Source organism: Mercenaria mercenaria, chromosome 9, assembly GCF_021730395.1.
Source record: "Mercenaria mercenaria strain notata chromosome 9, MADL_Memer_1, whole genome shotgun sequence".
NCBI lineage: Eukaryota > Metazoa > Mollusca > Bivalvia > Venerida > Veneridae > Mercenaria > Mercenaria mercenaria.
The window spans coordinates 75,827,080-75,899,168 of NC_069369.1; the positions used below are offsets into that span (position 1 = coordinate 75,827,080).

At 35.5% G+C, this 72,089-nt stretch overlaps 1 protein-coding gene across 5 annotated transcripts; it reads left to right on the forward strand.

The window, feature by feature from the left end:
• Positions 1–10,674: 10,674 nt before the first annotated feature.
• On the forward strand, positions 10,675–53,107 carry LOC123547499 (deleted in malignant brain tumors 1 protein-like). Of its 5 annotated transcripts, none has more exons than XR_006685662.2 (15): positions 10,675–11,626; positions 12,055–12,228; positions 13,182–13,323; positions 17,579–17,757; positions 22,212–22,353; positions 26,826–27,004; positions 27,767–27,908; positions 36,841–37,019; positions 37,384–37,525; positions 39,762–39,937; positions 40,608–40,749; positions 47,148–47,326; positions 47,699–47,840; positions 52,559–52,629; positions 53,009–53,107. XR_006685662.2 is itself a non-coding variant. In XM_045334652.2 (15 exons), exons 1-15 carry the CDS (start codon positions 10,765–10,767, stop codon positions 53,101–53,103), a joined length of 3,066 nt encoding a protein of 1,021 aa, XP_045190587.2. In that variant the 5' UTR covers positions 10,675–10,764; the 3' UTR covers positions 53,104–53,107. The 5 variants fall into 5 exon arrangements, 4 of the variants coding, with proteins under 4 accessions (XP_045190587.2, XP_053407717.1, XP_045190589.2 ...); XM_045334652.2 differs by lacking the exon at positions 52,559–52,629 and adding an exon at positions 52,666–52,856; XM_053551742.1 differs by lacking the exons at positions 52,559–52,629; positions 53,009–53,107 and adding an exon at positions 52,383–52,537.
• Positions 53,108–72,089: the final 18,982 nt, after the last annotated feature.

Consider the following 72,089-nt stretch of genomic DNA (forward strand, 5'->3'; position numbering starts at 1 on the left):
AAAGCAGGCACCATATGTAAGGGGTGATTATACAATACCCATGGCTATGAAACCTGGAGTATTGGAACCACCCAGGCCGAAACGGTCATGCTGAGAAACTAAGTAGTACCAATAACACGACATAAAAGTCATGCTGAACGATCTGAGAAGGTTAATAACCTATAAATATTGACGTTTTAGTTTTATTTCGGGTGCGTATCGTCAATTGTGGCGTCAGTTGAATGGATGTCATAATGTTTTTAAGTTCTTTAACTAGGACATTTTCAGTTCCACTTGGGTTAAAGAATAATAATATCTGTCATGTGTTTGCAAATCGGATAGAAATATCCGTCCCGATGGCACCTGTGCATTGGGCGGTAATGAGGCTTGCCGAATTACCGTCCATGCGCAGGTGGCCGAGGGACAGATATTTACATCCGATTCGTAAACACATGACTGATATTTTCCTTGCATATCGTATAACTGTTAGCATTTTATTCTGGCAGACGTTTTTTCTTGCATACCGTATTTTACAAAAGGTAGAAATTTCTTTTTAGCATTCTTTCTTATAGTGGAGAATGAACACAAAGCACGCGAAATTAACGTCCGTAAGCAGAAGTGACGACATGATGTTTTGCGTTACGCACAATAACAAAGTTCCACTTTAGTTTGTCGTTTGTAGCGTAACGTTATGTTTTTATGGTAAACTAACGTATTTTGAATCGAGAAATATACTATAAGGAACGGAGAGAAACTATGAAGGTACCTGCTTTTTTCGTATTTTACATAAACAATATATTATTAGTGTATGAACCAGTAATTGTCATTAACAGCACGAGAGTCATCTGGCATGGGGGTGCCAGATAGGTTTTGCCGGCAAGGGTAAAATAACCGGAAACGCCAGTCCGATATGCAAGAACAACTTTTTTATCATTGATATAAGGCATAATACACACGTAGTAATTATAAAAAGATTTTTAGATTTGCATGGATAAATAAGCATTCATTCTTCATAAAGTCGCGCAATATGTTTCTATTTCCGCTGCAGAACGCGTGCATAGACCTAGATACAAATCTAATAACCTACGATTACATGCTTACTTCAGGTTTCTTAGTTGCGTCCTGTGCTTCAAAAGAATCTTTTACAGGCTTAATAATAATTAAGGAGTGCGCATGCAATAGTATAAGTCAACTCCGCGCTACCCCGTACATATTGCTAGTAAGATATCTTGGGGAAACCGTCAAATGATAATAAAAGAAACGGATAAAAAATACTAGTACATATGTACATACTTTGGACAAAATCTGATTTTCAGTCACAGACTTGCTGGTACATTTCACTCGAATATAAGTAATGTTTAGCCGCAAGACTTCGATGAGTATCAGTAACGCTTACCTATGTCGCGTTTAGAGTTAGTAACATCATCGGTTAGAGTGAGGAACATGATACTAAATAAATATTGCCTGTTTATGATAAAGCAGTTGCAGTAATATATTTCTAAGATTATAACTGGCATTGCCTTTAATCGATCATTGACTGTCAGTAAGTATTGCTGTTGAAAAATGTAGTATATTTGTTTTATTCTGGAAAATAGCAAAATGCTTCTATTTTCTAAATAACAGAAAACTGTTTTTAAAATTTAAATGTTTTGATAAATTTATGCGATTACTTTTAGAATCTGAATACATGTTCAAGTCAAGACATAAGTAAATATCATAAAAGTAATTGCTATATATGAAAATAATATATGCCGTGTCATATTGAGCGATACGGTAACCAGAAGTCGTTGAGATATGTCACATGATATCGTTGAGACATGACTTACGTTGGAACGTAGTTCTCCCGGAGTGATTACGGCCTCATTGCATATCATGTTTCATGTGAACCAACTATTTTTTTAAGTTATGACGAAGTTTGCGGTCTAGAATTATAATATTTTTATTTTTTCTAGTTTTAGGTCATGACACTATCAGTCATCTTTTTAGATTGCTTTCGATTATTTTGCATCCCCGAACGTAGCTTTTAGGCTGGCGAACTCGTTCATTGACTATTGTTACCATAAAAAGAAGGTCGCAAAGATCAGCTAACTGATTAGACTGCCAACAAAAAATCATTTCATGCGCAGTTCAAATAGTTCCGTCAGGTATATCAGTTTTACCATGGATTTGTTTAAAGACTGTTAACTTAACTGTTTAAATAAATCAGATTTTTAAGCTATTTATAACCATTTTTCCTTTTAAAAGAAAAAAAATGAAAGTAAAAACATGTTTATAAAGGCGTTGCTAATTACATTTTCAAACTAGTGTTAATTCATTAGGCTGGCGTGACGTCTTTCTGCTTTTTCGTTCACTTAGAATTAGCATTTGTTTTGCGCAAATTCGAGTAGAACGAATGCTTTAATCACACGTATTCACTGCTAGAATATAGTCTGAGTGAAGTGAGATGATTTTCATGTTTATACACCCGTATGTCAAGTTTTGCAAATCAAAACCGAAAGTAAGTATCTATTGTGCGGACAAGAGCAAGAATGTGCCATTTAGGGTTGCAGACCACAACTTGCATTTCACTACTTTCTTTTATTTATATTTTCATTAATTCATGATAGAATATTTACGAAACATATATGTAGGAAAAGGTGATACGTAAATACAAATTGAAGTTATCGTGTGTAAAATGGAACAAAGAAGGATTTGTGTTCGGCTGTAAATGTTTGGAATAATTTTATGATATTCTTTATTAATTTTTATTTTAATTACTATAAGCAAGTCGATATGTCCAGACACACGACATTTTAATGTTGATTTAAACAAATGAAAATAGATCTATAATTGAATAACGATATTTGCATATTGGAAATCTCTTGCCTGAAGATGTCTAGCGCTATATCACTTTAATGATACATTACCTGTTGTTATGCATAAGGACCTTTAAACAGAAATATCTTACAGAGACTTCAATAGCATACTATTTATATGACTTTAATCAATCAATATGGATGAGATTGTGGCATTAAAGATTTAGTTAGACACCATTCTTCTGTATAACTGGCTAATTTGCTTACTTACCAAAGCGTACTTTCATTTAGAACTTATCGTTTAATTTGTGACTCACAGTCCATTTGAATAATATTCTAGGCCTTGAGCACTCTTCTTAAGAAAACAAATTTGGATGTATATTGAAAAAAAAAAACAACAACAACAACTGAAACTAACTGAAAATATAACTTTTTAGGTATTTCAAAGCATATATAGAAAAAGCTAGAATAGACAATATGTTGCATGAATGTTGATTGAATGAAATAAACCAGAGTGGAAGAATATAATGTTCTAGTTCATTAAAGAGTCAGTCTCTAGGTTTTGGTGTATTATCTGTCATTTCCTAAATTTTATTGATCGTTTAATGTTTGATGTTATGTATGTGATTTATATGAATGTTTATGAAAAACTCTGGCTTTGTACTTAAATAAATATTATTGGGAGATGACAAGATTTTAGCCTTTTTATAGATCCTTTGCATTCAGAGGTAGAAGGTCCCCACAGCCTAAGCCGCGAGGCGGAGGAAAAGAAAGAAACTGTTGTAGGCAAGGAACAGGTATCAAACCCCCATAATCGCTTTACCGCCTAGGCCGAATGAAGATAAACCATCCTTATCATAGACAAACCCAACTTTACAATGCATAACGCATGCGCAATCAGCATCTTTGATTGCAGAACATTTAAATTTCTGACCTTCAACCTTTTGTTTAGACTGTTACATTACGGCATGCAAACAGATTTAGACCGCTGAATAGTCTTATTTAAGTGGAAATAGTGAGTTAATTCTTAAACAAACTAACGCACTTAAAATCTTGCAATTAGAGTTTTGAGAACAACTTAATGTCTATTTACGGATCATCCGGTAAAATGTATTACATTTTTACATCGAAATAAATAGAGGTTGCATTAATACACTAATGGACATTAAAGCGATGTCATTTTATACACCTGCAATATAGAATGGACGTTGAGTCATTTATAAACGGTCACGTAAAGGTAAACACATGATGAGTACGAGCATCAACACGGGGGTGGGGAGGTGGAGAGTGTCCAACATATGTATTACCAAATGGGCACCGCTTAAAATAATATGTTGTGCTTCCGGTAGTACATATATGTGGTTAACATTTTCACAGAAAAACAGGTAAGACTTTTATTTGTGATTGAATTTTGTGTGAAAATGACATATTGTTTTGCCAAAATATCGTGATGTAGTGCAACCGGGTATACATTACTAAGCATGTAAGTGCATTTATCTTACCTGTATTTGTAGAAATGACGGAGAAAAACGCATCCTCCGTGAAGCGGAATGACTTTACCAAGAGATGGAAATATGTTGTAATAGCCCTGTGCCTACTTAAATTTTAGCCTTCCGTATGCTAAACCCCACCCAGAAGAAAATTTATATGGCGATCACATTGCTAGAAAAATATTTTTGGGCGAAACACCGAATGGGCTACATATGTTGTGCATTTATTTTTTTAAAACTCCGTAGATCTTGAGCTTAAATGGTACCTGGAGAAAGAAACGAACTGGAAATACGTGCCAAGTATATGCCACATCATTCCAAATATTATATACATGCGTTAACCTGTGCCCTAGGGACAATTAGAAACGAACATATCTTTAAGCTCATGTGTCGACCTGTGAATGTCTGAAATATACATGAATAGTTTGGTGTATTGTAAACTAATTGCCGATACGGTGTGTGTAATTATATGTTACTGAAAAAAGTGTTCTTTTCATGTTTGTTTTACCCGTTCATGTGCGCCTCTATATATATCTTCGGCGGTATTTTGCATCATTACCTGTTGAAATTGTTTGTCCATGAATCATGTACGTGAACAGAGTTATAGAGCCAAATATCTGTGTCTCGGGCAACGGTCTCAAAAATAAAATGTAATAAATACTTTAGGACCAGGGTGTCTCAGGAGATAATTTTGGTTTGTCCGATACAGAATTACTGGCCCGGCCTCTCCACTACATATAATATTGTGGACCTGGCACTAACTTATGTTAAAGTACATGCATGCCTTGGTTACATGTATACCGCAACTCGACATTCTAGGCCTATATACTTAAAATTTTCAATGATAGAAAAACATTAAATAAAGTCTATAAATTGATTTCTAAGTCCTTGATATAACCAAAAATGATTTCACAAATGTGAAATTTATTAATTTTAGTAAAATTAATATAGTGATCCGCAAAAAATAAAGAATGACAACTCTTAGTACTAGTAAGCAGATAGATCTATCAGTTAACTTCCCTTGCAATTACACAATTGAATGGAAAAGACACAATATCATACATTTTTGCACAACAGAAACATTTAGGATTTATTCATATGTGTTTGATTTACCCCTCAAAACCTGCTTCCTATGATTTTGTCAACTTACTTATGGTAAAAACTTTTAACAAGCCGATTTAACAAGAGCTGTCACAGGAGACAGCGCGCTCGACTATTTCGATGCTGGATAGTGAAACTGGGCACATCTGAGGAAACTAGAGCTGTCACTGGACTGTTTAATGACTCCAATTGTGGATGAAGATATTGCACAATAGCCAGAGTCTATGTCAAAAATATCAATTTAAAGTAATAAGAGAGGTAAAGATAAAATGTATCAAAACACTATATAAGTATATCCTAAGCAAAAAGGGGCATAATTCATTAAATATTGGTGCCAGAGTTATGCACCTTGTGTCATATGGTGTTGGTGATGATGTTGAACAACTATTTTAAGTTTGAATCAAATCCATTCAGTAATAACAGAGACAGAGTGAAAGTGCATCAAAACTTTAACCTAAAATTCTTAGTAAAAAGGGGGAATAATTCATGAAATATTGGTGCCAGAGTTATGACCCTTATGTCAGATGATGTGGATGATGATGAGGAATAAGTATTTAAGTTTGAATCAAATCCATCAAGTAATTACAGAGATAAGTTGAAAAAAGAGAAAGTGTAAAAAAATTTTAACCAAGGTGGGGACGCGGAAAGACGCCGACGCCGACGCCGGGTCGAGTAGGATAGCTCTCCTTATACTTCGTATAGTCGAGCTAAAAATGAAATACTAGTAAGTATTTTATAGTACAGACAATACAGTGTTGCTTATATCAAAATGTCACAATAGAAGTACTTATGTAATACAAAACACCTGATAGGATAAATACAGTTGCAAATATATTGATCTCTATTTCTTATGCCTACAAGGTATTCGGTCATATAATCAGAAAATAGCTGCACCTGGGAGGTGACTTAATCACACAAAGATGGAAAATTAAGATCCCCATGATTTAACTGTCAACAGATTGCGTTTTCCGTTGGATCGTCATGTAACTTGGTCCGAATATTTGTCTAGATAAAATCCAGGAGGTGATCCGGTGTCAAAAACAAGGCCACTAGGTTAAATCATCGAAAAACATTGTGCAAGCCATATAGATTGCAATATTTACAAGATCTTCATGAAAGTTGGTTGTTTTTATAGTGTCTAAGTCGGGTTTGAATATATAAAAAATAATGCACCACATATGTAGCCCACTCAACATATGTGTCCCATTCGGTGTTTCGCCCATAAATATTTCTCTAGTAAATTGATCGCCATATATTTTTCCTTCTGGGTGGGGTTTAGCATACGGAAGGTTTCAAGGGCAAAATTTAAGCAGGCGCAGGGTAATTACAACATATTTTCATCTGTTGATAAAAATATTGCTATACTCAGTCATTCCGCTTCGCGGAGGATACGTTTTTCTCCGTCATTGCTACAAATAAGGGTAAGGTAAATGCACTTACGTTTTGCCCTTGAAACCTTCCGTACTCGGTTGCACAGCATCGCGATATTTTGGCAAAACAATGTCATTTTCACACAAATTTCAATCACAAATAAAAGTCTCATCTGTTTTTCTGGGAAATGTTTATCACATATGTACTACCGGAAGCGCAACATATGATTTTAAGCGGTGCCCATTTGGGAATACATATGTTGGACCACCCCCTCCCCTCGGTGTTAGATTTTCTCCTGTTAAATATCAATCTTTGTTGTTTTTTTTCAGTTGTGCAAGTGAGAAATACGTGCTATTTGTTTCACTAATTGTGTTTTCTCCAATGAAGCAAACATTGTTTTTCACAATCTATAGTCTGTGATATCCTTACACTACCTTTCGCAAGTTAATTAAGATGATTCCTCTCAGCAGTAGACTATGTTCACCTTAGTTTGATACGGAAAACCCATAATATATCAGATTTTGCAAACATCTTTCCCGCACAGTTTTCATTCAGTGTTTTGTGATAGCCATTCGGTAAAAAAAGAGGTCGAGAAACAAAATGCAAACAAGTAGGGAAATATTTAGTCTGTTCCGCTGATCTGTCTAGCAATACAGTTAATATGTAGTATGTAATACAAGTAGAAACATTTCCTGCGGCCAGAAGCTATATAGACCAGAAATTGTTATGGATGTATGTGTGACCACTCAGCATAAAAAGTAACTTATGGGTGAATAGCGTGCTTGTTTTTTTTTTATCATACTGTTACGCTTTAAATGTAGGATATATTACTCCATTCTACATGTTTTTCAAGTAGATCTATGAAATATGTATTTCTAAATTCTGAAAGTGATTGTTTTGAGCAAGATGAGCTCCTTACAGTCATTATGAAACAATTAACTATTTACAACATGTCAAACGTTGTCCTTAAGACTTTCTTTCCTTTTCTAAAGTAGTACTTGAAATATATAATAAAAACAATACCAAGAACAATAAGATTTCAAAGAATAAGCAACAAGTAAGAGTCAGCTGATATACATTTTTATACCACTTCAAAATGTCCTTAAACGATTGTGTAGCTCTCCACATTTGCAAATACGATAATTAACCTTTACCCTGCTAAATTTCTAAAATGGACTGGTCCATCTTTCAATTTGGACAGTACCACTAACTGTTAAAAGGGGTGTTTACCAAAAATATCCTGACTGAAAAGCGAACAGTGCAGACCATGATCAGACTGCACGGATGTGCAGCTAATCTTGGTCTGCACTGGTCGCAAAGGCAGAATCACTTGCCGCCAGCAGGCTAAGGGTTAATAATAAAATCTATTTCACTAATTGTTTAGGTGTTTTTGATATCGAAAGATGAAACCTCTGCGTGTTAATAAGTAACTGCATACATACGCTAAAGAGCAATACAGTAATAAAGCAATGCAATAATAGGGGATGGAGTGTGTAGTTAGGGTCACTCACTTGCCGCTCACCGATGTGGGTTCGAGCCTTAATCAGGGAGTTGAAGTTTTCATGTGAGGAAGTCATCCAGCTAGCTTATGGAAGGTTCGTTGGTTCTACCCATGTTCCCGCCCGCGATGAAATAATGCACGGTCGGGTACTTGAGGTCTTCCTCCACCGTAAATGCTAGAAAGTCGCCATATGACATAAAATTGTGTCGATGCGACGATAAACCCAACAAAAAAAGGATATTCTGTACCGCGTACATTTGAGACCATTGACTAAATTGCAATTATTTAAATAATATCTGTTAGACGCATTTTGTATTTACTCCACATAAACCATACTAAAGGCGTACATGCTTCTTTTCTAAAGTAAGTTTTGCACACTTATGTAAAAGAACATGTACGAAAAAAAGAATGTCTAAGTTGAAAAAAAGATGATACGTTTCATTGTTACAATACATCTACTTAGTGGGGAAAAACAAAGTACTAGAGATCAGGAAGTTGTAGGTTGACATCCTGATTGTTTCGAAGAAAGATCAATTGAAATGAAAATATGTTTCACTTTTTCTTCTTATTAGCTCAACAATAAAAAGAAAACACTTAAAATCGGGAAGAGATCCTGGTCGACTCGACGAGTGCTCTACGTGGTGATTTCTCGTATACTGGAGGCAGTACCATACCACGTTAAGCTTATTTGTCGTCAACCTCTAATTCATGCGGGGAATCTTTCAGTCACTTGCAAAGAATATAATAATTACATGTACAATAGCTGCTATACAATGTCATGTATGTTAATAGTGGTAGGAACAATGATATTCTTCAAATGAGAAAGAACATATTGTCTATATAGGGAGGTATTCGCTCTTCAGAGGTGTCTTTGTCAAAGATTATACTGTAACTTAAATGTTCGTGAGAAATAGCGTTAATCCCCATTACCTGGTTGAAAGTAACTATACTGTTTTGATATATAAATCTCATGATGGCTATGTTTAAGCACTTACACGTTGAGTGCTACATCTATTGTTTTACGTATATATTTTTTCCATATAAAGGCAAAAGAAAAACGAACACATATTATGTTAAAACTTGTATGAGCGATAAAATGTTATATTGTAAAAGCATATGTTTTCGCAAGGTTAAAATTTCGCGAATTTGAAATTTTGAGTATGTTCGCGAGGTTTAATATTCGCGAAATTGTAACAGTGGTATCCTACTTGAATTTGAATTATACTAATGATGAATATTTACGCGAGGGTTAATTTTCGCGAGATGTAGGGTCTCGCGAATATAGCGAAAAGTAAACCTTCGAGAACAGTTCTGTTATTACAGTATTGATGTAGGACGCACATGTAAATAATCTTAATAAATACTTAAGGTGGCATTTAATCAATATGAAAAATTCATAAACATACATTCAAAGGGTTATTATTTTGCTAATAAGATACAGACAGCAGCAGACATATTTTGATATTTTTGTGGGGACGTAGTAGTGCACTTTTGGTAGGACAGTAAAATGTGACAATAAGTCTCTAAATAATTATGCAGGAACAACAGAATTGCTTTTGATTCACACAAATTGGCATTTAACCATTTAACATGTCGAACACAACCGACCTGAGTGTTCACCCTGTTAGCCTGGACGTTATCTTTTAATTTTTATCCCCGAATATAGCAAGCTTGTTTAGCAGCGAAAAAAAATCTTTGATATCGTATAGGCCCTATTGTCTACGAAAGAATTATGCTTTTGATTTCCCAGTAATTTTAAGTGTTTTTTTTTTTTCTTGTTTTAAATTTTAGAGTTTTCACGCGATCTTGAATTGTATCTGGAATATTTTATAACATGAAAATTATAAAAAGTTTTGAATTACCGAAGATACAATCAGAAATACCTACACCATCGCTCCTCCAAATTCGCTTATCGAGCGCTGTATGTGCGAGTGCCACCTGTACTTGGGAGTGCCGGTACCAGTGTGTGATATCTATTTACTTCTAAGCATACATTACCAATGTGATTACGATCAGTTTTACGAAAGTTTCATTTTCAATATAAAGAAGCTTTATTCTATCACATGTAAAATCAACTGAATTGGCGCATCAGTTCACCAGACCGCAATCGATTCTCTAACGGTTTACGACGTCATCGGCGTATCTTTGGCATCTTTTGAATTTTCCGTTGGCAGCGAAAGGGTTTGAATAAAAAAGTGATTGATAAATTGCTTTATCATTTGAGCCAATGCGCATCCTTATGTTTTTTGCAATGACTATGACCGAACAATGGTTAATTTGTAATTTTATACCTTCCTCAATATTGACGTTTAAAATATGGAGTGATATGGATCAGTTTTGATGAAGTTCCTATCATTTCGCAGTTTTAATTATTTGTCTATCTGGCCATCCATACATTTTTGCAGACCACTTGAATGTAACGAGTATAAAGAATACATATCACTCGAGATCAGGACATTATTACAATACGCATTGCACGATCTAGTTAGCGAATACGATATCGTACGGTTTGCAAAGCGGGGAGACTATGGCTAAAATTGGACTTAATTTGTTTTTCATTCTGTCAGTTTCCTGCCTGGCCAGTAAAGCTTTTGGGAAAGCAAGCGCAGAAAGTTTATATGAATCGTTGTCATGGAGGATAGATTACGTGATTCGAGACGTAAACAATCTGAGGTCAGAATTGATGGAAACAAAGTCTGTTGTGAACAGACTAGAAAGTAAGATAGAAAAGATCGAAGAAAACGCAACAGCTACTATCATCGGTACAAATAAAAATGAAGAAAAAATTTCTCAATCCATTATAAATGATAAAATAAAGGCAGTTGAAGAAAGGACTGAATCTTTGATCAAAAATCAAATCAAGAGACAAAAAGTGGCAGTGATGAAAATCCTTTTCGAAAACAAAAAGCTCATGAGAGAAAAAGTACAAAATTTTGAAAGCAAATTTATAATGTTTACATCTGATATTAAATTTCAAATGGAACTAATGAATGCCTCAATGGAAAGCTCTGTGGAAAGCCTAGAACAATCAATGACTGAACACAAGATAGACACTAATTCTTCGCTCATGTTGATGAATGCCTCAATAAAAAACTCTGTGGAAAGCCTAGAACAATCAATGAATGAACACAAGATAGACACTAATTCTTCGCTCATGTTAATGAACGCTGATTCTCATGATAGGTTAAACGAAACGAACCTGAAGCTAGAAGTAATGAGGGTTGAATTCCAAAACATGAAGGATGATTCGGACACTAAAATCGAAATGACAAAGAACGAAATTGAAAATAAAATGAACTCAGTTCTGCAAAATGCGACAAGCGGGATCAACGATCGTTTGAATGATGCAGAGAGTCGAATAAGGTCAATGTCATCAGAAAATCAAGAAGGTATTGTATTTAAACTTACATTAGGTATAGTCTATGATAGTTTTCGTTCCTGTCAATATCAAGTTAAAGGCATCTCAGCAGCATGTTCAGACGTACACAAAAAAAACTCAGTAAGAGCCAATGCTTCAAAATATGGCGGCTTATTGCGGACACTTCATTATGTCTACGGCGGCTTACTTGGGACACTTAATTATGTCGCGTTGAGTCGCACGTGGCCTATTGAGCACACTTCTTTTAGTCATCCTGGCGTGGACCCTCATTCTAAATTTTATTTAGCCAAAATAACAAAATAATATATATGATTTTTAAGTGAAAAAAAAGTTTAGCAAAACGATAATTAGATCTGCATAAAACATATGCACGCATAAAAATTCATTGTTTTATTAATTTCTTAACTTGTGTATACATGATAATTGCAATTCTTGTAGTGGTAAATGGCCGATGGTCGCCCTGGAGTAGTTGGTCATCCTGTTCTGTTACTTGTGGTGTTGGAATGAAGGAAAGAACGAGAAGATGTGATAATCCCGCCCCGTCAAGACTTGGACAAGCATGCATTGGCAGTTCAGAGGATAAAGAAATATGCACCATGAATAAATGCCCATGTATGTTTCAGTTTAGTGATCTTCGTTTTTTTTTCCTTTTAACTTTGAGTTATTGTACAAAAAATTGTGATATGACTTAATTAAATGGTCGATAATTCATCTTAAAATTTCAAAATACAATGTTTTATTTGTTTTTACTGCAAGTACTTACTTAACTTATATAAATTTCTGCTATCTTGGAAGCTTTAGATGTGTCATATGAAAATTTGTTGAGTTAGTTATGTTTCGTTATGGATAGTCATGTCTACTCTTTGTCTTATTGGCTTATTATACTGAAACTATCATTTTGTACATACTTATAAATAGGTTGCAACACCACTAAATAGCTGTTCTTCTTTATTTTATATAAAAATGACATATTTCCAACGGCTGCAACACGCATCATGATCCATATTAAATGTATGTAACATAATAATAATTTCTTGAAGATTTTTGTCTGTGCTGAATAAATATCAATAGAAAAGTAGGGGTTATGTCTGATGCAAGAAAAAATATTTTCAGTCAAACACACAAACTGCAAATTCAGCTAAATCTGAGAGCCCAAATGTATGATCTAAGTTTCCATGACCAATTCAGTCGTGTTATTATTTCATTATGAAAATACCACCTGCCTATCAAGAATAGACCTGTAATGTGATTTCAGCAAAAAATTGCACAGAAGATGAGGAAAATAGCTCTTCAGAGCAAAAACACTTAGGACTATTGGAATCCGCCATTATGCGATTCCATTTTATTGCGCCATTTTCCTATTTAATTCTGTAAACTTTATATCTTGAAGATTTTGTCGGGCTTTTTCGGTGCCGGAAAAGACGGTAGTCGTGACACTTGCAATTACGAACGATGTCTGAAAAGCTTAGTTTATAAACAATGAGTCGCAAAATTTTGAAAAAATAATGCACCAAAGTGAGAACGCCTTGCTGTTCCGTGTTTACAACTTTGATATAATATTTTAGTTTCAGTGCGTCTTGTAAATGGCCCACATGCGTTTGAAGGGAGGTTGGAAGTGTACAATGATGGGCAGTGGGGGACAGTATGCGATGATTTTTTCGACAATGATGCTGCAAAGGTTGTTTGCAGAATGCTTGATTTCCCAGGGTAAGTTTTCTTACATAATGTTTCTGTAACATAAGTGTCTTTATTCTATATCTATTTTATCTATCCAATCGCGAACGCTCATTTGCAACACGTGACCGCACAATATATTACGGTATTTGGACGCACGTGCATACAAAAAATCCTGTATTTTCTGTATTTGGACGCACGTGCGTACAAAAAATCCTGTATTTTCTGTATTTGGACGGTTCAACAGTCCCATGTTAAACTTACTATAAAGCCCGAAATGCTAGAGAATGTTCCGAATGTAAATCGGATGAAGTAGCTATGTACAGAGTTTGATTGTGCGTCTTGAAATCAGGATTTAATTGTCATTTGTGTTTGTTTACAGCACACAAAATCGATTCAAGTGATGGCAATGTTATCTGATTTAGAACAAATTTCAAAAGCAGAAGAACAGGCAATCCCATATAGAAATTATATAGATCTAGATCTATACAGATATAATTGGAAGAAAATCTTATTGATTGGAAAAATCTATTATTTTGTCAAAGGTTGAGAAAATTTTGAATGGCAGAGGCTAGGGGTCTGTTAACCGGACCTCTAGGCAACCCGTACAGAAAAACTGCAAATTTAGCCTTGTCCGCTCTCCTAAATCCAACAGTTTTCATCCGATCTTCACCAAACTTGCTGACAATGTTTGTGGGCATAATATCTCGGCTATTATGTGAACACATGTGGCAGCGGGCGGGCGGTCGGCATCCAAAGCATGTTCGCTCTCTCTCTAATTCATTTTCATCGGATCTTCACCAAACTTGCAATTGCTGACAATGTTCATGGGCATAATATCTCGGCGTATCATGTGAACAACCATGGCAGCGGACGGGCGGTCGGCATCCAAAGCATGTTCGCTCTCTAATTCAATTTTCATCGGATATTCACCAAACTTGCTGACAATGTTTGTGGGCATAATATCTCAGCCAAGTATTATATCCACCCAACTCGCCAAATGGCTGTTGTAGGGAGGTTGCAGCATATAATCTATTTAATACTGATTCGCAGGAAAACAACATTCATTGAATTAGGTAATTTCGTATGAAGTGAAATAAATATAGAATAAAAATGTTATATAGGGCCTAACATTGTTCTGCATAATATAGATCTATATTTACACTCATACCAAGCTGGGAAAATTCAGAAAAGTCAGGAATACAGTATTCAGTGAAACATTTTTAATTTAAACTAAGATAAAAATAGATATAGAATAAAAAGGTTATTTAACATTGTACTGTACAATACGAGATATATTTGGACTCGTACCCAGCTGAGAAAACCATATTGGACTCGCCTAGCGGCTCGTCCAATATGGTTCTCTCAGCTGGGTACGAGTCCAAATATATCTCCGTATTGTACAGAACAATGTTAAATAACCTAATGATATACACTGAACTTTTATAAAAGGGTATTGCTTAACTCCACATATCTCATATTTTAGGCTTAGATTTCTAAGAACGTTGCGTTGTATGAAACTCAAATTTTGCGTAGAAATGGGCTATTTGCATAATTGCATGCTTCATAAGACACACGCTACAAAAATGAAAGTCACAAAGAGACACGAAATACGTTCAAATAAGGAGTATGTCTGATATGCTGATCAAATCAGCAAAACAATTTTAGTGTAGTTCTCATTGCTATTGAAAATAGGGAAAATATTCAAGATCGAAACAGCCTATATTCTCTCTTAAAGAAAGACAATGTTTATTTTCATGTTATATCCACCAATAAATACGTCTATCAATGTCTGGTGTTTACCGACAATGCATCTCTTAATGTCATGTTTTTACCCGGTCATACGTTTATGAATATCTGGGTTTTAACCGGCAATACATCTATCAATGTCTGGTATCTAACAGACAATACATCCGTCACTGTCTGCCTGGGTGTCTGGTACTCACCCGGCAATACGTCTAACAGTGTCTGGTGTGTTTACCCGGCAATATGTCTATCAACGTGTGGTGTTTACCCGACAATACATATATTAATGTCTGGTATTTACCCGGCAATATATCTATCATTGCCTAGAATTTATCCAGCAACACATATATAAATGTCTGGTATTTACCGGACTACACATTTGTCAATGTCTGGTATTTATCCGACAATACATTTATCAATGTCTGGGTTTTACCGGACAATACTATTTATGTCTTATACATGTATCAATGTCTGGTGTTTAGTCGACAATACATCCATCAATGTCTGGTATTTACCCGGCAATACGTTTTCCAGTGTCTGGTATTTATCCGGCATTACATCTATCAATGTCTGGTGTTTACTCGACAAATCATCTATGAATGTATGGTATGTACCCGAAAACATCTATCAATGTTTTTATTTACCCGGCAATACCTCTATCAATGTCTAGAATTTATCCTAGAACACATCTATCAATATCTGGTATTTACCGGACTATACATCTATTAAAGTATGGTATTTACCTGATACAACATCTATCTATGTCTGGTATTTACCGGACAATACATCTATCAATTTCTGGTATTTACCCGACGACACATTTATCAATATCTGGTTTTTACAGGACAATACATCTAAATGTCTGGTATTTACCCGCCAATTCATCTATCAATATCTGGTATTTATCCGACAATATAGTTATGAATATCTGGTATTTAGCCGACAATAAATCTATTAGTGTCTTGTATTTACCCTAGAATACAGTTGTCAGTGTATGGTATTTACCCGCAATACAACTATCAATGTCTGGTGTTTACTCGACAAAACGTGTATCAATGTCTCGTGTTTACGCGGCAATTCATCTATCAATGCCTAATATTAACCCGACAGTAATCTATCAATATCTGGTATTTACCCGACAATAATATATCAATATCTGGTATTTACCGGACAATACATCTATCAATGTGTGGTATTTACCCGACAATACATCTATCAATGTCTGGTGTTTACTCGACAAAACGTGTATCAATGTCTCGTGTTACGCGGCAATTCATCTATCAATGCCTAATATTAACCCGACAGTAATCTATCAATATCTGGTATTTACCCGACAATAAAATATGTTATCTGGTATTTACCGGACAATGCATCTATCAATGTATGGTATTTACCCGGCAATACATCTATCAATGTCAGGTATTTACCCGACAATATATCTGTCAAAGTCTTGTATTTAGTCAACAATACATATATCAGTGTCTGGTATTTACTCGGCTGTACATCTATCAATATCTGATATTTACTGACTATACATTTATCAATGTGTGTTTTTTACACAGCTATACATCTATTAGTGTCTGTTTTTACCCGACAATACATCCACCAATGTCTGGTATTAATCCGGCAATAAGTCTACCAGTGTCTGATAGTTACCCGGCCAAACATCAGTCAATGTCTGGTGTTTACCGACAATACATCTGTCAATGTCTGATATATACCCGGCAATACGTCTACAAGTGTCTGGTATTTTCCTGATAATACATCAATCAATGGCTACTGTTTACCCGTCAATACGTCTTTCAATGTCTGTTTTTTACAAAGCATTACACCTATCAATGGCTGGTATTTACCCGGCAATACATCTATAAATGTCTAGAATTTATCCAGTAAAATACGTCTATCAATGCCTGGTATTGACCGTACAATTTATCAATGCATTGTGTGTACCCGACAATAAATATATCAATGTCTGGTATTATCCGACAATACATTTATCAATTTCTGATATTTACCCGTTAATACAACTATCAATATCTAATATTTACCAAACTATACATCTATTTATGTCTGGTATTTACCCAACAATTCATCTATCAATGTCTAGTATTTACCGGACAGTACATCTATCAGTGTCTGGTTCTCTCCGGCGTTACAGTGTTTGGTATTTACCTGAAAATACAAATGTACATTTATCAATGTTTGGTATTTAACTGACAATACATCTATTAGTGTCTGCTGTTTAGCCGGCAACACAACTTTAAGTGTCTGGTATTTATTGGACAGTATATCTATCAATGTCTGGTGTTTACCCATCAATACATCTATCAATGTCTGGTATTTGTCTGACAATACATCTATTAATGTCTGGTATTTACCCGGTCATACATCCTTCAAAATCTCAGTATCCAGCAGTACACCTAGCCAAACATTTTTTGTATGTACTTGAAAATACACCCGAAAATGTCTATACATAATGATATGTACAAGTAGTATATAGTATACTTGTATTATATTTCGCCAACTTGATAATGCTTTACAGAGACGTGAATCTAGCCGAGAAATATTCAGCAGCACATTACGGCAGAGGATCATTGCCAATCTTACTTGATGATGTTTCTTGCAATGGTTCAGAATTAAGCATAACTGATTGCTCACACAACGCATGGAGTTTACACAACTGTAATCATGGAAAAGATGTTGGTGTAGCATGCCGTTCGCGTAAGTAATTTAAAAAATACATACGCTCCACATAATTATCATACCGGTAAATTGAAAATACTCTCATTACTTTGAAATGTTGGTCATGTTGAGCGCAAATAACCAATCTGCGCTATTTACCAAACGCGCAGCGCATATAACAAATTTTTGTACGTTGGTTATATGCGCAACGATTTACCAATCGTTGCGCGGGATAAATTTAACCTGCGCGATTTACCAAATGCGCAGCGCAAATAACAAATGTAACTTTATATATCAGATATTTGCATTTCGTATTTGATGAATCATGCAGTTGGTCAATTTATTAATAAATATAGATGTCAAATGCTGAATATCATGGTACTTAATTATGTGTCAAAAATTTGTTTCTACATCAGTAAATTCACGGCTGTCGGTCACCAGGTTTCAATACCTCCGATCTTATACAACATGCAATAAAACCCAAACATGCGTGAAGGTGTGATTTCCTCCAGCTTGCACACGTGGTATGTTTTAGGCTATTTTTATAAGTTTCTACTTCACCCGAGCACACACTTAGCAAACTATCGTTTTTATTATATTGAAATATCTTGAAATTTCACAATAAATTCTTTTTACCAACGGGAGCATATCTCTCAACATGTCTAAGATAAAAGATGAAATAAAAAAGTCACAGAATTAAAAGAAAATTCTTACAGATCTTATCTATATTATTATTATTATTATTTTATAGTACAAAATCGATTGAATAAAGAGTAGGCCTAATTTTCATCAAACCGTAAACGAAATTTTATATTTTGTAGCTGCACAAGATATGTGTTCGGTGCCCTGCGCTAAATGAAAATCTCGCAATTACTCTGATAACTTGAATATCTTTTATAAATCATATTTATTTTTACTTTGATTTACGATTACAGACTAAAACTATAGTTTTTTTACAAATCTAAATGGATCTATAATGTTACACCTGTAATTTGCGTGGGAGGTCGGTCCTGCGCTAATAGCAAAGTTTGAAATTAAACTGTATTTCAAATATATTTCATTCATAAAACATACTATTTATGTAACTTTCAAATGAATACTGTAAAAGAATGATGAGAAAAAGAGTGATTTCTGTCATAACGAGAACGAAATATTACATTTTTTATCTGCGCAAGATGTGTGTCTGCGCTAATAATAAATCTGAAATTTCTCTGATAACTTGAATATCTTTTATAAATCATATTAACTTTTACTTTGATTTACGATTACAGACTAAAACTATAGTGTTTTTACAAATCTAAATGGATCTATAATGTTACACCTGTAACTTGCGTGGGAGGTCGGTCCTGCGCTAATAGCAAAGTTTGAAATTACACTGTATTTCAAATATACTTCATTCATAAAACATACTATTTATGTAACTTTCAAATGAATACTGTAAAAAATGATTAGAAAAAGAGTGATTTCTGTCATAATGAGAACGAAATATTACATTTTTTTATCTGCGCAAGATGTGTGTCTGCGCTAATAATAAATCTGGAAATTACTCTGATAACTTGAATATCTTTTATAAATCATATTAACTTTTGTTTTGATTTACGATTACAGACCAAAACTATAGTGTTTTTACAAATCTAAATGGATCTATAATGTTAAATCTGTAACTTGCGTTGGAGTGTTAAAACATGGTTTTGATATAAATTATTTCGATTCCAGTACATTTATACCCTTAATCTAAAACAGTAGATAAACATACAAGCGCTTTTTCTTTGTCGCAACAAAATCTTTGACGTCAACGCACGTTAACGTGACGTCATTCTATCGTGAGAGTGTTTTAACAGAGGCAGGCATATTAGAATGAAACATATAAAGTGACAAAAATTTGCACAAATAACACATCCTGATATAGTACAGTTGATTTCCATGTTTACTTGTTTACTATCACCGCTTGAAAATATTAAACTTAATTACATCAGACTTAAGCATACCAGTATTGCATTTAGAAGCAACTTTCATCTGGATTGTAATGAAATGCATTATTAGTTGTACAGGTTACTGAATAAATTCAACAAAACAGAAATATTTCTTTGCTATCTGGTCATTCTGGACGTACGGGGCTACAATAGGAAAACGTAAAAGTGATCTTTTCTAAACTTTATTCTATTTACTATCTTTCACAACTATCAAATGTATTGCTTAATGCTTTGAAAAGTTAAGGAAATAAACACTATTTTCTAATACTGAACATTCACAGGCAGATAACAAATGTAATATTTCGTTCTCGTTATGACGAAAACCCCTTTTCTTTCTAATTATTTTCTACTCTGAAAACATTTTTTTAAGAAGTTACATAAATAGTATCTTTTAGAATTGAAATATGTTTGAAATAACGACGTCATTTCAGGATTTGCTGTTAGCGCAGGGCCGACCTCCCGCGCAGGATACAAATGTAACAAAATATTCATTTGGCAAAAGCTACAATTTCAGCCTGTAATCACAAAACAATGATAAAGTTAGCATGGTTTATGAAAGATATCCATGTTATCAGGATTATTTCCAGATTTTTTTATTAGCACAGGGCCGACATCCCGCGCAGGATACAGATGTAACAAAATATTCATTTGGCAAAAGCTACAATTTCAGCCTGTAATCACAAAACAATGAAAAGTTAGCATGGTTTATGAAAGATATCTAAGTTATCAGGATTTTTATTAGCGCAGAGCAAACACATCTTGCGCAGATAACAAATGTAGTATTTAGTTCATCACGCTTCTTTCTATTTTTTTTTCTACTCCGAAAACATTTTTTATGAAGTTACATAAATAGTATCTTTTAGAATTGAAATATGTTTGAAATATCGGCGTCAGTTCAGAATTTGCTATTAGCACAGGAACAACATCCCGCGCAGGCTACGGATGAAACATTATATTCAGATTTTCAAAAGCTACATTTTTAGATTGTATTCGAAAAACGAAGTAAAAGTTAAAATGGTTTATAAAAGATATTCAAGTTATTGGAGTAATTTTCAGAGTTCTATTAACGCAGGACACACATCTTGCGCACCTACAAAATGTAAAATTTCGTTCACATTTTGACAAAACTTTTTCAATATGATGGAAAAAAAGCGATATGGTGAATTGTGGTAAGTGTGTGGCAATTCAGTGTTTTATGTAAGTCTCCTTTATGTACTATATCCGGTATAGAATGACTGCGTGTGATCAAATGAAGTAAAAATACTTCAGTTATAAAAAGAATAGAGAGGACGATGTAACTATCCGAAGGAAATCACACCTTCACGCATGTTTGAGTTTTATTGCATATTGTATCATACTGCAGATATTGAAGCCTGATGATCGACTCCCATGAATTTACTGATGTTGAAATAAATTTATGACACATTTTTAAAACCAAGATTTGCAATATCAGTCTTTAATTGTTAAACAATGGAAAAGTCAGCATGGTTTATGGCAGTTATTCAAATTATCAGAGTAATTTCCAGATTTTCTATTAGCGCAGGACACATCTTGCGCAGCAACAAAAATTCGTTCACTGGCGAAAATTACTCTTTTGTACTAGGAAACATAAAAAAAATATCAATACGATCTGTAAGAAATGATCAATATATACTTGAAATATCGGTGTCATTTCAGGATTTGACATTAGCGCTGGATCGACATCCCGCACAGGCTACGGCGTTTAAAAGTTGAAAAAAATAATTGTGTTATTAAATATACTTTGGATATTTTGCATCATTTTAAAGTTTTTTTAACACCTATGACAAATGACTCTTAATACCGTCGTCAACAGAAATTTTTAGTCAATAAAAATTAAACTACCAGGGACGTGAGCATCTCATTGAAATTACCGAATAAATACGCTTATTTACTTTAAAAAAAAATCTTGTTCTTTACAAATTAAGCACAGTCAGTTCACACCTTTACGCGTGCCTGATTACCGTCAGTTTTAAAATTAAACAGTTTTATGTAGGCCTACAAGTCGAACCCTCTAATGATATTCAATTTTATCGGGAGATATCATCCATATGTTAAAAGCGCAGACTCATTTACCAAACGCGCAAGACAGTTACCCTGCGCATATAAGAAATATATAAGGTTGCCCGATTTACAAATCGTTGCGCAGATAACAAATTGGTTATTTGCGCTGCGCGATTTACCAAATGCACAGATTGGCTATATGCGCGTAACAGTCACATGACTCTGCCGCCAACGTTTTTTTTTTAAAATCCCAGATTACAAATCGTTATAAGATATATTGGATTCAAGATAACGAATACAACACACAAGCCATAGCAATTTGAAGTGAATTTATATCTAATTTTGTATTCTTTTTACCGAAGTTTAATATATAAACATAGATAGTCACAGTTAAAGACCTCATTGCCTTGAGCAGCAGATATTATTGGTCAGAAATCTTTTTTGATCAAACATTTTTTTTATCAAACTAAGATTTAGAACGAAAAATACATATTTCAGCTCCTGTACGCCTCGTAGATGGACCACATAGGTACGAAGGTAGACTTGAGATTTATCACAACGGAGAGTGGGGAGTTGTATGTGACGATTCTATCAATGACAAGGCGGCAAGGGTTGTCTGTAGGATGCTTAATTTTCCGGGGTAAATAACCAGTTTGGACCTATCTGCACCGTAATTAGTAGTAGCTGATGTCTGGCATTAACCACATGATAGTATATCCAATAATATCAAATATTTACCCAGTAGCACACCCGAAAATATCTGGCATTTGCCAGGTAATATTACTAATACTATCAATTATTTTGCCAGCAATACACCCGAAAATGCCTGGTATTTACAAGCTTATATTACTAATACTATCAATTATTTTGCCAGCAATACACCCGAAAATGCCTGGTATTTACCAGCTTATATTACTAATAATATCAATTATTTACTCTGCAGTACACCCAAGAATTTCTGGTATTTGTCGAGTAAAATAACCAATTATATGAATAATTTACCCAGAAACACACCCGACAAATGTCTGGTATTTACCAGGCAATATATCCGGCAACGTCAGATATTAATCCTGCATTCTAATTTGCTTGTTTCTGTTAAATCACGCTTACGCTAAAATGACGTCACGTTAACGTGCGATGACGTTAATGTTTTGTTGCGACGAAGAAAGAGCGGTACTATATTTATCTACTGTTTTAGACTAAGGGCGTATTAGAATCGAAATTATAATCGTGTTTTAGCTACTAGGTAAATTAAATTACACTCAAAATCGGTTTTACGTCGCCAGAAAAATTCACTTGGGCTACGCCGTCATTGAAATATTCTGCATACGTATAACCTCTTTCCGTGTAGGGTAAAATGGGGTAACTGGGACAATGGGGAAACTGGGACACTTTACACTTTTCAGTAAATTGGGGTAAATATTGGTTACGTTCCCTAAATAAGATCATATGTTGAAAAAGAACATTCAGTGTTAAAGCCTATTATGACAAAACTTTTCTGCCGATGGATTGGAAAATATTTTAAGAATCGATTTCCTTAGACATATGTTGAGAATATTACTAATTAAATAAAAATAAGAAAACATAAAATTACACGCTGTAAATAATTATGCCTACTTTTTCAGATGGTGCATTAAAATATTCTCGTTATGTTCCTGTCTAGTGAAACGCACAGTGGAAATAGTCGTCTGACTTTCTAGATATACTTGCTTATATGTGGTCGGTATATCAATAAGATCTTAAAGATATTTAATTTCGGTACCGTAACGGCTTGATCATAAATGTGACGTCAATTTTGACGCAAGAAGCTGGTTCTCGTATACATGTAATATCGCATTTAACTTGTTTGAAATATTGAAGCGTATTGTGTATCATTGCAAATCAAGGACATGGCATTATTTTTTTAAAATTCTATAAAAAATGTATAATGATTTTGTTTTATTGACTTTCATTTTGAATAATAAAGTGGCCTGTCATGAACCGTTGCGTTGACGTCAGACAACAACGTTATAAAACAGGTGCTTGTTTGTGAAATATGGCATGTCCAAAATATTTATATTGGTATGTGTTGATACCTTCAGTTATGGGAAGAGTGGCAAAAATGTAGGTATCACATTACTATTTCATACAATGGGATTTGTTTTTGAGAAATTACAACATACTTTATTTTTGAACGTTCCTAATGTATTGGGGCAAGTGGGACACTGTCGTTAAGAACAAAGTTCTCCATGATTTTATTTTTGAACGAACTGGATGCTGGAAGAAAATGGGGATATGCTCCAATGGACAGTACATAAAATGTTGTACATAACTGGACATAACCACTATAAATTGTCAACTTTTAATCTTTTTCCACAAATGAGATGAAAATAGGAAAGAAAGTCTAGTAATGACGAAACTCTGATATTTTGTAAGTATACCACTAGTTCACAGGCGTGGTCATAATATATTAGCTTAACTCTGGTGCAACTGCTGAATTTTCTACCCGATACCAAGTTTACATGATCTAAGTCACAGTTTAGTCACATACGTTTATTTAAAGGGAGATCGTTCCGTGAACCCCTCCCACTCATTCCGCGTAAAATCTGGTGAGTTTAGAATTTTTGATAGTCTAATAGGCTAATACTGATATTTCTTTCATGTTTAAAGGAACTGTCGGCAAATCTTATATTAATAAGTAGTATTTATACTAGGTGAAGCGCAGGAACCAACTGACAGTCAAGCCAACATAGTAGTTCTTTTATTTAATTACTCCTTTAAAAGATGACGTTGTGTCAAATATTTAGGCTAAAGCAAACACCAAATATTGGCCAGACAACACATTTTAGGTACAGTTGCCAATAGTTTCCGAGAGCGTATGCCCATGTGTCCGTCTAGATCTCCATAACCCTGCCTTCATTCCCCTCACATTTCATCCCCTCCTCCCCGAGTCTTCCTGTATGCAAAAAGCTAGTTAATGTCCTTATTTCTTTGTGAAAAAAGACACACATTTTAATTGTCCCGTTAATATGTGATAAAATCTATGTTTTAAGACTGTTTAAAATTTTGATCAGTTTAAAGTGTAAAAGTCACATATATAAGTACATAATGGATTATGTCAAGTTTATGTTTAATTCATACATAGTTATTTACACTTATAACATTTTTCTATTTTAAACGATTTATATAATAAGCATATATTGAAACAAATAATGACATAATTTAGGCAAAACTTGGACATATTGATTTCTTTATGCATCCTTGTTTTACAAAACAGTCATAAATTGTAATTAATACGGAGCTGTATTTTCAGTTTAGAATTCGTTTTTGATCTGTGGACATGAATGGTTTCATTTGTCATAAATGCGACTGTAATATACATAAATTCTAATAAAACTAAAATGCCCCAAGTTACCCCAACTGGGTGGGGTAACTTGGGACACTTTACCAATGTTTAATTAATTTATAGTTAATCACAGGTTATCAGGTATTTGTATAAGTTTATATTCGTCATATATTATATAGGTTGCGCTTACTGAAATATCAATAAATCAAGTATATATTTTGTCTTTCTGAAATATTACTCAACAGTGTTTCTTTAAGTGTCCCAGTTACCCCATTTTACCCTATTAAGAACGTTAAAACACGGGTTTCTATACATTATTTATGTCTCCCCCATAGGTAGTAAAACTTCGCTGCACAAATTGGCCGCAATATCTAAAAATAAAAATATTTTGTCCGGCTTTCAATGTCAAACTGCTGGCCGCATTTCGACGAAACTTCACATGAGTGATCAGTACACCAGTTGTGAATATCGCTGACATGTTTCGCTTTGCTGCACAAAATGGCCATCAGAACTAAAAATAGAAAAATCTTGTCTGGTTTCACAGGTCAAGCTGCTGGACAGATTTCGACGAAACTGCCCTCACCTTCATGTATTAAATCCGTTAAAATCAGCTGCAACTTATGTTTTGACTTTCGCCCTACATACCAACAAATATGTCCCACTTTCATTCTCAGAATACATAGGGGGCTGTTTTTGTGACCAAAAAACCCAACAAAACACCTTCTAGTTCTTAAATATGTCTAACAATGTCTGGGATTTACCCAAGCTACGCCTAACAATGGATTGTATTTTTCTGTGAACACACCCCACAATGTCAGGTGTTTACCTGACAATACACCGAACAATGTCCAGAAATACAGCATACAATGTTTGGTATTTATCCGGCAATACATCCAGTAATGTCTAGTATTTACCCAGCAATACACCTATCAATGTCTGGCATTTTCCTGTTAATATTACCAAAATATCAATTATTTATCCAGTATACACCAAACAAATGTTTGATATTCATTTACACAGCAATACAACCAATAATGTTAAGTATTTACCAAGAAATACATCGATCGACGTCTGGTATTTACACGACATTACAATGTTTTGTATTTACCCGTTAATACACATAACAATGCTTTGTATTTTACCGGCAATACATTTATCAATGTCTGGTATTTAGCAGGCAATGAATCTATCAATGGCTTGTAGTAAGCCGGCAATACGTCTATCAATGTCTGTATTTACTCAATAATACATCTATCAATGTCTGGCATCTATCCAGCAATATGTCTATCAGTGTCTGCTAATTACCCGGCTAAACGTATATCAATGGCTGATATTTAACCGGTTAAACTTCTATCAATGTCTGGCTTAATTCAGCAGTACAACTATCAATGTCTCATATTTACCCGAAGGGTTACCAGACAATATATCTATCAATGACTGGTATTTACCCGGCTATACATCTGGCTAGTATTAAATATCAATGCTTTGTATTTACCGGACAATGATCAATCTATCAATGTCTGGTATTTACCAGACAATATATATTATTCAATGTCTAGTGTATACCCATCAATACATTTATCAATGTATGGTATTTACCCGCTATATATCTATCAATGTTTGGTATTTAGCCGGCAATACATCTATCAATGTCTTATAAGCCATACACCTAACCCAACATTTTTTTTGCATGTACTTTAAAATACATCCGAAAATGTCTATATTTAATGATATGTAGTGTATAAAATTCTTGTATTATACTTCGCCAATTTGATAATGCTTTACAGAGACATGAATCTAGCCCAGAAATATTCAGGAGCTCATTATGGCGAGGGATCATTGCCGATGTTACCGGTTGATGTTTCTTGCAATGGTTCAGAGTTACGCATAACTGATTGCTCACAAAAAGCATCGGTGTCATACAACTGTAGTCACAGAGAATATGTTGGGGTAGCATGTCATCCACGTAAGTGATTAAAATTATATACCATCCACATATCAAACAAGAAAATGGCAAAAAGAATTAATTTAAATACTCTCATTACTTCGAAACGCTGGTCACATGACTTAAATAGGTTACAACACCACTTAATAGCTGTTCTTCTTTATTTTATATAAAAATGACATATTTCCAACGGCTGCAACACACATCATGATATGATCCATATTGAATGTATGTAACATAATTATAATTTCTTGAAGATTTTTGTCTGTGCTGAATAAATATCAATAGAAAAGTAGGGGTCATGTCTGATGCAAGAAAAAATATTTTCAGTCAAACACATAGACTGCAAACTGCAAAAAAAACAACTGCAGTTGTGGTGTATGATCTAAGTTTCCATGACCAATTCAGTCGTGTTATTATTTCATTATCAAAATACCACCTGCATATCAAGAATAGACCTGTAATGTGATTTCAGCAATCAAATTGCAAAGAAGATGAGGAAAATAGCTCTTCAGAGCAAAAACACTGAGGACATTTTGAATCCGCCATTATGCGATTCCATTTTATTGCGCCATTTTCCTATTTAATTCTGTAAACTTTATATCTTGAAGATTTTGTTGGGCTTTTACGGTCCCGGAAAAGACGGTAGTCGTGACACTTGCACTTACGAACGATGTCTGAAAAGCTTAGTTTAAAAACAATGAGTCGCAAAACTTTGAAAAAATTTACCAAAGTGAGAACGCCATGCTGTTCCGTGTTTACAACTTTGATATAATATTTTAGTTTCAGTGCGTCTTGTAAATGGCCCACATGCGTTTGAAGGGAGGTTGGAAGTGTACAATGATGGGCAGTGGGGGACAGTATGCGATGATGGCTTCGACAATGATGCTGCAAAGGTTGTTTGCAGAATGCTTAATTTCTCAGGGTTAGTTTTGTTACATAATGTTTCTGTAACATAAGTGTCTTTATTCTATATCTATTTTATCTATCCAATCGCGAACGCTCATTTGCAACACGTGACTGCACAATATATTACGGTATTTGGACGCACGTGCATACAAAAATCCTGTATTTTCTGTATTTGGACGCACGTGCGTACAAAAGATCCTGTATTTTCTGTATTTGGACGGTTCAACAGTCCCATGTTAAACGTACTATAAAGCCCGAAATGCTAGAGAATGTTCCGAATGTAAATCGGATGAAGTAGGCGCTCTATGTACAGAGTTTGATCGTGCGTCTTGAAATCAGGATTTAATTGTCATTTGTGTTTGTTTACAACACACGAAATCGATTCAAGTGATGGCAATGCTATCTGATTTAGAACAAATTTCAAAAGCAGAAGAACCGGTAATCCCATATAGAAATTATATAGATCTAGATCTATACAGATATAATTGGAAGAAAATCTTATTGATTGAAAAAATTCTATTATTTTGTCAAAGGTTGAGAAAATTTTGAATGGCAGAGGCTAGGGGTCTGTTAACCGGACCTCTAGGCAACCCGTACAGGAAAACTGCAAATTTAGCCTTGTCCGCTCTCTTAAATCCAACAGTTTTCATCCGATCTTCACCAAACTTGCTGACAATGTTTGTGGGCATAATGTCTCGGCATATTATGTGAACACCTGTGGCAGCGGGCGGGCGGTCGGCATCCAAAGCATGTTCGCTAGATCTAATTCATTTTCATTGGATCTTCACCAAACTTGCTGACAATGTTTGTGGGCATAATATCTCGGCGTATTATGTGAACACCCGTGGCAGCGGGCGGGCGGTCGGCATCCAAAGCATGTTCGCTTTCTAATTCAATTTTCATCGGATCTTCACCAAACTTGCTGACAATGTTTGTGGGCATAATATCTCGGCGTATTATGTGAACACCCGTGGCAGCGGGCGGGCGGTCGGCATCCAAAGCATGTTCGCTTTCTAATTCAAACTTGCTGACAATGTTTGTGGACATTATATCTCAGCCAAGTATTATATCCACCCAACTCGCCAAATGGCTGTTGTAGGGAGGTTGCACCATATAATCTATTTAATACTGATTCGCAGAAAAACAACATTCAATGAATTAGGTATATTTCGTATGAAGTGAAACAAATATATAATAAAAAGGTTATTTAGGGCCTAACATTGTTCTGCATAATATATATTTACACTCATACCAAGCTGGGAAAATTCAGAAAAGGCAGGAATACAGTATTCAGTGAAATATTTTTAGTTTAAACTAAGATAAAAATAGTTATTCTATATCTGTTTTATCTATCCAATCGCGAACGTTCATTTGCAACACGTGACCGTACAATATATTACGGTATTTGGATGCACGTGCGTACAAAAATCCTGTATTTTCTGTATTTGGACGCACGCGCGTACAAAAAATCCTGTATTTTCTGTATTTGGACGGTTCAACAGTCCCATGTTAAACATACGATAAAGCCCGGAACGCGTGAAAATGTTCCGAATGTAAATCGGATGAAGTAGGCGCTCTAGGTACAGAGTTTGATTATGCGTCTTGAAATCTGGATTTAATTTGAGTTGTTTGTTTACAACACACATAAACGATTCAAGGGATAACAATGCTATTTGATTTAGATATTAAAACGTTCGTTAATAACCAAAAACTTAAAAATACAGTAAAAAGGATCATCAGATGTTGGAATATTTGAAAAGTCGCTAAAAGAAGCCGTTCCGGACGAAACCTAGAAATTGGTATTAGCCTTGACTGTCTGAATAGCTACCTCAGCAGTTTTTATTTAAAGGTTAAGAAACAAAATGGAGAAGATTATGAATGGCAGCGGACGGGCGGTCAGCATCCAAAACATGTCTGCTCTATCATTCAGTTTTCGTCGGATCTTCACCAAACTTGCTGACAATGTTTGTGGGCATCACATCTTGGCCAGTTTCGATAACAAGACAAATTGTCCCAGACACTCTTTGATTATAGTCCTTGAATTACTCGAAAAACGGGGAATTTAGCCTTGTCCGCTCTTTTAAGTCGAACCGTTTTCATCCGATCTTCACCAAACTTGCTGATAATGTTTGTGGGCATAATATCTCAGCCAAGTATTATTACCACCCAAATCGCCAAATGGCTGTTGTAGGGAGGTTGCACCATATACTTTTTTTAATGATGATACGCAGAAAAAACAACATTCAATGAATTACGTATAATACGTATGAAGTGTAATAAACATAGAATAAAAAGGTTATTTAAGGTCTAACATTGTTCTGTATAATATATATTTGCACTCATACCAAGCTGGGAAAAACTAGAAAAGGCAGGAATACAATATTCAGTGAAACATTTTTCATTTAAACTATTATTATAGTAAGATAAAATAGATATAGAATAAAACGGTTATTTAACATTGTACTGTACAATACGAGATATATTTGGACTCGTACCCAGCTGAGACTCGCCTAGCGGCTCGTCCAATATGGTTTTCTCAGCTGGGTACTCATCCAAATATATCTCCGTATTGTACAGAACAATGTTAAATAACCTAATAATATAGAATAAAAAGGTTATTTAACATTGTACTGTACAATACGAGATATATTTGGACTCGTACCCACCTGAGAAAATCATATTGGACGAGTCGCTAGGCTCGTCCAGTATGGTTTTCTCAGCTGGTACTCGTCCAACTATATCTCCGTATTGTACAGAACAATGTTAAACTAGAAGATGCTTTTGCAAAAAAGCGCATGTCTCCCCCAATGCAAAGTGGTATAGGCAAGAAGTCAATAGGAGTCAGGAGCGAAAGTCAAAGAGACACTGATGGTTGGCTGCAATAGGGATCATCTACTTGGCATGTCCAATCATCCTGCTAAGTTTCAACACTCTTGGCCTAGTGGTTCTCAAGTCACTGTTCAGGCTCCTGTGACCTTGACTTTTGATCAAGTGACTCCAAAATAAATAGGAGTCATCTACTCTACATGTCCAATCATCCTATTAAGTTTCAACATTCTAGGTCAAGTGGTTCTCAAGTTATTTTCCGGAAATGATTTCACATGACCAGGCCCCTGTGACCTTGACCTTTAATAGACTGACCCAAAAATCAATAGGGGTCATCTACTCTGCATGTTCAATTATCCTATGAAGTTTCAACATTCTGGATCAAGAGGTTCTCAAGTTATTGATCGGAAATGGTTATCAATGTTCAGGCCCCAGTGACCTTGACCTTTAACGGAGTGACCCCAAAATCGATAGGGGTCATCTACTCTGCATGAGCAATCACCCTATGAAGTTTCAACATTCTGGGTTGAGTGGTTCTCAAGTTACTGACCGGAAATTGTTTTCCATGTTCAGGCCCCTGTGACCTTGACCTTTAATAGAGTGACCCCAAAATTAATTGGGGTCATTTACTCTGTATGTCCAATTATCCTATAAAGTTTTAACATTCTGGGTCAAGAGGTTCTCAAGTTATTGATCAGAAACGGTTTTCCATGTTCAGGCCCCTGTGACCTTGACCTTTAACAGTGACCCCAAAATCGATAGGGGTCATCTGCTTTGCATGTACAATCATCCTATGAACTTTCAACATTCTGGATCAAGTGGTTCTCTAGTTATTGATCGGAAATGGTTTTCAATGTTCAGGCCCCTGTGACCTTGACCTTTGACGGAGTGACCCCAAAATCAATAGGAGTCATCTACTCTTCATGACCAATCATCCTATTAAGTTTCAACATTCTCGGTCAAGTGGTTCTCTAGTTATTGATCGGAAATGGTTTTCAATGTTCAGGCCCCTGTGACCTTGACCTTTGACGGAGTGACCCCAAAATCAATAGGCACGGGAGGGGATCCAACATATGTATTCCCAAATGGGCACCGCTTAAATTCATATGTTGTGCTTCCGGTAGTACATATGTGGTAAAAGAAATCCAAGAAGAAAAACAGGTGAGGTTTTTATTTGTGATTGAATTTTGTGGAAATGACATTGTTTTGCCAAAAAATCGCGATGCAGTGCAACCGACTATACATTAACTAGCACATAAGTGCATGTACCTTACCTGTATTTGTAGAAATGACAGAGAAAAACATATCCTTCGTGAAGCGGTATGACTGAAAATTAGCAATATTTTTATCAACAGATGGAAATATGTTGTAATTGCCCTGCACTTGCTTAAATTTTGCCCTCGAAACCTTCCGTATGCTAAACCCCATCCAGAAAAAAATATATATGGCGACCACTTTGCTAGAAAAATATTTTTGGGCGAAAAACCGAATGGGCTACATATGTTGTGCATGGGCTACATATGTGGTGCTTTAGAATTTTTAGAACTCCACAGATCTTGAGCTTAAATGGTACCTGGATAAAGAAACGAACTGGAAATACGTGCTAAGTATATGTCACATTATTCCAAAAATTATACCAGTACATGTATATTAAAGGGATAACATATTAGAAACGAGCACAAAGCTTAAAGTGACAGGTCCACAATATCGTATGTAAATGTAGTGGAAAGGCTGGGCCAGTAGTTCTGTATCGGGCAAACCAAAATAACTCCAGAAACACCCTGACCATAAAGTATTTATTACATTCTATTTCTGAGTCCGTTGCCCGAGACACAGATATTTTGCTCTATAACTCAGTTCACGGACAGACAAATTTTTCCACAGTTAACGATGCAAAATACCGCCGAAGATATATATAGAGGTGCACATGAACGGGTAAAGCAAACATGAAAAGAACACTAGATTCAAGAACATATAATTACGCAGACCGTATCAGCAACTAATGTACTATAAACCAAACTATACATGCATATTTCAGACATTCACAGGTCAGCACACATAAGCAACACATAAACGCCTTCGGATTTAGGAGAGATGCGTTGACTCCTAAGTGGAAATGTTCTACCACATCTAATATAAGCTTAAAGGTTTGCTCGTTTCTTATAAGTTATCCCTCGAAGTTCATACACATGTATATAATTTTTGGAATGATGTGACATATACTTGGCACGTATTTCCTGTTCGTTTCTTTATCCAGGTACCATTTAAGCTCAAGATCTGTGGAGTTCTAAAAAATCTAATGCACCACATATGTAGCCCATGCACAACATATGTATCCCATTCAGTTTTTCGCCCAAAATTATTTTTCTAGCAATGTGGTCTCCAAATATTTTTTCTTCTGGATGGGGTTTAGCATACGGAAGGTTGCGAGGGCAAAATTAAGCAGGCGCATGGTAATTAAACAACATATTTCCACCTGTTGATAAAAATGTTGCTTTTTTCAGTCATACCGCTTCACAAAGGATATGTTTTTCTCCGTCATTTCTACACATACAGGTAAGGTAAATGCACTTACATGCTAGGTAATGTATCCTCGGTTGCACTGCATCGCGATTTTTTGGCAAAACAATGTCATTTTCATAATATTCAATCACAAATAAAAATCTCACGTATTTTTCTGTGAAATGTTTTCCACATATGTACTACCGGAAGCACAACATATGAATTTAAGCGGTGCCCATTTGGAAATACATATGTTGGATCCCCTCCCGTGATAGGGGTCATCTACTCTTCATGACCAATCATCCTATTAAGTTTCAACATTCTGGGTCAAGTGGTTCTCTAGTTATTGATCGGAAATGGTTTTCAATGTTCAGGCCCCTGTGACCTTGACCTTTGACGGAGTGACCCTAAAATCAATAGGGGTCATCTACTCTTCATGACCAATCATCCTGTTAAGTTTCAACATTCTGGGTCAAGTGGTTATCTAGTTATTGATCGGAAATGGTTTTCAATGTTCAGGCCCCTGTGACCTTGACCTTTGACGGAGTGACCCAAAATCAATAGGGGTCATCTACTCTTCATGACCAATCATCCTATTAAGTTTCAACATTCTGGATCAAGTGGTTCTCTAGTTATTGATCGGAAATGGTTTTCAATGTTCAGGCCCCTGTGACCTTGACCTTTGACAGAGTGGCCCCAAAAACAATAGGGGTCGTCTACTCCAGCAGCTCTACAATCCTATGAAGTTTGAAGGTTCTAGGTCAAATGGTTCTCCAGTTATTGCTCGGAAATGAAGTGTGACGTACGGACGGACGGACGGACGGACAGGGCAAAAACAATATGTCTCCCCCAGAGGGGGGGGGGGGGGGAGACATAATAACCTAATAATATACACAGAACTTTTATAAAAGGGTATTGCTTAACTCCACATATCTCATATTTTAGGCTTAGATTTCTAAGAACGTTGCGTTGTATGAAACTCAGATTTTGAGTAGAAACGGGCTATTTGCATAATTGCATGCTTTATAAGACACACGCTACAAAAATGAAAGTCACAAGGCGACACGAAATACGTTCAAATAAGGAGTATGGCTGATATGCTGATCAAATCAGCAAAACAATTTTAGTGTATTTCTCATTGCTATTGAAAATATGGAAAATATTCAAGGTCGAAACAGCCTATATTCTCTCTTATTAACATTATTAAAGGGAAAGACAATGTTATTTTCATGTTAAATCCACCAATAATTACGCCTTTCAATGTCTGGTGTTTACGGACAATACATCTCTTAATGTCTCGTGTTTACCCGGCAATACGTTTATGAATATCTGGGTTTTAACTGGCAATACATCTATCAATGTCTAGTATCTAACAGACAATACATCCGTCAATGTCTGGTACTCACCCGGCAATACGGCTAACAGTGTCTGGTGTGTTTATCCGGCAATATGTTTATCAACGTGTGGTGTTTACCCGACAATACATATATTAATGCCTGGTATTTACCCAGCAATATATCTACCATTGCCTAGAATTTATCCAGCAACACATATATAAATGTCTGAAATTTACCGGACTACACATCTGTCAATGTCTGGTATTTACCCGACAATACATTTATCAATGTCTGGGTTTTACCGGACAGTACTACTTATGTCTTATGCGTGTATCAATGTCTGGTGTTTAGTCGACAATACATCCATCAATGTCTGGTATTTACTCGGCAATACGTCTAACAGTGTCTAGTATTTACCTGGCATTACATCTATCAATGTCTGGTGTTTTCTCGACAATACATCTATGAATGAATGGTATGTACCCGAAAAATATATATCAATGTTTTTATTTACCGGGCAATACTTCTATTAATGTCTAGAAGTTATTCTAGAACACATCCATCAAATATCTGGTATTTACCGGACTATACATCAATCAATGTCTTGTATTCCCGAGCAACACATCTATCAATTTCTAATATTTACCGGACAATACATCTATCAAAGTATGGTATTTACCTAATACAACATCTATCTATGTCTGGTATTTACCGGACAATACATCTATCAATGTCTGGTATTTACCCGACAACACATTTATCAATATCTGGTTTTTACAGGACAATACATCTAAATGTCTGGTATTTACCCGCCAATTCATCTATCAATGTCTGGTATTTATCCGACAATATAGTTATGAATATCTGGTATTTAGCCGACAATAAATCTATCAGTGTCTTGTATTTACCCAAGAATACAAAAGCTGTCAGCGTATGGTATTTACCCGCAATACAACTAGCAATGTCTGGTGTTTACTCGACAAAACGTGTATCAAAGTCTCGTATTTACGCGGCAATTCATCTATCAATGCCTAATATTTACCCGACAATAATCTATCAATATCTGGTATTTACCCGACAATAAAATATGTTATCTGGTATTTACCGGACAATGCATCTATCAATGTATGGTATTTACCCGGCAATACATCTATCAATGTCAGGTATTTACCCGACAATATATCTGTCAAAGTCTTGTATTTAGTCAACAATACATATATCAGTGTCTGGTATTTACTCGGCTGTACATCTATCAATATCTGATATTTACTGACTATACATTTATCAATGTGTGTTTTTTACACAGCTATACGTCTATTAGTGTCTGTTTTTACCCGACAATACATCCACCAATGTCTGGTATTAATCCGGCAATAAGTCTACCAGTGTCTGATAGTTACCCGGCCAAACATCAGTCAATGTCTGGTGTTTACCGACAATACATCTGTCAATGTCTGATATATACCCGGCAATACGTCTACAAGTGTCTGGTATTTTCCTGATAATACATCAATCAATGGCTACTGTTTACCCGTCAATACGTCTTTCAATGTCTGTTTTTTACAAAGCATTACACCTATCAATGGCTGGTATTTACCCGGCAATACATCTATAAATGTCTAGAATTTATCCAGTAAAATACATCTATCAATGCCTGGTATTGACCGTACAATTTATCAATGTATTGTGTGTACCCGACAATAAATATATCAATGTCTGGTATTATCCGACAATACATTTATCAATTTCTGATATTTACCCGTTAATACAACTATCAATATCTAATATTTACCAAACTATACATCTATTTATGTCTGGTATTTACCCAACAATTCATCTATCAATGTCTAGTATTTACCGGACAGTACATCTATCAGTGTCTGGTTCTCTCCGGCGTTACAGTGTTTGGTATTTACCTGAAAATACAAATGTACATTTATCAATGTTTGGTATTTAACTGACAATACATCTATTAGTGTCTGCTGTTTAGCCGGCAACACAACTTTAAGTGTCTGGTATTTATTGGACAGTATATCTGTCAATGTCTGGTGTTTACCCATCAATACATCTATCAATGTCTGGTATTTATCTGACAATTCATCTATTAATGTTTAGTATTTACCCGGTCATACATCCTTCAATATCTTCTCAGTATCCAATAGTACACCTAGCCAAACATTTTTTGTATGTACTTTAAAATACACCCGAAAATGTCTATATATAATGATATGTAGTGTATAGTATACTTGTATTATACTTCGCCAATTTGATAATGCTTTACAGAGACGTGAATCTAGCCGAGAAATATTCAGCAGCACATTACGGAAGAGGATCATTGCCAATCTTACTTGATGATGTTTCTTGCAATGGTTCAGAATTAAGCATAACTGAGTGCTCACACAACGCATGGAGTTTACACAACTGTAATCATGGAGAAGATGTTGGTGTAGCATGCCGCTCGCGTAAGTAATTTAAAAAATACATACGCTCCACATAATTATCATACCGGTAAATTGAAAATACTCTCATTACTTTGAAATGTTGGTCACATGACTCTGCTGCCAACGCCTTTTTTCCAGATTCCAGATTACAAATCGTTATAAGATATATTGGATTCAAGATAACGAATACAACACACAAGACAGCAATTTGAAGTGAATTTATATCGAATTTTGTATTCTTTTTACCGAAGTTTAATATAAACATAGATAGTCACAGTTAAAGACCCCATTGCCTTGAGCAGCAGATATTATTGGTCAGAAATCTTTTTTGATCAAACATTTTTTTTATCAAACTAAGATTTAGAACGAAAAATACATATTTCAGCTTCTGTACGCCTCGTAGATGGACCACATAGGCACGAAGGTAGACTTGAGATTTATCACAACGGAGAGTGGGGAGTTGTTTGTAACGATTCTATCAATGACAATGCGGCAAGTGTTGTCTGTAGGATGCTTAATTTTCCGGGGTAAATAACCAGTTTGGACCTATCTGCACCGTGATTAGTAGTAGCTGATGTCTGGAATTAACGACAAAATAGTATAACCATTAATATCAAATATTTACCAGTAGTACTCCCGAAAATATCTGGCATTTGCCAGGTAATACTACCAACAATATCAATAATTTTTGCAAGCAATACACCAGAAAATGCCTTATATTAACCAGCTTATGTTACTTTTAATATCAATTATTTACTCTGCAGTACACCCAAGAATTTCTGGTATTTGTCGAGTAAAATAACCAATTATATGTATGATTTACCCAGAAACACACCCAACAAATGTCTGGTATTTACCAGGCAATATATCCAGCAACGTCAGGTATTAATCCTGCATTCTAATTTGCTTGTTTCTGTTAAGTCACGCTTACGCTAAAATGACGTCGCGTTAACGTGCGATGACGTTAATGTTTGGTTGCGACCAAGAAAGAGCGGTACTATATTTATCTACTGTTTTAGACTAAGGGCATATTAGAATCGAAATTATGTTAAGCAAAATCGTGTTTACCTACTAGTAAATTAAATTACACTCAAAATCGGTTATACGTCACCAGAAAAATTTACATTGGCTACGCCCTCGTTAAGATATTCTGCATATGTATAACCTCTTTCCGTGTATTAAGAACGTTAAAACACGATTTTCTATACAATATTTATGTCTCCCCCATAGGTAGTCAAGCTTCGCTGCACAAATTGGCCGCAATAGCTAAAAATAAAAAAAATATCTTGTCCGGCTTTCATATGTCAAACTGCCGGCCGGATTTCGACGAAGCTTCACACGAGTGATCATTACCAACCCCAGTTGTGAATATCGCTGCACAAAATAGCCACCAGAACTAAAAATAGAAAAATCTTGTCTGGATTTTTCAGGTCAAACTGCTGGACAGATTTCGACGAAATGCCCTCACCTTCATGTATTAAATCCGTTTAAATCAACTGCAACTTATGTTTTTACTTCCGCTCTGCATACCAAAACATACGTCTCACTTTCATTCTCAGAATACATGGGGGGGGGGGGCGGTGATTTTGTGACAAAAAAGCACCTTCTAGTTCTTAGATATGTCTAACAATATCTTGGATTTACCCAAAATACGCCTAACAATGTATTTACTTTGAAAACACCTAAAATGGATTGTATTTTTCCGTTAACACACCCAACAATGTCAGGTGTTTTCCTGACAATACGCCGAACAATGTTCAGAAATACAGCATACAATGTTTGGTATTTATCCGGCAATACATCTAGTAATGTCTAGTATTTACCCAGCTATACACCTATCAGTGTATGGCATTTACCTTTTATTATTACCAAAATATCAATTATTTATCCAATATACACCAAAGAAATGTTTGATATTCATTTACACAGAAATACAACCAATAAGGTTAAGTATTTACCAAGAAATACATCGATCGACGTCTGGTATTTACACGACATTACAATGTTTTGTATTTACCCGTTAATATACATAACGATGCTTTGTATTTTACCGGCAATACATTTATCAATGTCTGGTATTTAGCAGGCAACGAATCTATCAGTGGCTTGTATAAAGCCGGTAATACTTCTATCAATGCCATTTTTTTACCCAGCAATACATCTACCAATGTCTGGTATTTCCCCAATAATACATCTATTATCCAGCAATATGTCTATTAATGTCTGCTAATTACCCGACTAAACGTATATCAAAGACTGATATTTACCCGGTTAAACTTCTACCAATGCCTAGCTTTATCCAGCAGTACAACTATCAATGTCTGATATTTACCCGATAATACATTTCCCAGTGTCTGGTATTTACCAGACAATATATCTATCAATGACTGGTATTTACCCGGCTATACATCTGTCTAGTATTAAATATCAATGCTTTGTATTTACCGGACAATGCATCTGTCAATCTATCAATGTCTGGTATTTGCCAGACAATATCTCAATCAATGTCATCAGTACATTTAGTACCAATAGTATATATTGGTACTAAATCTATAGTATCAATGTATAGTATTTACCCGGCTATACATCTATCAACGTTTGGTATTTAGCCGGCAATACATCTATCAATGTCTTATAAGCCATACACCTAACCCAACATTTTTTGTATGTACTTTAAAATACACCCGAAAATGTCTATATATAATAATAAGTAGTGTATAGTATATTTGTATTATACTTCGCCAATTTGATAATGCTTTACAGAGACATGAATCTAGCCCAGAAATATTCAGCTCATTATGGCGAGGGATCATTGCCGATATTACCGGTTGATGTTTCTTGCAATGGTTCAGAGTTACGCATAACTGATTGCTCACAAAAAGCATTGGGGTCATACAGCTGTAGTCACAGAGAATATGTTGGTGTAGCATGTCATCCACGTAAGTGATTAAAATTATATACCATATCCAGATATCAAACAAGAACAATGGCAAATACAATTAATTTAAACACTCTCATTACTACTTTGAAATGTTGGTCACATGACTGTGCTGTGAACACTTTCTGAAATTCCAGATTACAAATCGTTATCAGATACATTGGATCCGAGATAACAAACACGACTCAGATGTAATAGGAATTTGAAATGAATTTATACAATGTATATTGTTTTACATTCTTTTTACCGAATGTTAAAATAAACCGTGGCCGAATGGTTAAGGCGTCCGCCTCGGGATCGGGAGGTCGAAGGTTCGAGCCCCATGAGGATCGTTCGTCCTGGGGATGTTTGTCATGGGACTCGTTCCGAAATGGCCGGTTCGTGAGCCACGAGCTAGTTAAATGAATGGTTACCGGCTTCTATCTGCCTGGCGCCTGGCATAGTGGTAGGAGTTGGGAGGTAATTGGTACGCACAATAAAGGTGTCTCATAAGCCAAATTGGCTGGCCCTTTCAGTAGGGGTGACACTATAATAAACAAGACCTTTACCTTTACCTTTACCATAAATATTGGGCAGTCACAATTAAAGACCTAATTGGTTTGGGCAGCAGATATATTAAAAACGATATTATTCATCAAACTGAGCTTTAGCACGAAAAATGTAAATTTCAGTTCCAGTGCGACTTGTAAATGGACCACATTGGTACGAAGGCAGACTTGAGATTTATCACAATGGAGAGTGGGGAACTGTATGTGACGATTATTTCAGGGACAGTGCGGCAAGGGTTGTCTGTCGGATGCTTAATTTTCCGGGGTAAATAATCAGTTTGGCCCTATCTGCACCGTGATTAGTAGGAGCTTATGTCTAGTATTTACCAGTTTATATTTCCAATAATACCATGTATTTGCGCAGCAATACATCCGGCAATGTCTGGTATTGCCAGGTAATATTACTTTCCAATAATATCAATTAATCATATCCAGCAATACACACGGCAATGCCAATATCTGATATTTTCCAGGTAATATTACCAATAATGTCAATTATTTATCAAGCAATACACTGGACAATATCTGGTATTTACCAAGTTATATTACTAATAATATCAATTATTTACCCAGCAATACACCAATTAAATGTTTGGTGTTAATTTACATAGCAATACAACCAACAATGTCTGATATATACCAGGAAAGACATTAATCAATGTCTGGTTTTTACCCTAAAAATACATAATAATGTTTTGTATTTACGCTTTAATGCACCTAAAATGTTTTTATTTACCCGGCAATACATCTATCAATGTCTGGAAATTACCCAACAACACATTTATCAATGTCCTGTATTTACCCAGCAATACTTGTATCAAAGTTTGGTATTTACTCGGCAAAACGTTTATCGATGTCTGGTTTTCAACCGGCAATAAAACTATCAATATCTGGTATTTACCCGATTTTAGTTAAGTTGGTCTGCAGTTCGCAGTTCGCAGTTCGCGTTTCGAATTGCGAACTGCAAACTGGTCTGCAGTTCGCAGTTCGCAGTTCGCGATTCGAATTGCGAACTGCAAACTGGTCTGCAGTTCGCGATTCGAATTGCGAACTGTAAACTGGTCTGCACTTTACGATTCAAATGTCAACGTGCAGTCTGATCAACAATGTCCTGCACATTGCAGACAAGAATGTATTTCACAGTTGGTCTGCAGTTCTCGTTTCGAATTGCGAACTGCAAACTGGTCTGCAGTTTGCGATTCGTGTTGCGAACTGCAAATTAGTCTGCAGTTTACGATTCAAATTTCAAAGTGTGCAGTCTGATCAGCACTGCCCGGCAAATTGTAGACAAGAATGCATTTCACATTTGGTCTGAAGTTAGCAGTTCGCGTTTCGAATTGCGAACTGCAAACTGGTCTGCAGTTCGCGATTCGAATTGCAAACTGTAAACTGGTCTGCGCTTTACGATTCAAATGTCAACGTGCAGTCTGATCAACACTGTCCTGCGCATTGCAGACAAGAATGCATTTCACAGTTGGTCTGCAGTTCGCGTTTCGAATTGCGAACTGCAAACTGGTCTGCAGTTCGCGATTCAAATTCGAACTGCAAACTGGTCTGCAGTTCGCGATTCGAATTGCGAACTGTAAACTGGTCTGCGCTTTACGATTCAAATGTCAACGTGCAGTCTGATCAACACTGTCCTGCGCATTGCAGACAAGAATGCATTTCACAGTTGGTCTTCAGTTCGCGTTTCGAACTGCGAACTGCAAACTGGTCTGCAATTCGCGATTCGAATTCGAACTGCAAACTGGTCTGCAGTTTGAGATTCATATTGCGAACTGTAAACTGGGCTGCAGTTTACAATTCAAATTTCAAAGTGCAGTCTGATCAGCACTGCCCAGCGCATTGCGGACAAGAATGCATTTCATAATTAGTCTGCAGTTTGCATTTCGCGTTTCCAACTGCGAACTGCAAACTGGTCCGCAGTTCGCGTTCCGAATTGCAAACTGCAATCTTGTCTGTTGATTACAATAAAAATTTCAAAGTGCAGTCTGATCAGCACTTTCTTGTGCATTGCAGACAAGAATGCATTTCACAGTTGGTCTATAGTTCGCAGGTTGTGTTTCGAATTGCGAACTGCAAACTGGTCTGCAGTTCGCAGTTCGCGTTTCGAATTGCGAACTGCAAACTGGGATTCGTATTGCAAACTGTAAACTGGGCTACAATTTACGATTCAAATTTCAAAGTGCAGTCTGATCAGCACTGTCCAGCGCATTGCGGACAAGAATGCTTTTCATAATAAGTCTGCAGTTCGCGTTTCGCGTTTCCAACTGCGAACTGCAAACTGGTCCGCAGTTCGCTATCCAAATTGCAAACTGCAATCTTGTCTGCTGATTACAATAAAAATTTCAAAGTGCAGTCTGATCAGCACTTTCTTGTGCATTGCAGACAAGAATGCATTTCACAGTTGGTCTATAGTTCGCAGTTTGTGTTTCAAATTGCGAACTGCAAACTGGTCTGCAGTTCGCGTTTCGAATTGCGAACTGCAAACTGGTCTGCGGTTCAAGATTCAAAATAAAAATATATTTGAACGTTACTCTTATACTTTTAAGTAATAGGTCAGTATTTGCTAAATATAAAATTTTGAGCCGTGCCATGAGAAAATCAACATAGTGGGTTTGCGACCAGCATGGATCCAGACCAGCTTGCGCATCCGCTCAGTCTGGTCAGGATCCATGCTGTTCGCTAATGGTTTCTCTAATTGCAGTAGGCTTTAAAAGTGAACAGCATGGATCCTGACCAGACTGCGCGGATGCGCAAGCTGGTCTGGATCCATGCTGGTCGCAAACCCACTATGTTGATTTTCTCATGGCACGGCTCATTAATGTTAATGGTCTGCATTTCCTCCCTCTTCAGTAGAACTGCAAAGTGCCGGCAAGTCTGCGGCTCCTAGTTTTCGATTCGAACTACGAACTGCAAACTGGTCTGCAGTTCTCAGTTCGCAGTTCGCAATTCGTAGTTCATAATTCGAATTGCGAACTGCAAACTGGTCTGCAGTTCGCAGTTCACGATTCGAATTGCGAACTGCAAACTGGTCTGCAGTTCAAGATTCAAAATGAAAATGAATTTGAAGGTTACTCTTATACTTTAAAGTAATAGGCAAGTGTTTGCTAAACATAAATGTGAAAAGTCTGCACTTCCTCCCTCTCCATTAGAACTGCAGACAAGAATGCATTTCACAGTTGGTCTACAGTTCGCAGTTTGCGTTTCGAATTGTGAACTGCAAACTGGTCCGCAGTTCGCAGTTCGCCTTTCGAATTGCGAACTGCAAACTGGCCTGCAGTTCGCAGTTCGCGATTCGAATTGCGAACTGCAAACTGGTCCGCTGTTCGCAGTTCGCCCTTCGAATTGCGAACTGCAAACTGGCCTGCAGTTCGTAGTTCGCAGTTCGCAGTTCGCAATTCGAATTGCGAACTGAAAACTGGTCTGCAGTTCGAGATTCGTACTGAGAACTGAACACTGTGCTGTAGTTTACGATTCAAATTTCAAAGTGCAGTCTGATCAGCACTGTCCAGCAAAATGTAGACAAGAATGCATTTCACAGTTGGTCTGCAGTTTGCAGTTCTCAGTTCACGTTTTCAAATGCGATCTGCAAACTGGAAAAGTAAAGAAGAAATGAAAAATCTTGAAATGGAGCTTCTCTATCTTGCAGGATTTTTTCCAATGAATTTAGTAACATTTTTATGGAGGAGCCGCCCGTATCAATTACCGGTGACGAATATAGATAAGCTTAAATATAAACAATGAAAACATGTAGAAGTTATAGCATGTTTGTCACGGGATGTAACATTTCATGTTCTTTAAACTTAATAGTGACGTGCGCCGCGCATAGCGGGGAACTAATACTTTTCCCTGGCGGTATCGTCTGCTGTTTAATTGAATTGGATATCCTCGGCAATGAACGTGTTATTACGAATATTAACGGAGATGTCCGAGGCACTTCATCCTTGCCCGTACAGTCTTTGTGAATTCTTGTCATGTAGGTTACATTCTACCAATTCAATTCCTTATTTATTTCATATTAATAACAAAACATTCAGACCTCATTTTCAGCACTTTAGAGCATTTCATTGATATGAAACCATATATGTTCATTTAGTATAACATGTCTTCTTATCAAAAGTAGAAAATATTGACATGTTATGTTGTATATAAGAAAAATAATCTGTTCTGAGAAACATCACCTCTAAAAATGCCCCCATGAAAACAGCCGTTTAGCAATTACGCGTAGGTAGACATTTTTCGCAAAGAATAAAACTTATTCCAGGAAATTTACAATGAAAATGGTCTAGATCTATTCTCAATACAATAAGCAATAAACATAAGCCAAAAATTTAACTGTCACCTCCTCATGTCACTCATTATACCAGACTTCATCCATAGCATGGAACTACATTTTGGACTACTTCACATGTAACACTGAGTAGTCACTTCCGGTTTGGTGTAATCCGTCCTGTATGACCAATCTTCTTGGTTTGTTTTATGAGTATAAAGGAGAGCTAGAATGAGAGAAAGAAATTCACTGGTGTTCTCTTAGTACCTTTTACTGCCAAATTCCTTCTACGCTCAGAGTAGTTAATGTACTCTTACGAGCAATACAGTAAAATTCATAGAAAACTAAACTGAATTAAAATCATTTAGAATTCTTATGATTACTTCAATTAATTCACCAGTCGGTGTGGCAAGGAATATTTTGAAATATCTTTAATATTGTAGTTTGTATTTCTTTACAGAGCGCGTGAATTTTTTATTATTTTTTTTTGGTGAAAACATTGTATTATTTTATCTTTATTTTATCAGTTGATATATATTATAACATGTTTCAATGTAAAGACATTTACACCCATTATAAGGATCGTCTACAGCCAAGTATGGCCTAATGTAACTCTTGAATGGCTTAAAGCCCAACCCGTTTACTGTCATAACATTTTTTCTTATGGAATGTTTTTAACTCAAATACATTTCTATTGTATTTAGGACTTATTAAAAGGTCATAAAGCACATGAACTGACATATAAAAAATAAAATAAAAAAATCTTGTGCAGCTTTTGCAGTAGTGCGTTGTTCCTGTAAAATAATTCAGCTTTACATTGTGTGATTTCTATTACAGTACATGTGCCATTGATAAGTAATTTGAATTAAATTGTCCATAACTAATTGGAACGACGACATTTTTGTCGCAGTCGCAATTATGCACTCGGCACTAAGACCTGCATGATTGGTCAACATACCTTAAATGGGCGTAAGAAGAGAGTTGTGTTGTTTGTCTGTGCAAAATGTAACCAATCAAAGTGTTTAAATGATCCAATGGGGCTTTGAAGAGTGCTGACATAATCCCCAAGTCTTGTATAAAAGACATGCCCGCCATTTACAGACGCATTGTGATAGCATTATGAAAAGCATTCTTGTCCGCAATGCGCTGGACAGTGCTGATCAGACTGCACTTTGAAATTTGAATCGTAAATTGTGTCCCAGTTTACAGTTCGAAATACGAATCCCGAACTGCAGACCAGTTTGCAGTTCGTAATTCGAATCGCGAACTGCAGACCAGTTTGCAGTTCGCAATTCGAAACGCGAACTGCGAACTACAGACCAGTTTGCAGTTCACAATTGGAAACACAAACTGTGAACTATCGACCAACTGTGAAATGCATTCTTGTCTGCAATGCGCAAGAAAGTGCTGATCTGACTGCACTTTGAAATTTTTATTGTAATCAGCAGACAAGATTGCAGTCTGCAATTTGGAACGCGAACCGCGGACCAGTTCGCAGTTGGAAACGCGAAATGAGAACTGCAGACTAATTATTAAATACATTCTGGTCCGCAATGCGCTGGACAGTGCTGATCAGACTGCACTTTGAAATTTGAATCGTAAACTGCAGATTAGTTTGCAGTTCGCAACACGAATCGCGAACTGCAGACCAGTTTGCAGTTCGCAATTCGAAACGCGAACTGCAGACCAACTGTGAAATGCATTCTTGTCTGCAATGCGCAGGACAGTGTTGATCAGACTGCACGTTGAAATTTGAATCGTAAACTGCAGACTAGTTTGCAGTTTGCAACACGAATCGCGAACTGCAGACCAGTTTGCAGTTCGCAATTCGAAACGCGAACTGCAGACCAACCGTGAAATACATTCTTGTCTGCAATGCGCAGGACAGTGTAGATCAGACTGCACGTTGACATTTGAATCGTAAAGTGCAGACCAGTTTACAGTTCGCAATTCGAATCGCGAACTGCAGACCAGTTTGCAGTTCGCAATTCGAATCGCGAACTGCGAACTGCGAACTGCAGACCAGTTTGCAGTTCGCAATTCGAAACGCGAACTGCGAACTGCGAACTGCAGACCAACTTAACTAATATATTTACCCGACAATACATCTATCAATGCTTTGTATTTAACCGACAATATCTCTATTAATGTCTTGTATTTACCAGACAATACATCTATCAATGTGTTGTATTTACCCGACAATTCATCTATCAATATCTGTAATTTTCCCGGCAATACATCCTTCAATGTCTTCTCATTACCCAGCCATACACCTTACCTAACAATTTCTTGTATGTACTTGAAAATACACCCGAAAATGTCAATACATAATGATATGTAGTATATAGTATACTTGGATTATACTTCGTCTATTTGATAATGCTTTACAGAGACGTGAATCAAGCCGCACACTATTCAAGAGCAAAATATGGCGAGGGATCATTGCCGATCTTACTTGATGATGTTATTTGCTCTGGTTCAGAATTAAGCATAACTGATTGCTCACACAACGCATGGGGGTCACACAACTGTGGACATACAGAAGATGTTGGTGTTACATGTCTCCGGGGTAAGTAATTGGGGGAAAAACATATACGCTCCACATATCAAGTAAGAACAATTGCAAATACTAGTACCAGTAAATTGAAAATACTCTCATTACTTTGAAATGTTACTATGCTGCATACACTTTCTGAAATTCCAGATTACAAATCGTTATCAGATACATTGGATCCAAGATAACATATACGACACACATGTAATGGAAATTTGAAGTGAATTCATATATAATTTTGTATTCTTTTTACCGAAGTTAAAGATAAACATGATTATTGAGCAGTCACAGAGACCTCATTGCTTTGGGCAGCAGATATCATTGGTCAGAAAACTACATGTACCTTTTTATAACACTAAACTTTAGCATGAAAAATACACATTTCAGCTCCTGTACGCCTCGTAGATGGACCACATAGGCACGAAGGTAGACTTGAGATTTATCACAAAGGAAAGTGGGGAGCTGTTTGTGGCGATTCTTTCAATGACAATGCGGCAAGAGTTGTCTGTCGGATGCTTATTCCTACGGGGTAAATAATCAGTTTGAACCTTTCTACAACCGGATTACTAGCAGTTGATGCTGTAGATGAATTGTTGTGCATTTCCTCTTCGAAAAATGTCCTTATACATTGTATTACACATGTACTTTACTGCATCTTTGTTACATAAATATCTTTATTAAATACCTATATAAATTCTGTAGAAACTCAGCCTGTATTTCACAATTAAATTTGAACAGACAGACAAAAATTCCGTATTGTACCTTTTAAATTCCGTATTGTACCTTCCATATTGTATGCTCCGGACTATTTTCATTTATATGCATGACCCGACACATTTCTATAAATAGCGCACATAAAAACTTCACTAAGTTCCATTTAATATCGATAAACATTGAAGATTTCGTTCAAGAACAAAACAAGAATCAAAATGGTAAAGGTATATAATAAAAGGGTCATTATAACAGTAGCTAGATCTGGGACTTTGTATTCGGCTCTCGTGGATTTTGCAAGGTCGGATCACACTCGGCGCTTGCGCGCCTCGTGAGACCCGATCTTGCAAAATCCACTCGAGCCGAATACTGCATCCCAGATCGAGCTACTGTTATAATAACCCTATTATATTTCCTTCCTCTCGTACTTACATTGATCTCGTAGGTATAATACAATACAACCTCTCCAGAGCGGCCCTCTCTTAAGCAAAAACCTCTCTATAACAACATCATTAAAATTTCCCTAAGCTGAAATATACTATCAAATATACCTCTCCAGAACAACAACCTCTACATAACAGTAAATATTTGTATCTCCCAAAGGGTGTTGCTCTACAGAGGTTGCATTATATATCTAAAAGTGGCAGAGAGCTCGATCCAAAATTTGAATGTTCGCCGTCCGACTAATCCATTAATATCTTTTCAGACTCCCTGTATGATACGGGACAATTATTAATTGAAAAAAATATCGGTTGAAACGCTAGTGTATGTACAAAATGCACTGATTGTGTTTAAAGTATATATCGGCATCCGAACGTGATTAAAGCGCGCATGATAAAGGTATTACGAACTTACCCAATTTATTTCAGTCATAAATAAAAAAAAAAACATGCTTCATGCCATACTTTCATTTCTGATCAGATTAGTAAATGGATAAATACTAATGCTTTTGCACAATCGGAATTCAATAAGGTATCCTATCCACAAATGAGCAAGTTCTATATTACAGGGCAATTAAAATATACCAAATATTGATGCCTGGTAAGCTCATATTACTTTAGTATCATTTGAAAATGTATTGTCTACTGAAAAAGAAAATATAAATTACGTGTAGAAGTTTTATCCTTTTTTTTAATTCATAGTTTTCTATGATACTGCAACAGAAATCCAGCTATTACAGAACATGTATTATAATCATTATTTTCCAGATTTTGGTATTGCTCTTTTCATCTATAAAATAAACGTTCGAAAGCGCTGTACTGACTACATATAACGGAATGATAAGAAAACGTAATACAACATAAACGTATATTAAAAGTATCAGCATTAAAATTACCAGAGAAAGTTAGCTAAAATCAGGTTTGACTATACATAATAATTATACTAGATATTATAAAAAACAATAAACAACAATAAAATATCTTCTATTGCACAGTCTTACAACAGCTTGCAGCTTAGTTTCCATAGATCTTGATGAAAAAGTGTGTGTTTTAATGACCTTTTGTAAATTAATTGCCATACCTTCGGTGCAGCTGATGAAAAACGACGATCACCGCAGCTTTTTGGAACAACTAGTTGTTTTTAGTTGTTCTTGGATCTAAATTATTTTGCTGGCCGATAGAGTTCTAGCAAGTCTTTTACATATACTGGTGATTGGTCATGCTTTGTATGTGTGAACTAGAATTTTAAAGTCCACTCTGTGAGTAACTGGTATCCAATGCAGTTCTTTTAAGACCGGTGTAATGTGGTCATAACGCGATTTTCTCGTTATGATGCAAACTGCAGTTTCTGAAGAGTTTGAAGTCCATTCAACGAGGTCTTTGGAACACCATACAAGAGCGCATTGCAATAATCAAGGCTTGACGTGACGAGAGAATTTACTAGCGATTTGGTAGCATCTATATCTAGATATTTCGGGATGTGCCCTAATTGACGTAACTGTCCGTATCTTGATCTACAACCTGAGTAAAATGTTTTTCCATGCTCATTTTGGAATCTTAAAAAACACTAAGATTCTTTATACATTTAGATAGTTTAATGTTTCCTTATTCAAAATTCACAGAAATTTTCGTTTCTTTGAGATGTAAATACAAGACCAGTTTTATTGGCATTGATATGCAAGTAAACTGTGTGAGCTTTCTGTAAATCCCATGATCTACTGTCAGAGTTGTGTTTTTTTTTTCATATGCGTTCGAGTTTTCGTTTCAAATATTTGGCTTCGTGTAGTTCTTCATTATACCATGGACATGTCGGTCTAAGCACTACTGTTTTTGTAAGCAAAGGGGCGTACTCGTCAACATTGGAAATTATCACATTTGTGTTGAAAATCTCCAAAGATTTTATTTCGTTACTGAATGTTTCAATATCGATGGATCTCAACTTTCGAAAGGTCACAGCTTTCCTTATTGGAGCTGGGTTTTCTGCTCGAGTATGAAATATCACAGCGAGATGGTCACGTGATATCTTTCCATCAGAATCAGATAGTCCTGGGCTAGTAACTTGTATATTTGATACAATGTTGTCAGTGTCTCTTGTGATAAGCATATCCAAAGTATGTCCCGCGACATGTGTTGGTCCTCGAACATGTTTTTCAATACCAAATGTTTCTAGATAGCTGTTGAAATTAGAAGCGCCACGATCTGTAGGCATGTCTAGATGGATGTTTAAGTCACCGACAATAACTATTGGCTTGTCAATGGTTGCGTAATTTGAAAGAAACAGGGGCCATTCATGCTCAAGGAAGTCAGTAGTACTGAAACCGTTCTGTTGTGACGGCGGTGGTCTGTATATGACTGAAAGACGCAAGGAGTTCTTATTTATAGCAATATTACAATTAATGTCCTCAAACGTTGAGGCCCGCCCGCTTAGCTCAGTAGGGAGAGCGTTGGTCTACGGATCGCGGGGTCGTGAGTTTGATCCCCGGGCGGGGCTTATGTTTTCCGTGACGATTTGATAAAAGACATTGTGTAGAGGTAGACCCTAAAATTTTCAATGATAGTTATACATTAAATAAATTCTAGAAATTTATTTCCAAGTCCTTGAAATAACCAAAAATGATTTCATAAATGTGAAGTTTATGATAGTTTTGTTAACATCAATAACAGAAGTTTTAATTTTTAATTTAAAGTTGTGATCCACAAAGAATGACAACTCTTGCCTTGGGCTAGTACTTATAAGCAGAGATATCTATTAGTTTACTTCCCTTGTAATTACACAATTGAGCGGAAAATGAAAACTGTTTTAGACACAATATCATACTTTTTTTGCACAACAAAAACATTTAGGATTTATTCATTTGTGTTTTACCGCTCAAAACATGGTTCCTATGATTCTGTCAACTTACATTATGGTAAAAAATTAACTTTTAACAAGCCAATAATAAAATGAAGTACCAGTAGGTAAATGATAGTGCAGATAATACAGTTTTGCTTGTATCAAAATCGTGAAAATGTCACAATAGAAGCACTTTTGTAATACAGAACACCTGGTAGGATTAGTAAAGGTGCAATTATATTGATCTCTATTTCCTATGCCTACATTGTGTCTGAAATCATTCGTCCTCCACCTCTGATTCATGTGGGGAAGTTGGCAGTTACTTGCAGAAAACGTTGAGAAATGCCCGTCACCGGAAAATGTCAGCATTTTGAATTTTATATTGGCCTTATAAATAATAGTGACACCACCTCCGCGCATTATTCCGGGACGAGGGACTTGCTTTATGGGACAAGCTCACTACTGCATGTTGTTTCCACCGTACTACCAAGCCATGTCTCTGCAACGGCAACAACGTCGAAATAGTTTGAAAGGATAATATCGCAAAGGACTATTGTTTTTCACAGATCTTGGGTTTATAGAACATACTTTAAGCGCTTTCTGACGGTTTGCAATGTTGAGAGATTCACGTTTTATCTTTGTAATATTATTGATGTTATGCGTATTGTTGTTCATATTTGTGAAACGTTTTGATTGAGTCATTCCTTGTGGTAAAGTTTGCAAATTATTTTCGTTAACTTCTTGATTATTATCGCATGTCCTTATCACATGATTTTTACCACCTCTCTTTCCTCTTTTGTATTTTTGAATACGTAACTGCTTGGTTTGTTTCAAGACAATAGTATTAGGTCGACTACTATGGGCAGTCATTTATTTTCCAATATTGTATAAAGTTGATCTTTCATATCTAATCCGCATTGATATATATTGTTCAATCATCTCTGCTGTAGGCAAAATGCACCTGTATAAAATGTCACAATAATTTCCACTTTTGCTTTTAAATCGAAATTACTCAAAAACACACAATAAATCCAAATAGTAAAAACAAAAATATAATTCTAGTTATTTTCTGTTCACATCTGCCCAGTTACATCAGTCTACATAGAGCACAAACACTTGAAAACAACCAAAACTTAGGAGCTCAGAAGTATGCAGCCTACACCTGGAGCAGTACAATATGCCATCAGAATTATGATTTCGCAGTTATGGTTGTGTAGTGATTCGTGCACATAATTATGGTCATCTTATTTACAACTCTTTCAGCTGATACGAAGGGTCACCAGGAATCGAAATGTTATCTATCTTTGGATCGGATACCTTAAATGCTGTGTAAGGTATAGTCAGTTATCACAGTGTTGTTTTTTTTCAAGGATTGAGTATTATGTTATTTCAAACACAACGTATGTTATTTCAAACACAACGTATGGTGAAGGACCTGTGCACATTCGTTTGGATGATGTAAACTGCGATGGTACTGAGTCAGATATCTTTGATTGCTTACATGTCAGCTCGGGACCGGAAGACTGCCATAGTGGGGATGTTGGCGTTTCTTGTTTTTCAGGTATTTTTGACAATATACAATAACTATATAGAAAATGGTGCAACAGTTTTTATTTCATTTTATCTGAGAACAAAATAGTTAAAACAATGTTAAGTGATGTCATTTTACACAAAAAATAAAACATACTATATGCGTTTAAATATATCATTTAGGGCTTGCTGTTCGTCTTGCTGGAGGAAGTTCAGACAGCGGTCGTGTGGAGATATCTTTGGATGGATCAACCTGGGGTACTGTGTGTAACGATTAATTTACCGACAATGGTGCTAAAGTGGTTTGCAGAATGTTGGGACTTTCCTTGTAAGTAAAATAAGTCATAGTAACCACAACAAATATATTGATAATTGCGATTTAAAAATAATCTCAATATCAAAAGTTTTAAAACAGATAGCAACGTCTTTATAATCTAGTCATAAGATGAACCAAATATCATTAAAGTTTATGCAAAGAACATCTACATCCCTGCTGTTTTACAGCATATTGTTACCGCGTTACCAACACAGTAGTTAACTTTATAAATATTTAGTCACCTACAGCCGTATTCTTTTTATCAATGCATATTTCCTCTAACCCGACAAAGCGCTTTGGTTCATTTTTTTTTATTTACAATTACGAAAACATTAAAATACTTTCTCTTTTACGAAAATGTGATGTAATTCTGGACATATTTTATGGTTACTTATATGAGCTGCACCATGAGAAAACCAACATAGTGCATTTGCGACCAGCATGGATCCGGACCAGCCTGCGCATCCGCGCAGTCTGGTCAGGATCCATGCTGTTCGCTTTCAAAGCCTATTGCAATTAGAGAAACCGTTAGCGAACAGCATAGATGCGCAGTCTGGTCAGGATTCATGCTGGTATCAAATACACTATGCTGGTTTTCTCATGGCGCGGCTTAATTATCATGTTACAGCATTACGATCAAATATGTGTACATAATGCTGATTCTTTATGTTTATTTTTCTGTATGAAAATCATTAAATGTGGTTCCTTTTGACTGCTAGTTAGCGTGCCTCTCCTTGAATTATACATTACAAAGTAATTTAATACAGCATATTTCCTTCCAGAGATTACTTTTCATGATGAAACATTCACTTTCGATGTTTGTCAGACTCATTTTCTTTACATAATGCGAATTATGTAATGCTCAACATGAAAATGTGTTGGATATTATTACAATCGAACGATGTATTATGCTTTTTTTTGCAGAGGTGGGTTATTTCATCTACTTATATTCTGTACCATATTAGTATATCTTTTCACAATTTTGTAGAACCAATGCGAGTTATTATACGGCTGGTGGTGGCAGTGGAGACATCTTTCTCGACGATGTTAGATGTAGTGGCACAGAGAGCAGTCTCTTATCCTGTTACCACCCGGGATGGGGCGAACACAACTGTGGCCATCATGAAGATGTAGGAGTCAGATGTCCTCCATAACAGATATTTAATCAGTCTACAAGTATCAGTGTTCAAACATCTGAAGTACTCTTTGATTTGAAATAAAGTTTACGATAAGGGAAACTAACCTGTTTTGTTTCATTACTTTCAGACAATATATTGTTAGGAAGAAGCACAACAACTTATTATTTTGCAAAACTAGATTGATCACTATACTTTACTTGCATCCTAACTGTCTCATGACAAAAAAGACTTATTCAGATTTTCCAGTCAAAACTGTTATCGGTTGCTGTGAAACTGTTTGTTAAGATCTGAAATAGTAAATAATACCAAATATTTTCAAAAGATGCAGATGCGAGCGAAAGTGTCCCTACGTCTTAATGGATTATTATAGTAGCCAGATGTGCAATACACGAAATGTATATATTATACGAAATATATTGGAGTATGATAATGAAATGAAATCACACATAATACTTAGGTAGTTACTTAAGTTCAGAAGTGAGATATCAGTCAGACCTCAGATTTATTTATTTTGTTGGGTTTAACAGTTATAGGTCATGTGGCGACTTTTCATCCGGGTAGAACCACCGACCTTCCGTAAGCCAGCTGGATGGCTTCCTCACATGAAGAATTCAACGCCCCGAGTGGGGCTCGAACCCACATCGATGAGGGGCAAGTGATTAGAAGTCAGTGACCTTAACCACTCGGCCACGGAGGCCCCATCAGACTTCAGAGTACTTCAAGCTAGATGTATTAACAAAAATAAATAAGATAGATAAACTGCGGACAAATGAACACTACAAGTTAAACAAAGTTTATTAGACACCCGGAAGTGCATCACAAGACCCTTCAACCACACTGAGCTGGTTTCAGAAGCCAGTACCAGCTGGCTTTCATCAACCGTGGTATCTTTTAACTGGTAATGATAGTCTCATGAAAGGTTGGGAAGGACTCTGGAAGTAACTGACCCAGTATCATGTGTTATTTTTCATGGAATCATAATCATACTTCAATAATTTCGTATAATTTATCCATTCCATCTCGAGCACATACTAAGATCATTATCTTCTCAGTTCCTGTTATGACCCGCCCGCTTAGCTCAGTAGGTAGAGCGTCGGTCTACGGATCGCGGGGTCGCGAGTTCGATCCTCGGGCGGGGCGTATGTTCTCTGTGACTATTTGATAAACGACATTGTGTCTGAAATCATTAGTCCTCCACCTCTGACTCATGTGGGGAAGTTGGCAGTTACTTGCAGAGAACAGGTTTGTACTGGTACAGAATCCAGGAACACTGGTTCTAGGTTAACTGCCCGCCGTTACATGACTGAAATACTGTTGAAAAGCGGCGTTAAACCCAAAACAAACAAACAAACAAACAGTTCCTGTTATGTCTTGTTAATTACTGTGTTATCATGTTGACTTGCATTGCTATCATATCTGACGTATGTACTCTTTTGTCATAGTGACGTTTCATTTTGTTAAACGATCATCCTATTTTCAAAAGAGCTCTAATCTTGGGGTTTTAACACATTTGCCAGTGAATGGTAGCTATTTAAAATCTTTCTCTAGTTACTTAAGTCAATACATGTATATAAGATTGTACCTGTTTGATTTTGTTTTTGTAATATATTGCTATTTAAAATCTTTCTCTAGTTACTTAAGTCAATACATGTATATAAGATTGTACCTGTTTGATTTTGTTTTTGTAATATATTTTTATTTCCAAATAGGTACAGTACATTTACAATAAATACATCAGTCACAGTTATTTCTTACCAATATTGAAAAACAGTAAATTCTTAATTAATATTCAGTATTCATTATTTATTATAAATAACTCTATTATTGAAAATAACTGTGATAAAAGGGAAGGAAAGTAAAAAAAAAATAAAAATAAAGGAGAGGAGTTTTCTATTGTTCACCTGAAAAAAAAGATCAGAAAGTTTATTACCTTTCTATTTTGTCCGCTTACTAAAAGACCGAAACTGATTATTTCTAAATTAGAGTATACTGAAATGTTTAAGACCCTTAGGAACTCAGATAATCTATTCCACATATATTGAGCATATTAGCATTTCCAAACTATGGTTAATTTGAACACTTGTCGGTAGACATTTTTCCATTTTATTTCTTCTTTTACATCTTCCCATTTTGCTTCATTTTTTAATTTTCCCCTTTTTTCATTTGAGCCGCACCATAAGAAAACCAAAATAGTGCATTTGCGACCAGCATGGATCCAGACCAGCCTGTGCATCCGCGCAGTCTGGTCAGGATCCATGCTGTTCGCTAACGGTTTCTCTAATTGCAATAGGCTTTGAAATCCATGCTGGTCGCAAACGCACTACGTTGGTTTTCTCATGGCGCGGCTCAATTTTTGTTTTCCTTTTTTTTTTTCATTTGTATTTCATACAAGTACTTGTTTGGTGCTTTCGTTTTAGATAGAGTTGTAAGTAATGACTCATTTCTATCTTATACTATGTTTCTGTCTTTCATCTTTTATTATCACCTGTTTGATTTTTGTTGCTAAAGTTTTTATCACATACATGATTGTCATCTTCTAATTAGCCAAACTCTTCGCAGTTTCAGAAGAAATGGATGAATATTTATTTACTCAATATTAAGCGAAATTCTTCAGAATCCTTTTTACTGGTGGTTGTTAGTCCAATGCTAATTAGTAATTATACAATCCTGAGCTTGAATGGAGCAGATATCACACTAGCACCAGTATGTTCTATAAAATGACCTAATATTTCTTTGTGCAACTTAAAGCTGTTTTCAGAATATCTTTAACCCTGTGTATTTATATTCAACTGATTTTGTCCTATCTGATTATGCAATGTATATAATGTTACCAGATGTTCCAAAAGGCAAAACATGATACATTTCAAATATTTAAATGTGTGGTCATAATGATACAATATCTTTGTTGTACTTACTGAAAATTGTTTTTACATTTGGTAGCAGGGTACACGTAGATTCGAAAATTTTGAGCACGGCCAGGATTACATGTAGCGAGTCGCAATATTGCACTTCCCTAATGAGCAGAATCAGGGTGGCCATTTTATAAATTGCGTGCATGTTTTGTACTTTTAATTAATAGCAAGATCAGGACTCTCATACAAGAATACAGAAAGTTATCAAAACGAAAGTTTTACACCATCCATTAAAAATAGCATGCCAAAATCATTAATTTTGCTCTTTTTGAACAGCCTGCAAAGATCCCGCTGCAGAAACAATGCCCAATTTTATTGCATTTCTCAATGTAATAGTCCCTACTGAACTACAGGATATAAACGAAATGGGGGCCCATCCAGCTCGTTTTTTTAATAAAATAGCGAAAATGTTCCTGAGTATCAGTCAACAAGCACGGAACCCTTCCGTGATTTGAATTTCCCGCGCCAAGGTGACTCACCGATTCATACAAAGCTAGCAACAGTTAGTTTTACAACTGACATAAGAATTTTACAGACTCAGATCAATTATTTTGCTTCGTTGCGTCCTGTGCTTCCAAATGATCTTCTTTCAGATTTTATTGGACAAAAGTATGTCCAGTTGATTATACCCTAGTATGTGGCCGGATACGATGGACCAAAGTATATCCAATTGATTATACCCTAGTATGTGGCCGAATACGATGGACAAAAGTATATCCAATTGATTATACCCTAGTATGTGGCCGGATACGATGGACAAAAGTATATCCAATTGATTATACCCTAGTATGTGGCCGGATACGATGGACCAAAGAATATCCAATTGATTATACCCTAGTATGTGGCCGGATACGATGGACAAAAGTATATCCAATTGATTATACCCTAGTATGTGGCCGAATACGATGGACCAAAGAATGTCCAATTGATTATACCCTAGTATGTGGCCGAATACGATGGACCAAAGTATGTCCAATTGATTATACCCTAGTATGTGGCCGGATACGATGGACCAAAGTATGTCCAATTGATTATACCCTAGTATGTGGCCGGATACGATGGACCAAAGTATGTCCAATTGATTATACCCTAGTATGTGGCCGGATACGATGGACCAAAGTATGTCCAATTGATTATACCCTAGTATGTGGCCGAATACGATGGACCAAAGAATTTCCCGTTGAGCACACCTTAGTATGTGTGCCTTTGAATTAGACTAAACTATTTATGCTAATGATTGTAAGCAAAGCAAATCCTAGTGTGGCCTATGTAATTACAGAATGTTTACTAATATTTTGCAAGCGGGGCCAAAGTTTCCCAACTGTTATAAACTATCTTGTGGTAATTGTAAATCCATACGTGACGGTATCATATACCTGACAAAAAAAAACTGTTTTATAAAATCGTTGCATAAATATGTCTTTTGAAGTTGTTTTTTTTAAAAAAAAACATGATGGCGTCGTTTTGGTTTCGGAGACCTATGTTAAAACAGAAAACCGAGAAATTTATTTCATCACTGACATAATAAAGGAACATTTATTATCCCCTTTCATTTCTCATGAAGGTAGGATTATAAATGTATTTGAGCCGCACCATGAGAAAACCAACGTAGTGTATATGCGGCCAGCGTATTTAGGTGGACGCCTGAGCAGACCAGTGTTGTTTTTTTTTCTTAAAAAACATGATGGCGTCGTTTTGGTTTCGGAGACCTATGTTAAAACAGAAAACCGACAATTTTATTTCATCACTGACATAATAAAGGAACATTTATTATACGCCCTTTCGTTTCTCATGAAGGTAGGATTATAAATGTATTTGAGCCGCACCATGAGAAAACCAACGTAGTGTATATGTGCTCCAAGGCACATACATCGTCAAACAAAGCACACGCAGCATTGGACTATACTATTGTCATAAAAATCTTAAAATAGAGATATACAGAAACTCCGTTGATGGGTTTTTAAAAAAAGAACGTACCTCCCACCTTTATAGGTTCAAATCCTCGCTTGGAAAATAGAATTGTTTCAAGTGAAGAATATATCCAACTGGCTTTTGGAAGGTCCATGGTTCTGCTCAGGCGTCCACCTAAAGAGAACTCTTTGTTTTTATGAATATGTTGTACAATACTTACGCTAACCAAGTGTCGTTTATTTTACATTTATGGACCGGCAAACCATACAATATATGTTTAATTACATGGTGTCAGAAATATATTTCAAATTTTCTTCCTCATGCTTTGACTTTAGGCCAGCAAAACTGTGTTAAAATATAGACAAAAGGTCAATATTACATCTATGAAACGGTGATTTATACAAGGAGTCATGTACTAATTTGTAAAAATGTGATATTTATATCATGTGTGAGCAAAAGATAAAACTGCACTGAAACTGAATCTTGCACTTTTAATTGTATAAATGTTTCAAATTACAACACAAGTGATCATTTAGTCTTTGGAAGTAAAATGTTTGGTAGATGTCTTGACGTTAAAGTAACATGTCTTTAGCCGACTCCATGATAATGATAATGAGAAATAAGGAAACATTAATGTCAGCGTTGCGGCCTCATAACGAACTCTTAGACATGTTTGGTTTGGTCCATATGCGTTTCCATGCGGGTTTATGCAAAAGTGACAGAAGCCCCGCTCGAAATCTGGGATCCATAAATCCGTATAGTATTGGATTTACAACACAGTTAAAAGTATAACCGCCAGAAAAAGAAAAACAGCACTTTTTTCGAATTAGGCATTTCTTTTAGTATGCCATTAGGCTTTGCCACAAAGCTTGTAAGTATTACATAAACTGCCATTGTTGTTATGAAGACTGAAGTCAGAACCAGCATTATTATTGTTTTCCGTTTCCGGCAAAAGCTAGATTGTAGTGTACGCTGCCGCCTTTTGTTTTCTGAAGGGAAAGCTTTACTTCGGGCAAAATAAGCACCGTTTCCGTTATCATTACCGGTTTCCGTTATTGTTTGGTCTGTAACACATCTGTGACTCGAAGAGGACTTTTCTGAGCGTTCTCGCAACAGCTCATGCAGTGTAGAATGAATAACTACGCTTGAAACTTTAAGTGCTTTTAGACCAAATAGTTTCCGCGCCGTCAAAAAGTTCAACGTCCCGGCGACAAAAATCATAATGCCAGTTGGCAGGAAATAGACGCTGCCAATATAAATAAGTGGATATATACTGTCTGCATATTGCGTAGACTTTTCACAAACACTGACGGTAATATTGAATCCTTCGTATTCGTAAATGTATTCCTGCTTCCCCCATAATATTGTCACAGGAATAGACACAAGAAATGATAATGTCAGTAAAAATCCGCATAATTTCAATGCAAGGGTAGAGTGAATTTGCCAAGAGAAAGGTCGACAGATTTTCCGGTATCTGTCGAATGCTAAAATCAACAGAATGGACGCTGAAGACCAAGCTGTAAAAATGTTGAAGTAAGATTTCACTTTACAGATCCATCCATACTGATAATTATACCAGTTTAACTGAGAAATTATTTCCCCTGGAAGAGTAGTACAGCAGCTTGTAAGGTCAACTGTTGCCATTGACAACATAAAACATCGAAAATTTGACCGTTTATATCGTCCGGAATTAAAACGTTTCCAAATAATCCAAAAAACAATTCCACTGCAATAAAAACCGTCACCGGAAGTACTGCATTTCTCATATTTTTGTTCAGTTCATCCCTCAGAAAGGATGCATTTTGCAACCTTTCATCCATGTTTAGACTTGACATGATTCACACAACATTAAAGATTTAATATGGATATGTGTTATCATGTTTGCAATAAATCCTGCACAATGTTATCTATTTTTATTCTCGTATTGATTGAATCTGAATACGGGGTAATACTGAATTTATAACGACATTTAAGAAAAAACTCTATGCTCACTTCAACGTTCAGAAAATACACTGATGTATACACTTCTTCCATAATTCTAAATCATTCAAACCAGAATTGAACCTGAACAACATTACAAAATATTTCATACATATATATAAACGAATTTTTGCTATCCCCTCAACAATAAGTACTGCAAAGTCTGATCTAATTACATTTTATGTGGAGATGATTCTTACTTTATTCCCCAAACATTTTAAAATGGTTTGTAATACAATGGTTTTTGTACATTCTTTTTGCTTGAAATACTGGATTTTGTTCATAATTCTTACCGGAATATTACGAAAAAGACTCAATTTATATCGTTTTTCTCAAGATATGGGGCATGTGAATAGAAACGGAAGATTATTACTCGATTTTTTTTGTAGACAAACAGGACATAGGATTGTAAATTGCCGAAAGGGGGAAGATTTAAATACGGGGAAATATTCTTTTGTAAATAATAGGAGATGTAGTGTGGTAGACTATTTATTGTGTAAACCTACTTTGTTCGATAGTATTCGTGATTTTGAGGTTGATTGCCCGAATATATTATCAGACCATTGCTTCTTGTCTGTGACCTTTTCATCTGAAAGTACAGAGTGCGAGCGCAACACGTCCACTACACAATGTGAATATATATGCCCTGATTTTAAGTATGTATGGAAACTAGAGTTGAAAGATCAATATATTGAGTCACTGTCGAACGATGAAAACGAAGATATAATTTTGATAAAGAAAACAAAACAAATGAGTTGTTGAAAGCGCGATACAAAATTGCACGTCTATACTGGAACATGTTAAAGGAGTCTACCGGGATAAAACAATCAGATATACCATTTCGGCTTTTGAGCAGTATTTAAAATTTGTAAATACAGTCGAATACCGTTACCTCGATATTCAAGGGACTGTAAAAATTGCATCGACGTATCCGAAGTTCCACGTAACGATATCACACTATGTACCCGGATAATCCTAACTCTGTTCAGCGACCCTAACTCAGTGCCAACATGGCTGACAGAAAGAGGATGTATGTAGTTAATTTCCTTGTCTTTTTTCATGTTTTTATGTTAGTATGCAATGTTAGCGTAAAACTTTTGATAGCCATAATATCCTGTATTGATAACATGTTTTGTGTACTAAATATTTCAATCGACAAGTCACATTATGTGGCAGGAATTCATAAAAAATGTACTCAAAGAAGTCTTAAAATGAAAATGTTTTATGTTTTTAACCGTTTTAAAGTACCAGAAATTGCAATAAGACCTTACTTATCAACTGTATTAGTTCAATAAACATCTCTTTGACAATGTTTAACAGTATCAAAGTTTGAAATTCATTTTTATAGCTTAAAAACTGTATTGATTATGAGGTGGGTTTAGATTTACAGATAATTCCTGACTGGTATAGGAAATAGTGCTGGATAAATACGAACTTAGAATGGATAAACACCTAACCAAACGAAAACATAGCTTTTGTCTGCTTTATGCATGAACTATATATGCTCGAAGTTCTTTGACCCACCCACCCCTGCAGGGATGTTGGATTCCTATGTCCAACTCGTGATTTTTTGCTGGCGGACAAGTGCATTTTTTCATTCCGTGTGTCCGCGGACAAGCAGACCTTTTCATGTTTAAAATGAGAAAACAAAAAGTAACATTTAGATTGTGTGTTGCTTCAAGTGTATGGAGGTGATAAAGATAATCTAATGTATGAAATCCGTGATGTACTTGCTGAGAGCCTCTCGATTGCTGCAGTTTTAGAAAAAAAAAACATACATCTGTGTCTTTAAGCATCACTTTCCATGATCGGATTGGTTCTTTGGCTAGGTCTCACGCACACTGTAACACAGTGACTACGATAAAAAGTCAGAAACGTAAACAACTTAAAAAGTATTTCGACAAGTTTGTTAGTAGAATTCCAACTGCTGAGACAATAAGTCACTGTCAAAGGAAATAATGGGAGCCAGTAGTCAGCCAAATGAAAATCAAAAGCACACAGAGATCACAAGTATGACTAAAACAGGTCGGAACATTTTAAGAGTCCTTCTCTGAATTCATCTGGCTTTGCACCATTGCGTGGACAGTGTTTATGGCATGGCATCACAAGATCCCCAACTATGCTTACACGATTTCAGACTTTTATAAACTTTAAAAGGAAAATATTTTAACAGCTTATTTTTTACCACAGTTAGTGTGATATGCTTTTCTTTTCATTGTCCTAAATAAAGAACTCTCCAGTTTATTTGCAGTTTCATGAAGGTTTAATATTACAAATCCGAGCAAGTGAAATTCGACTATGGACAAGCGGATTTTTAAGTGTCAGTGGACAAGTGAAAAATGTGAGGATTTCCACACCCCTGCCCTGTCAGTCCATGCATCACCCCACCCAACACACCCACACACACCCACACACTTTTCTTCCCAACTTACCGTCTGAAAAATATCATATTTAATAATTACTCATACATCTAATCCCATTTAAACAGTATCAAAATATTTGATTAGCACCTCTATAAAATCTCTTACACTATAAGATATACAAGATTTGAAATAGACGCAATTCTTCTGAAACAGTGTGTGAGAGGGAGACAGATGGAGGGAGAGAGGGTTGGGGGTTACAGAACTTCAAACATCGGTGGTATTAAATAATTTCTTATATAATTATATATACATGTATAATTATTATAAAAATTTGACTTTTATATTGAATTGTTTTCGAGGGTTTATCCAGATTTTTGCAAACATTGCTATTTGCATAATATTAAAATTATGAAAAAATATTTGACTGTAGTGAGCATACATATAACATCTTGTAAAATTAATGACATATGTTTACAATAATCAGACCATGCACATATCAACTCATTCATTTCTATAGAATACTAGTCAGTTAGGTGTTTATCCTTCCCGCGATTTCGTGTAAGTTAGGTTTTTATCCATTCCTCATGTAAACTGAGTTCGGTTTTTATCAACTCGAAGTTAGGTTTTTATCCCTTTTCTCGCTGTCAGTACATTTGAACATGTTTTTTGTCAACATGTAGTGGGTTAACAACATAGCGTAAACGGGCCTGTAAAGCAGTATATTTTTGCTTTCAAACAACAAAATAGTAGAGGCATCAAAAGCATATAAGTATTTTTTAAGATTTTTGGTAAAAATTTTCATTGAAAAGTTTGCCTTGTTCGTCGGAATTCCACCTGAAAACACAAGGGTTGATATATTTTAACATGATACATTTTGAAATAAGTATACACTTGATCAATGGAGACAGATATAACAACCGAAACATATCTTTATACATCGAAATTACACAGAAAGCAAAATTGTATCGGCTTTACATCCATCATGTTGGCACTGAGTTAGGGTCGCTGAACAGAGTTAGGATTATCCGGGTACATAATGTGGATATCGACGATATCTGGGACTACTTTGTTCTTTTGTCGGACGTCTATATTGTCATTATATTCAATGCTTTTTCCAGAGGGTTTGAAAGGGGAAAGAAATAATATAAAACGTCAATACGATATAATCTTATTGACAAATAAAGCATCTTAATTTATTTAAATACATACATACAACTTTTTAATTTAAATATTAACATTTTTATTCCTTCCCTAAACAAGTCTGAATGCAGCGATAATGTTCCTAGTTGAGTAGTCATTTTGACTGTGCTTCGATAACGAAAATTTGCCTGTTAAATACGTTACTCAATCCTAAATGGAAGATTTTTACCCCGTCAAACAGAAAATATTTAGTCCAAATTAGTTGTTATATTGGAAAACAGCTTTCCTGCTTTTATACAAAGAGTCATAAAAATAAATTATATTTTATATTTTTTTGTTTTATAAGATTAATTATTGGGAGTTAAATAACTTCCTGACATTTAAATTGGATTAAAGATTAAATAACAAACAAAACAAACACACAAACTAACTTGAATATGATTAATACATAGCCGGACAACAACAGGTTGATTTTCACACCTTACAAATAACATTGATATTTTTTGACAATCTGTGATATCGACAAAACCAGGTGTAAACAGTATAGGTTAGTTGACGGGACTGAAAAATCTCATCGAGCTAAACAAAATATCGAGCTAATCATATCGAGGTAATGATGAATAATTACATTAAGATAAATAGGGAAAAATCGGGACCGACTCAAACACATCGTGCTAACCGGAGTATCGAGCTAACCGATACCGAGGTAACGATATTCAACTGTAATCCAAATGATAGATTTTTCTGTCCGAATGAAGACGTTATCCAGTTTGTTAATCGCTATGAAAAGAAATGAATTTAAGATAACTGAATTGTCAAATTTCCATAGATGAGATACATGTGGCAATTAAAGAGTTAAAAACAAACAGACGTGGCAGACCAGATTTAGTTATCAATGAACTTTTAATTCACGACAATCATATTCTAAGTACCTGTTTTGTATTCTTAGTTTAACAAAATATCTGAAATTGGATATTTTCCTGAACGATGGTCAGAAGGGTATATTATACCACTGCATAAAAGGGAGCATAAGTAATGTAGGTAATCGTGGTATTACCCTGTTAAGCTGTATTGGAAATTTTTTTACTCGATTAAAAAATAATAACAGATTGAAAGCTTGGGCGGAAAAATACAATGTTTTATATAGAAACTCAACTGTGTTTTAGGTCTAAAATGTGTACTGTAGATAACATATTTGTATCAAATGGTTTAATCTCACATGTTCTGAATCAGGGGAAGCAACTCTACACATTATTTGTGGACTACACTAAGGCCTTTGATTATGTCGTAAGGGAAAACTTATGGTACAAATGAATACAATTAGGTTTAAGAGGTACAATTTTAACATCTAGTGTTAAACATTGTAACAAGTCGAAAGATTTCCTGCGGCCAGAAGTTATACAGACCAGAAATTGTTATGGATGTATGTGTAACTTATGGGTGAATAACGTGGCTGTTTTTGTTGTTGTTTTTTTAGTATACCATTACGCTTTAATGTAGGAAATATTACTACGTTCTACATGATTTACAAGTAGATCTATGAAATATGTATTTCTTAATTCTGAAAGTTATTGTTTTAAGCAAAAATTGAGCGTTCATGTATAACATAACTTTTAGCTCAACTGGTCACATTCCTTGACTATTGACATACTTTACTATAGCTTTCACAAATGCAATTCATGCCTTTGACAACACAGGACCATAATCCAGGAAATTAAAGAGCAATTAACACAAAAATCCTTATGCACGAGTAGCTATCAATATTGATTTTGCTGAAAGTTTGAATAAATTAATTGGAATAATGAACGAGAAATTCAGGTCACAAATATTTCTCTATATATCATAATAGAGTACCAGCTATATTGCAAAAACGGCGTTCCATAAATGCGATAAGCCAATCGCATTTCGGTAAAAAGTCACGTGAAATCACCCAGTCCCCATGTGCTACACTACTTGTTGCATTCCAATATACCTGCGGCCTCCTGGCCGCAGGTAATAAGTTAAGTGAAAAATATGCTCGCATGTTAGGCGTCAGACAAGGTGAGGGTTTATCTCCCTTTTTCTTTTCAATGTTCATCAACGACTTCGAAGATGTATTTAAAAGTAGTGATGCTACTGGTATGGATGCAAATATGTTTAAAATATTCTTATTGATTTATGCAGATGATTTAGTGGTATTTGCTAATTCAGCAGAAGAATTACAAAATAATATTAACCTAGTACATAATTATTGTAGGACTTGGAAACTTAAGGTCTATGTTGAAAAGACAAAAGTAATGATCTTTAGAAAAGGTAGAGTTATTTCTAGAAATACGGAGTTTTATATGATGACCAGCCTATAGAAATTGTTAACGAATTTTGTTATTTAGGGATTATATTTACCTCTGGTGGTTCACTTAGCAAGTCAAGAACAAAAAAGCTATTTTTAAGTTAAATAAATATTTACATAAATTTACTACATACCGCCAAAACACAAATTGGATCTATTTGATAAGCTTGTATCACCCATATAAAATTAATGTAGTGAAATATGTGGTTTTGTTAATAATCTAAGAGTACACATGCAATTTTGTACGAAACTTTAGGCGTTAAAATGTGTACACAAAATGATTTTATATATGGTCAATTAGGTCGTGTCTCTTTTAGAACAGTTCATATGTATAATGTTATAAAATACTGTTTAAAGATACTACAACTTAGTCACAATAAGTATGTCTATATGACATATAACTTGTTGAAGGATGATCTTGAACAAAACAATGTACGTAATTGGTGTTCTTTAATTAAGGATTTACTTGCGTGGATATTTCAATGTGTGGGAAATTTAGATATGTTCTTGTGTTTAGTTAAACAACGACTAAGTGACAATTATTCAAAATTGAACTTCAAGATTACATAATTAAAGTAGAGCTTTATTGTATAGATACATTTCGTCGTTTATATTTCAACCGTATCTTATAGTTGTTTTAATACCAATAAATTTTGCCATTCTATTACGCGTTTACATGTTTCTTCTCATAGGTTACAGATTGTATTTTATGTCACACACTTGAAGATGAGTACCACTTTGTAACAGAGTGTCAAATATATAAGGACTTTAGAAAATAATTCATACCAAAAAATACTTGCAAAGACCGAATATGTTCAAATTCGTAGAACTTTTAAATTATACTAATGATTTAGGAAAATTCATACATAATTTATTTGACATTAGAAAAACAATTTTGTTGGACACAAGATTTTCAAAACATGTTTGCTTTCATCTTTATATAAACACTTGGGACTTTCATGTTAAGTATCAATTTTGTGCAAACTAAGAAAACACTTACAGTAAGAGCTTCCAAACATTCTGAAAACAAAACCTGATTTTTTGCACTCTCGTGACTAACATGTGTCTTTATACACTAAACAATATGATGTGCTTTTGTGGATGTAAGCCGTTTACAAGTACAGGGTTATCAATAAGTTTTTGTTGAACAGCTGAAATAGAAAAGAAGCCATCCCACCCATATTCAGACTTTATTCGCATTCAGAGGCATTTTGAATTTATATCAATTACCCACATTTTCACATTTTTATAGCTCACGTATTTGGGAATTAAATCATAAAATTAATTTCTATGCATTTTTTTTTTTGAGATAATTAAATAAATATGAATTACGTGTGTCTAGAAGAAAAATCACTTAAATGCTTCTAATGGTGCCTTTTCGAAAAACCATTTTCTTTCCTTCTTCTCTTCTTTTCTTTTTTTATGGTTATCCAGGGGGAGGGTCCGGACCCCCCTCTGGATCCGCGCATGGCAAGCATATTACTAAAGCAAGCTTGAATCAGATCATCTGAGATTTGCCCTTCGGGCGGAAGGCTTGGTCCTTGTTGACGATCATGAGATTGACTCCTGGCCTGGTCCGGGTCTGTCTGCACTGCCATGGCACTGGTGCCTTGTTTTCCTCTCCTCACATCTTCCAGTTGTTCAGTCAGTTGCGACTGTCTCCTTTTTGGCATTGTGATGGTGTAATTAATATAAAAGAGGAAATAAAAATATAAACAATATAGATCTTTTATGTATCATCGTCATTATCATCAACATCATTATCAACATCATTTCAACATTATAATCATCATCTTTGTTATCATCATCGTTAACGTCATCAACAACAAGAACAGGAACAACAACAACAACATCATCGTCATCATCATCATCATCATAAATATCTTTGTCATTATTATCATCATTAATCATCATCGTCATCATCATCAACAATAAAAATCATCATCATCATACTCATCATCAAGATCATCATCAACAACACCATCATCATCATCAATATCATCGTCGTAATTAACAACAACAACAACAACAACAGTAACAACAATAACATCATCATCATCATCATCATCGATACTGTTACAGCAGTAACCACATCCGGATCAATAATTAAATCATTTAAGCAGTAAAACTGATCATCGTCGACTATTTTGTAAAGTTTATAAAATATATAATGTGGCAAAACGAAGATCTCATTTTAGTTCCACGAGGAAGGAACATTTTTAAAACAAAACAAATTAAATTGTTTAAAAAAATATGATATATAAACGATTATATTTACGATAACTTAGGATCAGTAAATAATATTCTTTTTTTACATTTATATTGATTTAAATTTTCAAAGGAATAAAATAATTCGGTCAGAGATGTTATCTCTTGTAAGGTCTTGTAATAAAAGAACGAAAGTATCGATTTCTGTGTTTATATAACCCGCGACGTGCGCGATTCCTGGAATTCAGTCACATGACTGGGTCAACGCGATTTCTGGAAGTCTGTGAAGCGGAGCTTGTTGTCTGCGCTGGATAAAATGTTTAATCTTTATAAAAATATAACATGTAGAGCTTTAAGTGTTATTTTCTTCGTATTTTTTATTATGTATTGATATGTGTCACATGTATATCTTTGTAGATTTTTTGTTGAGTTTAACGTCACACCGACACAATTATAGTCGACCTTCCAGCTTTAATGGATGAGGAAGACCCCAGGTGCCCCTCTGTGCATTATTTCCCTGGGTAGAACCACCGACCTTCCGTAAGCCAGCTGGATGGCTTCCTCAAATGAAGATTTCAACGCCCCGACTGAGGCTCGAACCCACATCGGTGAGGGGCAAGTGATTAAATCAGCTACCTTAACCACTCGGCCACGGAAGCCTTATATCTGTATAGATAGGTGTAATATGTGTTGTTATTGTTTTCATGTAAATATGTCTATATATACCGAAAACAATTTCTAAGTTTTACACTCTTTACACTGTCAGTAAAAGTTACAGTATTTTGATAATATCAAAAATATCTAAGAGCTTTTTTCAAGCTAACTAAAATGAATGATACTAAAGGCCAGGTAAAACAAACACTTAATTTGGGGTAGTTACTACAACAAGTGTCAAATATTCTAATAATTTACAATTAATTTTAATTTTTGCACTATTGTTTTGCAGTACATGTTACAAATTAGTTAAGTATTTAGTATAAAAAAGATAAAAAAAGTTTTACAATTTTTTTTATCTTAAAGACTTATATAGTAAAAGAACCAGCATGGAAGCAATCTGGTCGTGTAATGGCGGACATGTTTTTGAACACTAATTTTTCACTTTGCATGACCGCAGAGGTCTAAAATTGTTTCTGTTTAAATTTATTTGTGGATGTATTTTTGGCATTGTGGTAGAAAAAATGGGAGAGGAGGTTGTGTTTGGTGAAAAGAAGCTCAATTTTAGTATTAGTAGTACTTCAAGGTCACAGCAGTGTCATTTTGATGTGATTTTTACAGTAAGCAAATGTGACAAGAGAACTCTCTCTTAGAAGATACATGGCCCCTACTTTTCTCTTCATTTTATGTCAGTTTTATCATAACTCTTTAAAATGAGGTAAGGATTTGTTCTCTGACATTGGTCTAGCTATGTTTGGTAGCTTTTTAAAAAAATGTCAGTTTAATAAAGAATATATAGGGAATACTATTTAGGCGTATGTGACCTAACTGTGTCATATTATCAGTAGCAATAAGGTTGGGGAGGGGGCGGGGGGAGGGGGGCGGTGGAGAGAGAGACTTTTAAGAATTTTAAATTCCAATTTAAAAATTTCGGATAGTGGGATGTTTACCATTGTTTTGCTATATCTTGTTTCATGTAAATCATGGGTTTTGCAGCCTATATGAAAGAAATAAAGTTATCTATCTTATCTATCTTAAAGGTTGGTAAGCAAATTTTTTTCTTTCAAATATTACAAAGCTTATATGTAACTCTCCTAATTCTGACCACATCTTAACTCAAATTTCACGGATTCTATTTTTTTGTGAGACGGATGTAAATCAGAAAAGCCCGCCCGCTTAGCTCAGTAGGTAAGAGCGTTGGTCTACGGATCGCGGGGTCGTGAGTTCGATCCTCGGGCGGGGCGTATGTTCTCCGTGAAATTGATAAAGACATTGTTCTGAAATCCATTAGTCCCACCTTGTTCATATGGGAAGTTGCAGTTACTTGCGTAAGAAATGTTTGTATGGTACAGAATCCAGGAACACTGGTTAGGTTAACTGCCCGCCGTTACATGACTGAAATACTGTTGAAAAACGGCGTTAAACCCAAAACAAACAAACAAACAAACAAAATCAGAAAAGATGTAATGTGAGCTCGTGAACAGCGTGCATCAACAGACTTAACCCTTAGCCTGCTAAATTTCTAAAATGGTCTGGTCTTTCATTCAATTTGGGCAATACCATTTATCATTTGAAGTGGTGTTCACTGAAAATTTACTGACTGAATAGCGAACAGTGCAGACCATGATCAGACTGCACGGATGTGCAGGCTGATCTTGGTCTGCACTGGTCGCAAAGGCAGAATCACTTGCCGCCAGCAGGCTAAGGGTTAATTATAACAAAACATGTGTCATTAAAGAAGAGATAGATGATTTAAAGAATTTGATTTAGAATTAGAGAGGAATAAATGGGTAATAGATGGATTAGAGAAGAACAAACGTGCAATGTAGAGATGGTACATACCAAAGAAAATCTAAGGAGAACAACTCTGAATTGACCAATAAACTGAAGCCAACATAAAACATTGGGCAAAAGTGAAAAACAAATAGGTCCTTTTAACAACAACTGATCAGGCAGACAAAATATGACCTACATTTGTTTAAATCTCTTTGTATTCGATATACAACATGCACACTTTTCTCATGGCTTACACTGACGGTTATTTTATAGGTTGTAGTGAGGCCCTGATAGAAAGTTTAGTAGTGCATGAAAATAAAGTAAAATAATGCATAAATTCCACTAAAGAAATTTTATAACATTAAGAAACGTTATAAAGTTTTGATCTTTAAGCCAAATTTTTTTTGTTCTCAATGACGATACATTGGTTTACAAAATATATAAATATTTAAATGTAAAATGTATATATCCAACAATGAGAAATATGGAGGTTACGTACTTTATTTGATGATTTTCGTTAGAGATCAACTACCTTG

Coding starts and splice junctions, on each gene's coding strand:
- LOC123547499 (XM_045334652.2), top strand. CDS start 10,765: ATGGCTAAAATTGGACTTAATTTGTTTTTCATTCTGTCAGTTTCCTGC. Junction 12,229..13,181: donor CACCATGAATAAATGCCCAT/GTATGTTTCAGT, acceptor ATAATATTTTAG/TTTCAGTGCGTCTTGTAAAT. Junction 47,841..52,665: donor CGGATGCTTATTCCTACGGG/GTAAATAATCAG, acceptor TTTTTTTTCAAG/GATTGAGTATTATGTTATTT.